This window comes from Triturus cristatus, chromosome 5_2 (assembly GCF_964204655.1).
Source record: "Triturus cristatus chromosome 5_2, aTriCri1.1, whole genome shotgun sequence".
Taxonomy (NCBI): Eukaryota; Metazoa; Chordata; class Amphibia; order Caudata; family Salamandridae; genus Triturus; species Triturus cristatus.
In genome coordinates, this window is record NC_140588.1 from 1,077,731,555 (window position 1) to 1,077,803,643 (window position 72,089).

Sequence of the window (72,089 nt, forward strand, 5' to 3'; positions counted from 1 at the left end):
TTCACCCAACGTTAGCATGGCCAAGTGGGGACACAAGAATGTATTCAACCTCCACCCAAAATCATGGAGATCAGAGGGCTACACATATAAGGAGATACCAAAGACAACTGGCCAGGCTACAGCCGCAAGGGACCAATGCCAAGCCAGTACCGTCACCAGCCAACACAGTCGGGAAACACCATCAAAGAAACAGTGGGCAAAGTAATGGAACTCCAGAAGAAGAGGGCTAGGCGAGCTAATGCAAGAGACACTGTCAGGGGCAGGGGCATCCGAGCTGGAGACCAACAAGTGCATTCAGAGTGCAACCATAGCGCATGTCAACACACCACCACATACCAACACACCACTGCACGCCAACACACCACCGCACGCGTAACATGGAGGAAAACACAGAATACTCCAAGACAGGAAATAGATGCAAATGCACATTGGCCCTCGTCGACAAGAAGACAGCCCAAAGACCCAATGGTGTCACAAGGGTGTAATGGACCCTAATGTAAGCAAGAAAAATGGGGCCCCCCTGTTTCTGATTGGGTAGTAAAAGACAATCATAACTGGAGTGCAGGAGTCGCTCAAACACCCCTGCCCCAGTGCCACTGCACTTGCTGCACTAGTGATGGCTACACCCCTGCCAGAAAGACTATACAGATTTAGTGCTTGTGTTTGTTCAGTAAAAAGCATTTTCACCCTCAGATACAGAGTACTCTCTCCCACAATCATAAATATCTAGGGCCTGATACAGATTTTGGCACACACAGTCCACTGTGACAAGCGTAACGGAGTATCCTGTCCACCGAACCTTCGGAACACCTGCTCTATTCTAGTCAGCAAAAGAGCCACAAATGATGGATGGAAAGCGGAACAAATCAAACATTCACCCCCTGTCAAGAGATCTGGGTTAAATCCATCATTCTTTTGCTCACTACGCCACCCCAGTTTGGACCCAGACCTATGCAAATCAGTCTTGACCCTGCTCCTCATGGGAACAGTCCAGCCCGAAATGCCAGGCCAGGTCTTCCCTGGACCGAAAACAAGCATCCTGGGAACTGTTTCGGGGCATCACCCCTTATCAGCCAGGGTAGCTTGAATCCAGTGGCACAGTGAGCCCAGGACCCACGTCTGGGCATACCTGGCACACTTAGGGCGAGAAAGCAAGAGACACACCAATCAGAGCACGAATGCTGCCCCTTTCCTCTTGGACCGCTTCGCTGCCTTCGATATGGTTGACCTTACAATTTTGATCAACCGTATATTAGAAGTGGGGATGCGAGGAACGGTATCTAATGGCTTAGGTCATCCTATAAAAATCACACACAATCAGTGAAGGTTGGCAACTACCTTTACCCTCTACCTCATAAGAGCACAAAAAAGGGGCTTGGATGTTGCGGCCGGAGGGGTGGAAGACCGGGATTAAGCTGCCCCTGGTGGCCAGGTTCTGTCTGTTGAGCCCATCAAAGAACAAGAGATAGTGCAGCGGAATAAATCTAACAAAAGAGACAATTTTTCGAACCTGTAGGAAACCTGAATTAATCCTTCAGGGGAGAACTTATTCTCTTTGAACCATTCATCTTGTTAAAATAACACTCACACCGGACTGAGAGCTAGATGCTTTATCTCTATGCATATATTTGTCAAAAAACATTTTGGGCCATATTATCAAGGAACGGCGATAACATTATCACCGCTTTAGCAGCAGGAAACTGCCGCTAAAGCGGCGATAATGGGCTTGATAATATGCCCTTGTGAATTCCCATAGAAGCCCATGTTCACACCAGAACCTAGGCTTCTATGGGAATTCACAAGGGCATCTTATCAAGCCCATTATCGCCGCTTTAGCGGCAGTTTCTTGCCGCTAAAGCGGCGATAATGTTATCGCCATTCCTTGATAATATGGCCCCAAATATTTACATTTACATACAAAGAAATGATACAAAAAAATTATAATACAAAAATGATGTACATATACATTCAACATACATCGACAATCTTATAATGTCTTAAGTCTCACAGACAGAATCCTTGTTGCTCAAATTTCTTAGGGGGCAGCGATAAACAATTCTTTCAAATCACTATGGTTCGCAACACATATCATCAAGATAGCCCTTATCTCAACACCAATCTGGGGAGTAATGCGTCTAAACCCCTCTCTATTTTACATGGTATTGTCGATTTCTCTTTTATCAGAGTGAAAATTGTCAGGGCTTCTGTCATCTATCAGGTCGACGCGTTTCAGCCCATTTAGTCTGGGCCTCATCAGGACTAAGGGCACAAAGGAAACCTGTGTGTCTCGCCGACAATGCTACATCTATCAAGACACGAACAGTGGCACCGGAAATACAGGACTACTTTGTCGACAGCAGTTTTGTAGATGGGCAATATTATAATAGGTGCTCTGAAGTCAATCCGGTAAAATAAATGCTCATTGCAGCTCTCCGGCATCTTAATTTCACCTCGAGACGATTCGGGGAACTCAATTCCAGACTAGCGGGTCCCTTCTGTTCCAAACGGCACGAGCGCCAAGCAGCGTAGGTGGCTCTCTGACATCACCTCACGCTTGGAGTCTGGAGCCAGGGACTGGAGAGCATCATGGTCGTGCTGCAGGAGAAGGTAAATGAAACTTTTAGTTTTCTTTCTTGTAATTTTTCATGTAATGTAATTTTATAATGTATGTTGCACCCCACAGTTTTTTGAAGTCACTAACTGCCCCTGCACGCAAGTCTTCAGGGACTGTGGGCAAGATCTCACCCACCATGTCCCACAGTGCATGGATGTAGTGGCCTAATAAACAGCTCATGTTTACCTTGCCCCAGGTGAAGATGGCTGAGGAGAGCATACTTTTTCCAAATGTGCCTACTTGTTTTGACTCTGTCCGGGGGCGTGGTAGACTTTCTGGCGTTTTAAGCTGTGTGTAAAAGACCCCTCATATGATACCGGGTCTGGGAATCCTTGCCGATCATTGGGCCCGAAAGCATGCCAGAGAAGCTGAAAGTGTACAAAATATATGCAGCATGGCCTCACAAAAGTCCTCTACCTGCAGTGATGTTGCCGATGGACCTGGGAACTATGGGTGCATCAGGACCAGAGATGGAAGCGTTTCCTCGGTGGAACAGGAGCGAGAACTGGAGGCACGGCGAAGCCCTCATGCCTTCTCTGGAGCTCGAGAGTGGCGTGAAGGCACCCAGTACTGCTTGGACTTCTTTTTTTTTTTATAATTCTTTTCTTTTTTTTATAATTCTTTTCATTAAACAAAGGAAAATAAATTGACATTACAGGGTATATCATAGCAAAAAGTACTTTCAATACAATACAATTAGTATAAGGTAGTTGCAGAAGTTATTATTACAAGTTGGTAACTGAATTACGGTGATGGTGGATCGTCATGGGTCGGGAGGTACAAATGTTACCTCGAAATACATTCCAATCATTCCATATTTGAGACCACTTCCTGGGGCATCCCCTTGCCACATACACCGTCTTTTCTCGTAACATACACCAATCCATGTCCCTCTTCCAGGCTGTAACGGTCGGTGTCTGTGTGACACCCCACAGCTGGGCAATATTGCGCTTTGCTACCATCTATCCCAGTCTAACCCATGTAACGCGTTTGTTATTAAGATCAGTGAACTCCCACACATTTAGTAGACATCTTCTGGCTTCCGGTTGAATAGTGAGTTCAAGGCCCTCACTGAGAATGTGAATTTTCCGCCAATACCGCTGTTGTGTACACACTCCCATAGTATATCTAGGAATGTTCCCTCACCTCCACAGCGTCTCCTGCAGTCCCCAGCATCCACCCTCCCCATTTTCACTAGACTTGGCCCTGTTATATAAATACGCTGCAAAATTTTAAGCTGCGCCAGCCGTAGTCTAGCAGATATTGCCACCTCCCTCGGAGAGGCTACTGCCGCAGTCCAGTCCTCATCGTCAAGGAGTATGCCATCGCCCTCCCATTTCTCACTTAGGCCCTGGAGGGGGTCACTAGAGTTATTTACCAGCTTTTTATAAGTTAGGGAAATGGCCTTATTTGGCAGGTAGTCATCTAATATCCTGTCCTTGAGAGGCGAGGACTCAGGGGGGGCGGCCCCCTTCTGAAGGTGCGTCAGCAGCGCGTGTCGAACCTGGATGTATCTGAAGTATTCAGTGGCGGCCATATCATACTCTTGTTGCAGAGAGGTGAACGACTTGACATCCCCTTGCATCCAGAGGTCTCCTATCTTAGAGATGCCTATGAGGTCCCACTTGTCAAAGCCCTTTCCACAGGTTCCCAAGTAGGTCCGAGTCCCACAGGGGAGTTGCCAATGTCACTTTATGCTCCCACCCAAGGCTTCTAGTGGCAGCATGCCAAACTTGTACCGAGTGTTTGGTGGGTCCCGTCAGTGCACATCTCTCAGCTTTCGAATAGAGAGCCCTATTATAGTTCTTGCCCGGTAACAGTCACCTATCCATTGCGTAGCCTGGGTCTTCGGCTCAGCGATACGTTCCATGGTTGATGGCAGCTAGATGGGCTGCCCAATAATATTTTTTGAGATCCGGCAGGCCGATTCCCCCATCATACCAATTAAGGTTGAGTTTGGCGAGCGCTATGCGCGGTTTCCCGCTCCACAGCAAGCTTCTCTGCAGGTTTTTGATTTCTTTAAAGTAACTCGCAGGAACTAGGTCAGAGGACTTTTGCAAGATATATAGGAAGCGGGGCAGGGATATCATTTTAAATAGGGACGCCCTGCTTAGCATTGAGAGTGGAAGCGCTTTCCAGCGCACCGTATCGCTCTTCAGTCTCTGTAGAGGGGGGAGGAGATTTTGTGCAAATCTACTCGCTGGATCAGCTGTGATGTAGATACCCAGATATTTAAAGCCTGTTGTGGTGACTTGCACCCGGGCATCGAGTAACCTGAGTACCTGCCAAAGAATGCAAAAATATCCAGGACATCCACAAGGGATACCTTTGGGGAGGCCAAAAATAGAAGTATATCATCCGCATATAGCGAGATGCGGTCTTCCCATGTGTCTGCCCATTTCAGGCCTCGTATCACTGGGTCCTTACATACCCAGGATGCCAGGGGCTCCAAGGCCAACGCGAACAGGTGGGGGGAAAGGGTACAGCCCTGTCGGGTCCCTCTACTCAGCGTGAAGACTGCCGACTTTTTATTGTTGACAACCACTTGGGCTACGGGATTCGAGTAGAGGAGTTGCACCCACTGGATAAAGCTGGGGCCGAATCCCATTTTTTAAAAAAAATTGGGGCAGTTCCTTCTTCAGGATCTGCTTCTCCTCCCTCAGGAGGGGAATCTGAGATCTGAGACAGAGGGGAAGGCACTGCCTTAACCCTACTGCTCCTCCTCTTGGGTAGCATCTGGTCCATAGTTTCAGGATCCAGAGCTGGTTCAGCTTTATGCATTTTGGCCTGTGACCTGGTCACAGCAAATACCTCTGCAGATATGCCCAACATCTCAGCATGAGTCCATAACTCCACTTCAGACCAGGCTGAAGTCTCTAGATCATTGCCCAATAGACATTCGACAGGGATGTCTGCACTGACTACTACCTTCTTGAGGCCAGTTACCCCTCCCCAGGAGAAATTCACAACTGTCAGACTATGGTTGGTCCTGACATTGCTTGCATTGGTAACCTGGTACATTTCACCCAGGATGATCTGTGCAGGGTCCACCAGATCCTCTGCCACAATGGTGACACTAGCACCTGTGTCCCTGAATGCCAAAGCCCGTTTGCCATTTATTACAGGCTGCTGCTTGTATTTGCCCAGATTACTGGGGCTCACTAGGAAGGACATGTCAATATCTCCCTCACAAACCAGCAATGCCTGAGTAGATACTCTGACTAGGCCTGAGTCCACTTCAGAACCCAGGGTTAACCCTACTACACCCTTATTCTGATTACCACCTCCACCAGTAGCTGTACTAGGGGGAACAGTTGCCTTAGGGGCAGAAGTGGTGGTGGTTTGGTCTTTGGACTTGGTACAATCAGAAGTCCAGTGCCCTTTCTGTTTACAGAATTTGCACCAGGGCTTCTTTTGGCCTTTTCCCTTTGTAGACTGTGAATCCCCACCAGATGCAGATTTTTGGGGCCCTTGTGAAGACTTCTGGTCTTTCGACTTATCCCCACCTTTCTCAGAGCCTTTAGGATCCTGCTTCTTAGTGTCACCCCCTTGGTTCTGGGTTTTCTGCCTCATCCTGGTTCCGACCCATTTGTCTGCCTTCTTTCCCAATTCTTGGGGAGAGGTCAGATCAGAGTCTACCAAGTACTGATGCAACAACCGGTTTTGGCAATTATTAAGGATCTGTTCTCTCATCATAAGATTATACAATCCCTTAAAATCAGTAACTTTACTGCCAACCAGCCAACCCTCCAGAGCCTTGGTTGCACAATCTACAAAGTCTGTCCCGTCCTGATTCTGTGCTTTTTGGGTGTCTCTGAACTTCAACCTGTTCTGTTCAGTGGTTAAGCCAAACCCATCTATTAATGCACTTTTCAGGACATCATAATCATCAGCATCCTCTTTTCTAACAGTGAGGAGCTTGTCTCTACCTTTATCTGAAAAGGAGAGCCACAAGATTGCTGCCCACTGTTTCTGTGGGACCTGTTGACCTTTACAGGCCCTCTCCATAGCAGTTATCCACTTGTGGATATCATCCCCACTCTGGTAGGGAGGAACAACCTTATACAGGTTCCTATGGTCTGGGATATAATCTCTGATTCTAGGGATACTGTTGCTGCCACCAGGGGGTTCTAAACCCTCTTTCCTAGAAGCTCTCTGGAGCTCCAAGGCTTCTTTATCTAATGCCAACTGCTTGGCCTTAAGGGCAAATCTTGCTTCCTCATACTGTAGCAGTTTGTACATTCTTTCAGTGGAGGTCTCTCTTCTATTAAAGTATGAGCTCCTCTGATGAACAGATTCTCTTCCATGTGGTATGAGTGGTCAGATTCCCTTGAAGGGGACCTAACCCTATCTTCTACTCTGTCAGTTCTCTTAGGGAGAATTCCTCTGTTCTGTTCAGATCCTTCTGGATCTGGCTCTTCAATCACAGAGTCCTGGTCATCATGATTTTCATCATCTGACTCCGTTACTGTAATTGACCCACCCCCTGATTCAGATCTGTTAGCTCCTAGAGCCAACCTCAGATCATCTGTTGTTAGCAGATCTATCAGGCCTAGTGTGGAGGGACTCTGTCCTAACCCCAGGTGTCTTGCAACATACATGGCCTTCAAGTCAAAGAAGGTCATGTCCTTATACTGAGGCTGGGTGGACCCACTGGCTCCATCCCTTAAGGACATTCTAGTGTTGTGCAGTGTTGTACTACCTACACTATTTTGTGGCCTACTGATCCTAGCTTGAGCTGTAGCAAGGATGTGCTATCCCTTCACAAACAACTCTAAGTTCAGTAGAACTTATTGATACTAAGCTTGACTTTACATGTACCTTGAGTACCTTTAGTGGTTTTCAGTTAGTAATTCAAATAGAGATTTTCTGGTAAAACAATGGCAAGCTGGAATCCCACACGCTGCCCACCAATGTGAGAAGTTGGCCTGGCATATGCTGGTCACTAGTTATAGTGGCCACCTTGCACCAGTCCAATTCGACTCTTATGGTAGATAGGTTTAAGACAACCTTTTAAAGAAAGCTATCCTAGTGGTAGCTGTGGAGAGCAGGCTTCAGGCTAAGTCTCAGAGGAATGTAAAGCAGCTTGTTTTACCTTATAATCTCTTGAATTACCAAATGAAAGGACACCACACATGTATATATATCAAATATATATGTATTTATTATTAGACACACTCTATTAATCTCTTTATGAGATTAGAAGTCAGGAACATATGCAAATATCAACGTTTCACAATAAGTTAAGCACAAATATGGCTGGGGCCCTGGGGCGTACGAGACCATATACTAAAAAAGAGGTTTAGGAATGTCGACTTGCAGAGGGACAAGGCCTAGGGCCTGAAGAATCGCTGGGGCTTCACTAATCCACCCAAGGTAGGTAAGTAAAAGACCCACGGGAGACGCGTGCAGTGTGAGAACACATCCGCGGGTCCCCTATTGATTTGAATGGTGCAAGTCGCGGATGGATTTTTAAAGTTTAAGGGTAATTCTAGGAAGTCTACAAGCAAGTCACTTACAAGGTAAGTAGTTTGAGGGCCAACACCCACAGGAGCACCAGAGTGCACAAGTTACCTCACCCAGGGAAGCCGGGTGCATAGGTGTCTTTTGGTGTTGGGTCGCGTCGTCGTTTTCAATGGAAGCCGAAGAAGTTTTGCTGCTTGTGAAGACTGAAGAAGTGTCCGGTGGAATCCAAGGCTGGATTCAAGATGAAGAAGACCTGAAAGCAGAAGGGACAGTGTTCACAGTCACTTGCCAGTGACCCGGGGCCATGAAGATGGATGCCCACGGAAGTCGGGTGATTTCAGGTGATCAAGGGTGTTTTGACTCTTCAGCCACGAGGTTCAGGAGGTGTCAAGGACAACCAGGAGCTGGATTCAGAGTGTCCCACGAAGTCTGCAGCTTACTGAGGTGTCGGCAACCGGATTGGAGCCAACAAGCCTTGGCAACAGCAAGTCTCATGGAAAATGAAGAAAGTCAGCGGTGCAGACCCCAGCAAGGTCTGAGGGACTCACCCAGCAAGGGTAAGTGAGGGCAGGCCTGGAGCAACCAGGGGACCCTTTGGGTTGATGAGAAAGTTTTCAGGGGACCCACAAGCCAATGGGCAAGGGATCGCAAAGGCGCCTCTTGAGGATTCACTTCACAGGAGCCCACGGTCACTCGGGACGAGGTAGGCCTCTGATTTTCGAGGAAATCCTGCTGGAGGCTTGGACCACACGTGATCCAATGCACAAGTTCATAGAACGTTTTGAAGGGATTGCACTCGACAATAGTGCATGGTACCCGGGTATTTCTGTTCCTCACCACTCATGGGGTCCACTCGCCTCAGCTTTGCTGGGGACTCACAACGGCCATCGAGAAGTCAGGAAATCTACTTCCGGGGCTGCAGGGACTTCGGACTCCGGCGGGAGCAGGAAAGTTTGCGACCGTTGATTAGAGTTTTTGGTGCCTGCCAAGCAGGGGAGTCATCCTTGACTCCAAGGGAGATTCTTCTGTCTTCCAAAGGTAGTGGAACGTCGAAGTGCCAGGATTCTTCTTGTAAAGCGTCATCCAGGGATATCTAGTTCGCAATGGCAAGGGTTCCCTATCTTATACTAAATGAAAGGGAGGGACTAGCTTTATGACCACTCAGGGTAGGGGGTGGTTACACCCACTTCCCTTTGTCCAGTTTCGCGCCAGAGCAGGGACAGGTAGCCCCTGAACCGGTTTGAGCTGGCATATGCACAGAGGAGCCTACTGATCCCCCAGTGCAGGACTTCAAAGCACTCTAGGAGTGCACCCACCCAGCCCCAATACACTAAATCCCGGTACCACAGTATCCAATCACTAGTGCATCTAGTATGCACTCCAAGTTGTTTAGAGAGAACGGAGAGACTGGGGCCCTGATTAGCAGGGACCCAGCCAAACTATAGCCAGAAACCAGTGTTAACATCAGAAAAAAAGTGGGGACAACATAAGTGCAGATCCTACTCTCCTACAGTATCCCTCTTCAATTGCAAGGTATGGAGATTGTCAGGAGTGGACCCCTTTGCAATCTCTGCCTCTAGGTGGAAGATATCATCCTCGAGGGCCACCTCCTCTGCTATCTTCTCCTTCCGCACCCCAGCTATTTGAGAGAGTGCTTGACCTCTTACTACTGTTTAAACGCTTCCCGTAGTGTCTGGTGTGAGCTTACTGACTCTTTGTTGTCCTGAAAGTAGGTCTTCATTGTTGTGTGCAGTGCTTTACTAACCACCGGGTTACGGAGGTGCCAGGTGTTTATGGGGGTGATTCTCCCTACTCTTTGTTGCCCAATGACGAATTGGGCCCATATAGGGGGGTTAATGATCCGAGATTCCCCGTGCCATGTGCCTGACTTCCTGAATGTGAACGACTTGGGCCGGTGGGATAAGCAAATAGTCAATCTGCGACTGGCTATGGTAAGCACCAGAATAATAAGTGTTTTGGACTGTGTCAGAGTGATAGGTTCGCCAGGCATCCACCAACCCCAGAGTATCCAAAAAATCTGGAAGCCAACGATGTGAGGGGCGGATTTCTCGGGGGGAGATGACTGTCCAGTGTGCCGGAGACCACCGAGTTGAGGTCTCCTCCCACTATTAAGAGACCATCTGGGACCAATAGCAGGATAGAACCAAGGGCCATATTATCAAGATCAGTGTCAAAATTATCGCCGCTTTAGCGGCAGGAAACTGCCGCTAAAGCGGCGATAATGGGCTTGATAATATGCCCTTGTGAATTCCCATAGAAGCCCAGGTTCACACCAGAACCTGGGCTTTTATGGGAATTCACAAGGGCATATGCACAGGGTCAAGTATCTCAGGGGGGGTGCATCCCACCAGCGTCCAACACTCCAATGCAGCGCGTCCCCCTGGGCAACCCAGGTCTCCTCCCACGTATGCCAGCAACACTCATGCACTCTGTCTTTGCCTCCGCTCCTACCTCTTTTTGGGCCCCCAGACAGCATCGGATTCTCCCCCTGGGGCCGTTCCACAGGCGGTGTCAATTGCGCAAGTATAGCAAGGCAGGCAGTCAGCGCAGCACCACCCGACAGTGTCTTGTCCGCCTGAGAGCTGGCTGGCGCCTCGCCCGACCACCGGGTCCAAGTCCGGCACACATCCGCGAGTCTCTGTAGCAGAGCAGGCTGCTCAGTAACTTTTGGCCCCGGCTCAGCGTGGCGGTGTGGGCCTCATCCGGCAGCGGTCTAATCTGTTGAGCCTGCGGCTCCGGCGGTTCGAGTGTGAACTTTTTTTGACTAGCGGTACCTCCGCTTACCAATTCCCACCACGGGCATGGATTAGTGAGATGGATTAGCGGGAGAGGGAAGTGTTGGCGCGGAGCTACCCTAGCCTGCAGCCATCTTGCTTCACCGCATAGCCATGCCCCCTGCTTGGACTTCTTGTGTTTCTTCTTCGACTTACTGAAAGAGTATGACTATGAGCCTTGGGACTGATTTCGGGACTGGGTCCTCGCCTTCAACCTGGAACCTGACAGGGTGGATCCTTCCAGTGTTTCGCTACATAGAGCTCTTCCTTATGCTTGCTGATGACCTTTGGGTTCATTGAGGTGTAGTCATGGTAGGCCTTGTATTTGAATTAATTCCCTAAACACTACAGGCACACTTTGTGGGGGATCTCTCACAGACATCTGTTTGCGACGGTGCCTACAAGGTTTGAACCCTGTTGTTTTTCTGGGGGACAGGAATGTCGGGCTAGAAGTATCCATCAGAACAATTTGAATCTGTAATGAAGTCCAAAATAAGTGGAATATAATATGTAAATGAAACCAGTGTATCACAGCGTTTTACCACTTGCAATACCAAACAGGCATAGCCAAATCCAATAGGTCTCGCCTCTGCAAGAGCTGTATTGTCTTTGGCAATGTGTTTGAGCCGTGTTGTACACCAGTGCGGCTGCTGTTCAGCATGGCTAAATGTTAGAGGCGTGCGGTGGGGTAGAGTGGAATGGGGTAGAGTGGAATGGGGTGGAATGGAGTAGGATGGATTGGTGTAGATTGAGTGGGGGGTTGGGTACATTAGCATGGTAGATTGGAGTGGGGGTGATTGCATTGGGGAAGACTGGGTGGAGTGGGGTAGATCAAGGTGGAGTGGGGTAGATCAGGGTGGAGTAGAGTAGACTGGGGTTAATCAGAGTGGGGTAAATTTTAGTGCGGTAGATTGGAGTTGAGTGAAGTGGGATATTTTATGATAGATTGGAGTGGGGTGGGATAGAGAGAAGTTGTCTGGAGTGGAGTTGAGTCGGGTAGAGTAAAGTCAGGTAGATTGGCTTGGCATAGATAGGAGTAGGGTAGATTGGAGTGGGAAATATAATGGTAGATTGGAGTGGAGTGGAGGTAGACTGGAGAGGAGTAGGTAGACCAGAGTGGAGTAGGGTAGACCAGAGTGGAGTAGGGTAGACCGGAGTGGAGTAGGGTAGATTGACTGGACCATAGTAGGGTAGAATGGAGTGGAGTGGGGTAGATTGTGGTAGTTTGGAGTGGGGTAGATTGGGGTGGAGTGGGGTAGATTGGGGTGGAGTGGAGTAGGCTGAGGTAGATTTGAGTGGGTAGAGGGGCAGATTACAGTGGAGTAGATTGAGGTGGAGGTGAGTAGATTGGAGAAGAATGGGGGAGTGGGCTATATATTTGGGTAGTATGGAATGGGGTAGATGGGGAATAGTGGAGTGCAGTGGATTGGGATGGAGTGGGGTAGATTGGAGTGAAGAGGAGTAGATTGGAGTAGAGTGGGTGGAGTGGGGTAGATTGGGATAGAGTAGAGTGTGGTAGATTGAGGTAGATTGGAGTGGGGTAGATTGGAGGGGGGTATATTGAAGTGGGGGTATATTGAAGTGGGGGTATATTGAAGTGGGGGTAGGGTAGATTGGGGGAGTGGAGAAGAGTCAGGTAGATTGGAGTGGGATATATTGGGGTAGAGTGAGTGGGGTAGAGTGGGGGAAGAGTGGGGTGCAGTGGATTGGGGTGGAGTGGGGTAGATTGGAGTGGGATAGATTGTGAGGATTAGGGCAGGGTAGATTGGAATGAAGTGGAATAGATTGGAGTGAGATAGATAGGAGTGGGGTAGTTTGGATTGGGGTAGAGTGGAGGGTGGTAGAGTGGAGGGGGTAGATTGAGATGAGATTGGGTGGAGTGGGGTAGATTGAAGTGGAGTAAATTTGGGTACATTGGAGTGGGGTGGGCTGGAGTAGATATCGGTGGAGTAGAGTAGATTGGGGTTGGGTGGAGTGGAGCCGAGTGGGGTGGGATATATTGGGATAGAGTGGAGTAGATTAGAGAAGAATGGAGTGCAGTGGACTGTGATATAATGGCGTGGGGTAGAGTGGAGAGGAGTTGATTAAGATAGAGTGGGGCAGATTGTGATGGGTAGGGTATTTTGGAGTGGGGTAGATTTGAGTCGATTGGGGTGAGTGGAGCAGAATGGGGTAGATTGGGATGGAGTGGGGTAGATTGGAGAAGAGTGGACTGCAGTGGATTGGGGTAGATTGAAGAGGAGTGGGGTAGATTTGAGAGGAGTAGATTAAGGTAGAGTGGCGTAGATTGGAAAGAGTGGCGTAGATTGGAGTGGGGTAGAGTGGAGTGGAGTAGAGTGGGGTGGGGTGGAGTAGAGTAGATTGGGGTGAAGTGAGGTTGGATGGGGTGGGGTGGAGCGGAGTCAGGTGGAGTGGAGCAAAGTGGGGTAGACTGGAGTGCAGTTGACTGGCATAAACTAGAGTGGGGTGGGGTAGATTGTAGTGGAGTAGATTAAGGGATAGTGGGGTAGATTGGGACAAGTGAGATAGATTGGAGTGGAGTAGACTAGGGTGAAGTGGACCAGAGTTGGTGAAGTGGAGCAGAGTGAGGTACAGTGGGGTGGATTGAGGTACAGTGGGGTAGAGTGGGGTGGAGTAGGGTAGATTGGAGTAGAGTGGGATAGAGTAGGGTAGATTGGAGTGGAGTAGATTGAGGTAGATTGGAGTGGGGTAGATTGGGTGAGTGGAGGAGAGTGGGGTAGATTGGAGTGGGATATATTGGGGTAGTGTGAGTAGGAGTCATGTAGTTCTTACAAATCTATATAGGATCCTGCACTTTAAGACAACATAAACTAAGGGATTGGTGTCCAGACTGATTCCAGACACCTCCAGAGGATATGTTAGTCTGTAGACCAGCTAGCTCACAGTGCCACCATAAGTAACCCAACCTTACTAAGGAGCGAATAGTTTCGTGGAAACAGTACAGTACTTTTTACTTAGTCAAACATGCTCACTTTGTCTCAGAGATATACACAGAATAAACGGTGGGGACTTTTTCAATAAGTATTTATTGAACCAGCGTCATTCTAGTATAAAATACGTGTGCTGCAACAACCATGAGACAGAAACAGATATATACAGTTATGAGCACCAGCAGAGTAAAGAAAAGGTAGAATTCTACCATTGAGCTAAAACAATGAATATAGGCAGGCATATAGTTACATGACAATAATGATGCATACTCCTACGATGCAACTGTAACTAGATGTACCTAAGTGTACCTAGCATGTATGCATGTGTATAGCCAAGAATCCCCTTAGGATAGAGGCAACCCCATTACCTGATGTGGGAGAGCGAAGGACCCTGTCTTGGTCTCTAGATGGACACCCCGCGAGGGATGTCAGACCACTGCGTGCTGGAGTGTCTGCGTGCAGGGACCTCAGCGTCTTGTGTCAGCATGGATTCTTTTCTACTCTGGTTTGCCCAGCGAACATGTAGTGCTTATATACCCAAAAGGTACCCTCAGGGGTTCCACCTAGAAGTGTACTATGGGCATGTCGGACAAGGATGACGACAGTGGTGACCCTTATACAGAGTTATTATGCAGAAGATGGTAATCCTGCAGTGATACTGAGAACCCTCATGCATAATAAATTAGGCTAGTTGTCAGAGAAAACCACACAAGACTTGTGTAGCACCTAACTAGGTAAAAGGTCAGAGCCAAACCCGTTATGTAGAACAATGGTAGGACAGCTGTAGGTAAAGGGTTGTGCAACTACCTAGGCCTATATTGAGGTACATTGGGGTTCATAACATGGGGTAGAATGGGAAAGAGTGGATTGGAGTGGGGTAGACTGGAGTGAAGAGGAGTAGATTGGAGGAGTGTGGGGTAGAGTAGAGTGGCATAGAGTAGGGTGGAGTGGGGTAGATTGGGATAGAGTGGAGTGGAGTGGGGTAGATTGAGGTGGAGTAGATTGAGGTAGATTGGAGTGGGGCAGTGGGACAGATGTGAGTGGGGTAGATTGAGGGAGTGGAGAAGAGTGGGTGGATTGGGGTGGGTAAGGTAGATTGGAATGGGGTAGATTGAAGTAGAGAAAGTTGGGGTAGATTGGAGTGAGAGGAAATGAGGTAAATTGGGGTGGAGTAGATTGTGGTTGAGCAGAGTGGGATGGAACAGAGTGGGGTGGAATGAAGCAGAATGGGGTGGAGTGGGGTAGAGTGGAGTGGGGAGAAGTGGGGTAGATTGGGGTGGAGTAGATTGGGATGGGGTGGAGTAGATTGGGGTGGAGTGGAGTAGATTGGGGCTGAGTGGAGCAGATTAGGGTAGAGTGGAGCAGAGTGGGGTGCAGTGGGGTGAAGTGGGATAGATTGGGATGAAGTAAATTGGGGTGGATTGGAGCAGATTGGGGTGTAGTGGGGTAGATTCAAGTGCAGAGCAATAGTCTGCGGAGGAGTGGGGTAGAGTGGATTGGGAGCTATTGGAGATTATAGAAGAGTGGAGTGCAGTGCATTGGGGTAGATTGAAGAGGAGTAGATTAAGGTGGAATGGGTAGAATGGAGTGGGATATATTTTGTGGATTATGGTAGGGTAGATTGGAGTCAAGTGGGGTGGAGTGGAGTCGTGTAGATTGGAGTGAGATAGCTAGGAGTGGGATAGTTTGGAGTGGGACAGATAGGGGTACAGTGAAGAGGGGAAGATTGGAGTGGAGTAGGTTGGAGTGGAGTTGGATAGAGTGGTGTGGAGTAGATAGGGATGGGGTAGATTGGGTTAGGGTAGGGTGGATTGGAGTGGAGTAGCTTGGGGTAGGTTGGAGTGGGTGGATTGGATGGGGTAGATTAAAGCAGGGTAGTTTGGGGTAGGGTAGATTGGGTTGGAGTGGACTGGGGTGGAGTGGGTTAGATTTGACTGAAGTTGGGTAGATGTGAGTGCCAGGTGGTAGTATGGAGTAGAGTAGTGTAAAATGGAGTATGGTAGATTGGAGTATAGTGAGGTAGATCGGGTGGACTGGAGTGGGGTAGAGTGGTATGGAGTGAGTTTGGATAGATTGGAGTGGAGTCGCAAATGGAGTGCAGTGAGATTGACTGGGGAAGAGAGGAGTCGGAAAGGGTGGAGTGGGGTAGATTAGGGGGAGTGGAGTACCCTGGGTGGATTAGAGTTGGGTAGATTGGAATGGAGTGGGGTAGATTAGAGTGAGGTAGATTTGGGTGAGGTAGTTTTGAGTGGGGTAGATTGAAGTAAAGTGGGGTAAATTGTAGTGAAGTAGATAGAGGTAGACTGGAGTGGGCTAGGGTGGATTTGGGTATATTTGAGTGGAGAAGGGTGGATAGGAGTGGAGTGGGTGGGGGTAGATTTGGGTAGAGTGCAGTGGGCTAGAGTCAAGTAGGGTAGATAGGGTGGATTGGAGTGTGGTAGATTGGATAGGAGTGGGGTGGCATTGTAGGAGGTGGACTGAGGTAGATTGTGGTGGAGTGGGGTAGTGTGGAGTGGGTAGATTAGAGTGGAGAGGGGTAGGACAGACTGCCTAGAGTTTGGAGTGGAGTGAGATAAATTTGAATGGAGTGGGGTGAATTGGAGTGGGGTAAATTGGGGTACACTGGAGTGAGGTGAACTGCAGTAGATTGGAGTGGAGTGGGGTAGACTGGAGTAGGGTAGACTGGGGTGGAGTGGAGTGGGATAGGCTGGGGTAGATTGGAACAGTGTGGTAAATTGTCTTGTAGTGGGGTTGATTGGGTTAGATGGAGTGTGGTGGAGTGGGGTAGATTAAAGTGGGACAGATTGAAGTGGGGTAGATTGGCGAGGTGTGGGGTGGACTGGGGTAGGTGGAGTGTGGTAGGGTAGATTGGAGTGGGGTAGATTCGAGTGGAGTGGGGTAGATTGGATTGTGGTGGAGTGGATTTGGGTAGATTGGAGTGCAGTTGGGTAGATTGGGTGAAGTGGGGTAGATCGTAGCAGGGTGGGGTAGATTGAGGTACACTGGAATGGAGTGGGATAGAGTGGAGTGGTGTGGATTGGGGTAGTGGTGGGTACAGTGCTGTGTTGTGGAGTGAGTGGCGTAGATAGGAATGGCATGGAGTTGAGTGGTGTGTCGCAGAGGGTTATAGGTAACCCCCCCCCCTTCTCCCTGCTCCCAGTAGATCCCGGGAAGTCTCCGAAGAACTGCTAGTAGTACTTTGAACCTTGGCCCACTACTATTCCAATTCCAGAATGCGAACCCCTGAAGCAGATTGTACCTACCTTATATGCATCTTTGATTTTTCCTCCCATAGGATTGCATTGTGTGTAAAAGTGCACAGGTTTAAATGCTTTACTTACCTGTGCATATTTTTTTTATTGAAAACCTGACTTACCTTGAAACAAAGTTCTTGAGTTTGAAATCTATATAAAAAGAAGTATTATTTTTTCTAAATTGGTCTCAGATTTATCCTTTGAGTGTCTCTCAATGATTGCCTCTGTGAGTACAATATATGCTTAGCCTTACCCTCTGATGAGCCTAACTGCTCGCCCACACTACCACAAAAGAGCGTTGGTATTATCTACTTTAGTCTCTGTAAACCAACTGGGGACCCACTGGACACCCTGCACAGTGTACTTACTTTCAGTACACTATATAGAAAGCCAGCTCCCTACTTTGGTGGATCAGCGGTGGGGTCTGCGACTTTACGCTTGCTGATACCACTTGGTCAATAAGCGACCACACGAGTAAATCCAAAAATAGATTGTAGTTAAATAGTATTTCTTTCAATTGGTCAATTTTTCAAAATCTCTCAAATTAACTGTTAGGGCCTTGGTTAAGCCTCTGAAGTTTAAAACTGTTTACAATATAAAAGCTTACTATAGTTAGGACTGAGAAAACTTGTGTCAGGATTTTTTTCATGCTCCAAAAGGTTCCCAACGTTAGTGTGATAATGGATTTTGCAGGGGTCGTGGCTAAAGAGCTCGACCTTACCCCTTATCTGCAGCTTAGCTTTAAGCGGCTAAGGACCCTCTGCAATGGGTGCACAATAAAAACTGGCTCGAACCCTACCACTGTAACTCTTCAGGAGCTGTTGGCAGAGTATGAGCTGGCCCATCCCTAGGATGTGGCCACCGACCCTGAGCCCCAGGGCGGAGCAAGTGAGGGAGTGGACACTGTACCTCTACCTCAAAACCAGCCCAGTGTGCCAAGGGCACCTGCCTCTAGCGAGGGTACAGGTGGCTCAAGGTACACTGAAAAGCTCTCCGAAGAGGAAGCTCTTCTTGAAAGATTGGCTCGAAGACCCTGGAGGGCAGGATACTGGCAATAGAAAGGGCAGATTTGGGTTTAGGACCCATAAATGGTAGCAGCAATATTATTCCTAGGGATAGAGAAGAAACCTTTGACTCTAAAATCCCTAAAGGGATTGTTCCAAAGTATACAGAAGGTGATATCATCAGAAAATGGTTCACAGCATTCGAGAGAGCCTGTAGTGCAAGGAAAGTCAGCCATACGTTTTGGAGCGCTCTCCTTTGTGAACTGTCCTCTGGTTAGTGCAGGGATGGACTCCTGACACTGACAGGAACAGAAGCGGAGTCTTATAACCACATGAAGGGTACCACCCTGATTGAGGGCTTTGGACTCACCACTGAAGAATACAGGTTCAGGGAGACTCAAAACAAATCCAGAGTCAGTCCTGGGTAGATTTCGTAGACTTTTCAGTGAAGACACTAGGTGGTTGGTTGAAAGATAACGATGTTCATGACTATGATGGGCTGTATAATTTGATTGGTGGATATGGGGCCAGTCTCTCTCATGGGAAGAAGGTTGATCACTGGGTGAAAGCTAGAGTGACCAAGACAAGTCACAAAGGAGGTGACCAAAAGAAAGAGGCCAATTCCTCCCCCCCCCCAGAGAAAAAGGTGGATCAGTCTAAAGATAAAGAAAATGAGTCCTCTCTAGGCTACCAAAAACCTAACCAGGAGTGTGGGCCCCGAGACACTTCATGAAACCGGGTACCAAGGTAAGAAATGGGATCCCAAAATTGCATTGTGTCACAACTGTCAGAAGACTGGACAACACACCATGGAATCTTCCTGTCCTAAAAACAAACCCAACAGTGAACCCCCAGGGGTTGCCAGTGTAGCCTTTGATGAAAATTCCTCAGATGAGGATGTCCTCTTAGCCTTCAACTGGAAAGTGGACCCAAAAAGTAAGTTTGAAATTCCAGAGGAGAGTAGACACTTCCACTACCTACTGGTGAATGAAAGCCTAGCCACTACCCTGAGAGACACGTGTGCCCGTCACACTGTTGTGTATGACAGGCTTGTTCTCTCAAACCAGTATATCCCAGCTGAGACTAGAAGAGTAAGGGCTATCCAAGGGGAGGCTACTGATAGGGCCCTGGCTGTACTCCTCCTAGAAATAGACCAGTAAAGACCTCCCCCTTGACTGGCCCAGAGGTTGGGCTGAGCCAAAGTGGTCCAGTGCCAGTCCTCATCTAAGGATTCTGAATGTGCTGCAAGTAGGCCCCAACAGAAAGGAAGAAAGAGAAAGTGTAAGGAAGGTGGGCAACTTTCAGCCAAAGAACCAGTGACCCAATGAGATTCTTCACCACTAGGGGGCCTCTGGGTTGATATATAGTGACCTCCCCTCCCATAACAGCACAAGGCAACCTGAACCCAAAGAAGCTGCGAGTTAACCCCTTCACCTGCCAGGGAGGAGCTAAAGGTGTGGTTCTGGCAACTGACAGCTGTCAGTGGCCTCTGCTGGGAGTTAGCCTTTATGGCTGCACTCTCCTTGGCATGGTGGTCTGCTACATGTCAAATAGCACAAGAGGCCCCCTGACCCAGTTTGTCATGGTGGGACTGCTCAAACTGTGAGTGACCTCTTTAGGTAAGCTGGGGTTTACCCTGGCTAAGGTAAGGTTAACAGAGGTAGACACATCTCATCCCAAAGAAAATAAACGGGCTAAAGATACATACAAGGTACATTTTATGTTGGGTCCCAACACTGTTGAGATAGGACAACCACCAGAGGGAGTGACCTGGACAGGAGGATGTAGGGCAGAGTAGGCCCTGTAACAAATCAGCCTGTTTCCTTACTTGTTCTCGCTGACAGACTAGGGAGGCTCTCTGAGACTGAGTTTCCTGGCCTGTTGGCTGGGGGTGGTGGGGGAGGCGATGGCTGTGTAGGAAGCTAAGTTTTTGTTGCAGTACACCCCCCTCCACCCCCCTTTGCCTGGTATCTGGTGCAATTTTTACTGAAAGTGTGCGGAGTTCCTGCTAACCAGGTCCCAAGCACCAAAATTCTTTCCCTAAACTGTACAATTATTCTACAATTGGCAACCCTTTAGGCTCCCTTGTAAGTCCCTAGAAAGTAAGTGGATTGGACCTAAAGAGTGTCTCTAAGGGGTGCAGCACAAATTGCGCCACCTTAAGGGACCACTCATCCAGCTCATGCAAACTGCGATTGTAGCCTGTGTGTCTTGGTGCAGAAAAACCAAAGAGTCGACATGGCCTACATCCCTGTGTGCCATGCCAACACTACATGTGGCATAGGTAAGACACCATTATGGCAGGCCTTACAGTAACCTGGCACGGGTCCCGACAAACTGGCTTGGCCTCCGTGCTCCAAGACCCCTTACGACCAGAGCCCCCGTTTGGGACCCTTTGGACTTGCCCGCAAGTCCCCCTGTGCGTTCTCTTTTCAGGTGGCCCCCCTTCTCCGTATCGCACCAGCTACTTGCCTCACCAGCACACTGCTAGAACCCGGGTGGTTTCCGAACAACTGATGGTAGTACTTTGAACCTTGGCCCAGTACTATTCCGATTCCAGAAGGTGAACGCCTGAAACAGACTCTACCTACCTTATCTGCATCTTTGACTTTTCCTCCAATAGGATTGCATAAATATTTTTATTGAAAACTGTACTTAACTTGAAACAAAGTTGTTTTTGTACTCACAGAGGCAATAAATGAAACACACTCAAAGAACAGATCAGAGACCAACTTAGACATATAACACTTCTTTTTATATTTATTTCAAACTCCAGTAACCTCGGCGGCAAACCCAGTGCTAGGCTGCAAAACTACCCGAATACGAGAAAAAGGAAAGGTAAGAGCACAACCTAGCACAGACTTTTAATTCCCTAATCTTTTGCTCACATTGGTAGTATTACCAAACCTCTTAAGGAACTTCTCATGTTTCTACAAAACACACAGTTTTGTAGACACATTGCTCCTGGGTTCCGGTGCCCGACCTACCAGTTCTGAGTGACCTTATACTCAATGGTACATACCAGCATCTAATGTTCTTATGAGTCAATCTGTATCAATTCTTTTTTGATTTTCTTTTTTTTTAAATGTGTTTCTGCCGAGGTGGCTTGTTTTAAAACTAATTTATGGCAATTTTAAACAATTCAAAATCACGACTAATGTATTTGGAGCTGGGGGGTTTTATTTCAAAGGATAAAAGGATTATGTTACTTACCTAGTAAGCATCTGTTCTTGGCGTGTAGGGCTGTAGATTCACATGCTTTGCATACTCCTGTCATCTAGGGTTGGGTCCTGATGTTTGCAAGTTGTTTTTCTTCGAAGATATCTTTCCAGTCACAGGGTAAGGTGACTCCTCCTTTCGGTGATAGTGCGCATGGGCATCGACTCCATTGTTAGATTGTTTTCCCACAAGAGGGTGAGAATGGAGTGAGTATCGTAAAGAGATATCCATGCGTATATAATGTAAATAAGGAGAACTGCAACAACTACAGGTGACCGGGGAGGTGGGAGGGCACATGTGAATCTACAGCTCTACATGCCAAGAACAGATGCTTACTGGGTAAGTAACATAAACTGTTCGAGGCATGTGTGCTGTAGATACACATGCTTTGCATAGACTATATAGCAGTATTCTCCCGAAGCGGTGGCTAACCAGTAGATGTTGCAGTTGTTTGAAATAGTGTTTTAAGTACTTCTTAACCTACATTATCTAGTTGACTTGCTAACACATCCACACAATAGTGTTTGGTAAATGTGTGTGGAGTAGACCATGTTGCTGCCTTACATATGTCAGCTATAGGAATGTTACCTAAAAAGGCCATAGATGCCCCCATTTTTGGCAGTGTAATGCGCTCTAGGGGGTATAGATAAAGTTTATTTATCTTTTGTATAGCAAGTTTGAATGCATTTAACAATCCATCTGGAAATGCCAGATTTAGAGATGGGATTGCCTTTGTGAGTTGGTGCAAATGCGACTAACAGTTGCTTTGTTTTACGAAAATCTTTTGTTCGTTCGATATAACACAATAACGCTCTTCAGACATCAAGTGTGTGAAGAGCTCGTTCTGCTACAGAATCAGGTCAAGGTAAGAATACATAACTCAACTGATTGGTTAAGATGAAAGGCAGTAACTTCTTTAGGGATGAATTTTGGGTTGGTGCGAAGAATACCCTATCTTTATGAAGCTGAAGGTTACTGCCTGAAGCTCACCAACTCTCCTTAATGAAGTGATTGCAATGAGGAAGACAATCTTCCAAGAAAAGAACTGTAAAGGACAATTGTGTAATGGTTCAAAAGGTGGAGCCATGAGTCTTGTAAGTACAATGTTGAGATTCCATACTGGTGCCGGAGGTGTTACTCTTCTTAAGCCTTCTATAAAGGCTTTAATCACCGGGACTTTGAGCAAAGATAAATGCTGTCTGTTTTGCAGGTGAGCAGCCACTGCTGCAGGGTGCAATTGAGTAGATGTGTAAGCTAATATGATTACTGTAGGTGCAGAAGGTAACAAACAATGTTTTGAACAGAAGCATCCAAAATATTAATCGTGTTATTTTTACAATAAATAACAAATCGTTTCCATTTTGCTGCATAACAAGCTCTGGTAGTGGGCTTTCTTGTTTCTTTTAGAATAGTCATACAGTTTGGTGTCAAATTTAACTATCCAAACTCTATGAATTCAGGAGCCAAATCACTAAGTTGAGCTCCTTGGGGTATGGGTGTCTGATTTCTCGATGGTTTTGAGTGAGAAGGCTGGAATTGAGGTGTAGCCTTTGATGTGAAACTACTGAGAGTTCTAGAAGTGTAGTGCACCATGGGTGACAGGCCCAAGTGGCAGCTATCAAAACCAGTGTGAGCGATCTTTGCCTGAGCTTTCGAACCAGAAACAGGAGTGGGAGAGGCAGAAAAGTGTAGGCAAATATCTTTGACCTGTTGATCCATAGGGCATTGCCTTTGTCGCAAGGGTGTGGGAACCTGGAGGTGAAGTTTGGGCATTTTGTGTTGCCCACTGTGGCGAAAAGATCTATTTGTGGGAATCCCCACTTTTTAAAGTATGGAAGAAGAACTTGGGGATGAAGTTCCCACTCGTGTATTTGCTGTCTCCTTCTACTGAGGAGATCGGCAATTTGGTTGTTGACTGCTGGAAGGTGTTCTGCCAGAAGATTAATTTTGTGATGAATTGCCCATCTCCAGATGGTCTGAGATAGGCTTGACAGCTGGAGTGTGTTCCCTCTTGTTTTTGTATATAGTACATGGCTGTCATATTGTCCGTGTGGACTAGGACAACTTTGCCTATGAGATGAGACTGTAAAGCTTTGAGTGCTAGAAATAGTGCTAGAAGCTCTTGATAGTTGATGTGGAGAGGTTTGGGCTTGTTGTCCCAGACACCTTGAATTGTGTAAATGTGGAGATGGGCATCCCAAACAGGGTCGAAGAAAGGCAACTCTTTTGATAAGTTTTGTGGGTTTCACCACTGCAGAGAGCGTTGGGTGTGGCTGTTTACCAACACTAGATCTGACAATTGACCCTGTGACTGATTCCACTGACGTACTAAGCAGTTTTGTACAGGACGCATGTGTATTCTTGTATGAGGCACGATTGCAATGCATGAAGCCATCATTCCTAGCAGTTGCATAAAGGTTTCGGCTGGCAAGGTTTGATTGTCTTGAAACTGTAATAACAGAGTTTGATTATTGTGAATTCTTGTTGTACTGGGAGTGGCTAGAGCCGTGTGAATGTTGAGAGTTGATCCCAGAAAAGATTGTATCTGTAAAGGCTGTAGATGAGACTTTTGCGTGTTGGTGGTGAAGCCCAATTGGTGCAGTAGGTTTAGCGTGATTGGAGTGTGTTGTAAACACTTTTGGTGTGTGCTGGCTTTGATGAGCCAGTCATCTAAGTATGGGAAGACATGAATTTGTTGTTGTCGCCTATGCGCTGTCTTCCCCTGCTTAGACCAATAACGCCACTAGACTGAAGTACAGGATTGAGGCTTTATTCCAGTGTACTACAAGAGAGATCTCGTTCTTTATGGAGATAAAGATGGTCTGCCGGCTTGTTGTACTCCAGGATAGGTCGGGTTCCTCGTGGTCCTCCTTCTCCTCGGCACGTTCCTGGGTAGGGGGATGCCTCCGATGGGGTCCCAAAGGAAGGAAAGAAGTAGGGATTACTATACGACCCTCCACGACCGAAAGTTGAGGGGGAAAGGGGTGTGAGGGGTCACCGGGGTTCCAGCACCAAAAGAACACTCGTGTTTGAGAATAAGGGTGTAAGTGAGTGAGGGATTCTCGAATCACAAGACAACGTCCTCAGCCCGGGTGCCCTCCCGACAGCGAACTCCCTCCCCTAGCGCCCTCCCGGTGATTTAAGAAGCCCAGGATACGACCCCGTACCTTTCCCAGCCACACTCCTCCTGGGGTGTGGCGGGGCGAGAAGTGGTTCCGTTGGCCTCCTGGCTCACCGTCTCTCCCCGCTCCTCTCTGCTCCTTCGAACCTCGTTCTCCTCTCTTCTCCTCGGTCTCCCTCCTCGCCTCGCTCTCCTCCACGTCTCCGATATCTCCTCCTCGGGCTTTCGCGCCGTCAGGTCTCCAAGCTTCCGCTTTACGGAACTCGCGACCGTCTGATTGGTCCTCTCCCGATGTCGTCATCCGAGCCGCACCTCCATCCTCAGCGATCCAGTCCACGTTAAAGGGGCCGTCAGTGCCCTGCAGGGGAGGTGTAAAAGTCCCGTCAGTTGTGTCCTGTACGTGGGTCTCCACAGGTCCCTCGACCAGGCGACACATCCCCATCCCCGGATTTTCCCGATCGGGGGAAATAGGGTACCTCGAGAGAAAATCAGCATTGCCCTGTTCCGATCCTTTACGATGTTTCACCTCAAATCGATAGGGCTGCAAGGCAAGAAACCAGCGTAGGATACGGTCATTGTGGCCTTTATTCCGCTGGAGCCAGGTGAGAGGGGCATGGTCAGTAAAGAGGGTGAAATGCCGGCCCTCCAGGTAATAGCGCAGCTTGTCCACCCCCCACCTCACAGCTAGACACTCCTTCTCTATGGTGGAATACACCTGCTCTCTAGGAAATAGTTTTCTGCTAATGTACAACACGGGGCGCTCAAGACCGCTGTCATCCTCTTGGGAAAGTACTGCCCCTATCCCAACCCCTGAGGCGTCTGTTTGAAGGATAAACGGTTTTTGGAAGTCAGGGGCGATTAACACCGGAGAGGAGGTAAGAGCGTCTTTGAGGCCCTGAAAAGCCGAGGCTTCCTGCTCACCGGGAGGTGGTAAGCGGGGCGAAGCCTGGGATTTGCGCAGGAGATCGGTCAGGGGACTGGCCAGTCTAGCAAAGTGTGGGACAAACCGTCTGTAGTAGCCTACTAATCCCAAAAAGGCCCGGAGATCCCTCTTCGTCTTGGGATAGGTCAAAGCCTGCACAGCTGCCACCTTCTCTTCCTGAGGCATAAGATTTCCATTACCGAGCAGAAACCCTAAATATTTAACCTGCTGATAAGCCACCCGGGATTTTTTTGCGTTTATGTGGAACCCAGCTTGACGAATGCTGTCTAATATACTCTTCAAGTGTCGAAGATGGTCACTCCATGTTTTACTGAAGACGACAATGTCGTCTAGGTATGCCGAAGCATACGGAAGGTGGGGTCGGAGAAGGGTGTCCATGGTGCGTTGAAAGGTGGCCGGGGCTCCATGTAACCCAAACGGGAGGACAGTGAACTGATAATGCCCCGAGGGAGTGGAGAAGGCTGTCTTCTCCTGGTCACCCGGAGCAAGGGGAATCTGCCAATACCCCTTGGTGAGGTCGATAGTGGTGATGTACTTGGCCTCACCAAGGCGTTCCACCAGCTCGTCCACCCGGGGAAGAGGGTATGCGTCCTGTTTTGAAACCCTATTGACCGCGCGGAAGTCAATACAAAAACGGATACTCCCGTCCGGTTTAGGCACTAAAACCACCGGGGAACACCAGTTGCTTCGGGAAGGGACAATGACTCCTGTTTTTAGCATTTGTTGGATTTCCTCTTGGAAAGCCGTTCGCCGGGCCTCAGGTATCCTATCGGCTTTTGTTTGACGACCACCCCCTCGGGAGTTGGTATGGAGTGTACAGAGAGGTGAGTTCTACCGGGCTGGTCCGAGAAGACCCGAGAATATTGTTGTAGGAGGGTGGCAATAGCGTCTCTCTGAGAGGCTGACAGGTCGGGATTGATAGGCAATTCAGAAATGGTATTTGGTATAGGGGTGGAAAAGGAAACCGTTTGAGAGGGAACCGGAGGGGTTCCCAACCATTTTTTTAGGATGTTGATGTGGTACAACTGGGTTTTGGTTCGGGACATCTGGAGAACGTAGGAGGTTTTACCCACTTTCTTCACTACCTGGAAAGGACCTTGCCACTCCTTTCTCATCTTTTGAGCAGAGCTGGGTAGTAAAACCAAGACCCAATCCCCTATATCAAGCTCCCTCCATTTCTTTCCCTTATCGTAGAAATGTTTCTGTTTGACTTGAGCGATCGCTAGGTGTTCATGTGCTAGAGTCCTTAATTTATGTAATCTGGACTGTAGTTGGCGAGAATAGTCAAGGAGAGCCTCCGCTTCTTTTGTGCCCTCACTTTCCCAACTCTCTTTTGTTATTTCGAGTAAGGTTCTGGGTTGTCGTCCAAAAAGGAGTTCGAAAGGAGAAGCCCCTAGGCTGGACTGTTTTTGACTTCGTAACACAAAGAGAGCCAAAGGCAACATTTGATCCCAATTTCTCCCATCCCCAGACAGAAGTTTTTTTAGGGTCAGTTTGAGGCTCCCGTTGTAGCGCTCAACCAACCCGTCTGTCTGGGGGTGATATACTGATGTTTTGATGTGTTGAATGTTGAGTTGTTGGCAGACCTGTTTCATCAGTCGGGACACGAAGGGGGTGCCCTGATCCGTGACGATCTCCCTAGGGAAGCCCATCCTAGAAAACACTTCTATCAGACGTTGCGCTATGGCGCTGGTGGTGGCTGCTCTGAGGGGAAAGGCCTCTGGATAGCGGGTGGCGTAATCCACTAAAACAAGGGCGTACTGATGTCCCCGACTCGATTTGGGTAATGGGCCAATGAGATCCATTCCCAACCGGTCAAAAGGTTTACCTATAATGGGGAGCGGTTGCAAGGGGACCGCCGGAGGCGTATAGGGATTACGCCGTTGACATATGTGGCATTCTTGGCAGTATTTCTGGACCTGGGCGTATACCCCAGGCCAGAAGAAATGTTGCAGAATGGACTGTCCTGTTTTCTCCGCCCCCACATGCCCCGCCAAAAGGTGGGCACGGGCAAAAAAAAGAATTTGATCCCTGAATTCTGAGGGTACCAGAAGTTGAGGAACAGCGTCTTCCTTGGCTAAGCGGTAGAGGAGACCCTTCTGTTCCACAAAGGTGGGGTACGACTTGGTCGTCTGGTTTTGCTCGGCCCGGGCTTTAGACCACGCGTTAACTAAACTTGCATCATTTAATTGGGCTGTACGAAAATGTGTGTCCCTAGCCCAGGGTTCGGGGGTCAATACCGAGACGGGCCACTGTTTAGGGAAAGACAGCACTTCTCTCATCATAGAGGAAAAACAGGGATTGTCGGTTCCTAGAATGACGGGTTCGGGAAGCTCTGAGAGTACCCCTACGACTGCAATCATTTCGGTCCCTGTAGGTGTTTGTAACTTGATCTTGGCTAAAGGGTAATCCCTCACCTCTCCATGAACACACCTTATACCAACCCTTCTACCCGGTAGGACCCAAGAAGGGAGAATGAGTTCCTGTCTGGCCACAGAATGCTTACAACCTGAGTCTAAGAGGGCCCTAACCCGTTTACCCTGAAGTTTGACACTCACATAAAAGACCGGTCCGGTTTCCTGAGCGTAGAGAAGAGAGTGGGGTAGGTAGCTCACGTCCATTGGTTCCTCCTCCTTATCCCTCTTCTTCTTGCAATATCGAGCTATGTGCCCCCATTCCCCACAATCAAAACACTGGGGACCAGAAAATGGGTTTTGCTCAGGTCGGGGTACTCTGTTGCGTACTGGCTCAGGGTTCACTTTGAAGGTCTTTCGGTCTCCCTTCCCTGGGATGATGGGTTTGAACGATCTCTCTGGTTCCTTCTGAGGTCGGATTTGAGCTCGAGCGTAGGATGTGGCCATATCCACAGCCTGTTCTAAGGTCAAGCTGGCATGTTGTTTTAACCAGCGTTGACTCGGATAGGGGAGGGCCTCCAGGAACTGTTCAAGATATATTTTCCCCATTACTTCTTCCATGCTGGAGTCCTGGGGTTTCAGCCATTGGTCCGCCGCTTCCTTTAATTTGAAGAACAACGCCTTAGGTAAGTCACCAGGTGTTCCCCTCTCTTGCCGGAATCGCAATCGATGAGTCTCGTCATCCACTCCCAAGCGATCTAGTATATATTGTTTTATGATGGCGTAGGTAGCGGTTCCGTCTTTATTGACAGTCTGATAGGCTGCTTGGGCTTCCCCCACCAACAAGGGGGCTAGATAGAAGGGCCATCTTTCTCCGGCCCAGGCACTAGCCCGAGCGGCTCTCTCGAAGTTCAAAAAGAACGCTAAGGGGTCCTCTCCTGGGGTGAACTTCTGAAGAGGGACCACGGTTCCAGGAGGGGCAGCCGCTCTAGTCTGACCCAGAGAGACCAGAAGATGGGCTTGTCCCTCAGCCAACTTGACCAGGTTGTCTGCTTGCGTTTGCATGGCGGAGGTAAAGACGGCCCGATCGGCTTCTGCTTGGGAGGAATTCCGTTCTATGGCCCACTCCATCTTCGTCTGCCCCTCCCTCATTTGGTGGATAAGGGCGTCCATCCTGTATCGGTTGGTTGTTCGGTACTTCTCCTATCTGGCTCGCCACTTGTCGCCTATGCGCTGTCTTCCCCTGCTTAGACCAATAACGCCACTAGACTGAAGTACAGGATTGAGGCTTTATTCCAGTGTACTACAAGAGAGATCTCGTTCTTTATGGAGATAAAGATGGTCTGCCGGCTTGTTGTACTCCAGGATAGGTCGGGTTCCTCGTGGTCCTCCTTCTCCTCGGCACGTTCCTGGGTAGGGGGATGCCTCCGATGGGGTCCCAAAGGAAGGAAAGAAGTAGGGATTACTATACGACCCTCCACGACCGAAAGTTGAGGGGGAAAGGGGTGTGAGGGGTCACCGGGGTTCCAGCACCAAAAGAACACTCGTGTTTGAGAATAAGGGTGTAAGTGAGTGAGGGATTCTCGAATCACAAGACAACGTCCTCAGCCCGGGTGCCCTCCCGACAGCGAACTCCCTCCCCTAGCGCCCTCCCGGTGATTTAAGAAGCCCAGGATACGACCCCGTACCTTTCCCAGCCACACTCCTCCTGGGGTGTGGCGGGGCGAGAAGTGGTTCCGTTGGCCTCCTGGCTCACCGTCTCTCCCCGCTCCTCTCTGCTCCTTCGAACCTCGTTCTCCTCTCTTCTCCTCGGTCTCCCTCCTCGCCTCGCTCTCCTCCACGTCTCCGATATCTCCTCCTCGGGCTTTCGCGCCGTCAGGTCTCCAAGCTTCCGCTTTACGGAACTCGCGACCGTCTGATTGGTCCTCTCCCGATGTCGTCATCCGAGCCGCACCTCCATCCTCAGCGATCCAGTCCACGTTAAAGGGGCCGTCAGTGCCCTGCAGGGGAGGTGTAAAAGTCCCGTCAGTTGTGTCCTGTACGTGGGTCTCCACAGGTCCCTCGACCAGGCGACAGTTGTCTTCTGAGATGAGCTGCTACTACTGCTAGACATTTGGTGAAGACTGTGGGAGCAGTAGTTACTCTGAATGGGAGTACTTTGATCTGATAGTGTTTGTCTGCTATTACAAATGTGAGATATTTCCGATGACTTGGATGGATTGGAATGTGGAAGTATGCGTCTTTTAAGTCTAGTGTGGACATAAAATCACCTTGCTGCAGAAGTGGAAGCACCTGTTGAAGCGTTACCATATGGAAATGTTCTGACAGAATGTACTGGTTTAACTGTCTGAGATCCAAAATTGGTCTCAAGGAACTGCCTTTTTTGGGGATTAGAGAGAGTAAACCCCTGAACCTTGGTACTGTAATGGCACTGGTTCTATGGCTCCTTTTTAGGTCTCGACTAGTGACGCAGCGCGAAGCGCTGTCGCTAGCGAGATCTATTGTTGTCGACTTGGTTTGGAAAGGGAACAGGACATGTGCACGCGTATGGCAAGACAGATGTGCACGCATATGGCAAGACAGCAGATGTGCATGCGGACGTCTCGCAGCGTTATCACACCTCCTGCTTGCACCATACGCGTGCACATCTCCTGTCTGTGTGCACTGCGCTTACGGTCGCTCCTCTGCAATCCCCAGCTGTCCCTGTACCCCCTCCAGTGTCAGCCAGCCTTGCGCCATCTGCCGACCCCCACCATATTCCTCCACGACTACACACTTTGTTTCCTTCCCCCGCCAGGACGAAGGCATCGCGGCAGAACATTTCAGCCCCTGACGCCCCCTCCATACAGGTACTCCCTCCCTGCATTCCTTACCATTAAGCCATACTTCATCGCGATGCCCTGCAGCGTGTCCCCAGAGCTCACGGGGTGCTCGGTGTACCTCTCGACCCAGGCGGCTGCCACGGGTGTACATACACGGGGGTTCGGCGCGTACTCACGGGGGCTGGGGGGGGGGGTACGGCGCGTACCGGGCCCCCTAATCTGGTCGTTTCACGGCGTACCTCGCTTTTCCGGCACTTTTTGGGTGCCGTAAAAATATTGCCGTCCGGACTGCTGTCGGTTCGATTCGTACTTCTTGGGTCGTGAAACGCTGCCTGAAAGCGTCCCGACGTCACGTCGGAGCATTCCCGGATCACATTCGTATGTATATTTTCGTCGGTCGGTGTTTTGTACGACTCGTACGGAAATGGTGTTTCCGTGCGAATCGTACTTCCATGTTTGTAATGTTTTTGTCCCGGCTACGAGTCGGACGGAGAAAACGCTCCGACCGACGGTTCGTACCCGGTTTTTCCAGGATCCTAATCGGCACCATAATCTTTAAGAAGTTCCTATCTCTGCACACAGACATTAAGAGTGTCATCGGTTGCCAAGATCTGCTAAACAAGTTAATAACCAATGCATTGGCTATTTGTGAATTACACCCCAACGCAAGCATGCCACACCCAGGGTGCATGGGCAAGAATGACTTCAGCTGCGTGAGGGTAGCGCTCCTCGACCGGTTTACTGGGGGGGGGGGGGGAGGGAGAGAGGGTGCTTTATTCTTCCTTTCATGTTGCTCTTCACACAAATTTCCTGTTTCACTTTATTAGCACAGTGCCACTTCACAGACACCGGGCTCCAGCTTCAAGCAAACTTCGTGAGTCCATGCCATTTTCATAATTTATTCACGGCATGGTCGCCGTGGCTTGGGACAGCACCCTTTCCAAATGGCGACTTCTTCGGCCTAGCAGATGTGACGTCCATGTCCTTCATAAAATCACCCTCTGCAGGCTTCCTTCAGCCCCCACCAAACTAATAAGGGCCACTCAGCAATCTCCCCGCAACCCACTGCTGCCCATAGATGGCGATGAACACCCCGTTGCCCAAATATATGCATTGCCGGCGCGGAAGGAACTTGCCACCCCATCAAGTACGGGAGACCAACCAGCCTCGACGCAGGCATCGAAACAACACAAGTAAGGTACTTCCACATATGTAAGTACAAACTACCTCTCCTAAAAAAAAAATAGTCTCCTATAAAGTGACACTTAGCCATGGCGAAGCTGCTTGAAGTTAACTGTGGAAATTACAAACAGTATTATTGAGTTGTCTCGCTTTTTTTTTTAACATTGTGCGGGTGTAAATAATGTTCAAAGAAAACAAATCCCTCTAAATATCTTGAAGGCTGTGGGCTCAAAGTTTTAACTCTTAAGAAACGCACCTAGAGCGAAATGCATATGCTTTCCTTCTCGAGCGTCTTTAATAGCTACAACAGACAGTTTTGTGCTTTCAATGCTGGCAGAAACTTTCAAAGTGAGGCGATATTGTTAAGAGGATTCTGGCAGCAAAATTGCTATGTTGGTAGTGGGCCTTAAGTTCTTAATGAGGCAACTGGGTAGTTAACAAAATGTATATCACAAATCCGTTCCACAATATTGATCACAGTGCTAATATGTATGACCTTGTTAGGAGGGCGAGCAGGTAACTCCAGGCCCCAGTGGAAATTATTCTTAAAATCCTTTTCCAAATCCTAGTTTTGGGTTCGTTGGTTACAGTGGGCACCAGTTTACACTCGCTGTGGTGTGCAGCGGTTCGCCTTGCTGAGATTTCATATAGATTTTGTTCAGTGAGTCCCACCTCATGAACATTTTCAGCTCAGGATTGACACTAAAGTAGTTAGTCACCTTTCAGTCCCACTGCAGCACGACTTCTCCGCCCCCCAAGAGGAAGGACCCCCATTAACTGTTTTGCCTATTAAGCAAAAAAAATCATATTGTATTTTTAAGGCCAACGTTCTGCTGGTAAAAATAAAACTACAAATCCCAGAATGCAAAGTCCTGTTGGCTAAAGAGAAGTGATAGAAGGCCGCAGTTACATTGGCCTCTTGCCAGCTGTTTGCTAAATGTTACTAAAAGCAGTGTATTAATCCATAGCTGTGTATACACAGAAACCCAAAGTTTGTCAGCAAACTATGGGCAATATTACAGTGAGTGCCCCAGGAGCACTTTGTTTCAGCACGCCAGACGCTTTTATGCTTACCATCCCAATAGCTCTAAGTCTCCTTTTTCTAGTGTCTTCGCTGCCCCTGCTTTCACTCCAGTGCCCCCCCCCTCACCCCCTAGCTGTTTTAAAAACACTCTTGAGAAGGACTTTTTTGGATGTATGCTGTTTCTGTGTATGCTGACCCACGTTCCGTCAAGTTACCCAATCTGGTAGTAAGTGGATTTATTTTAACAGCTGTTGCAATTAATTTTAGTTTTCAGAATGTTTAGTTGTTTGGCATGTGTTTTTTTCCCGTCTGGCCTGTGTCACTTCCACCCTTTTAAATAACAAACACGTCCTGCTTCCTTCTTTTCTAAGCACACTGCAGGCTCATCTTGTTAGCGCTATACATGAATGCAATTCCAATGACAGCGCACCACATCCAGCCGCAACACTCACAACAAGTACACATGGGTAAAACACATTGCCATTTACAAGGCTAATAGCTCTAACTCTCGCAAATGCGAGACCTATTGCGTTGCAGATGCTTGTTCCAAGAGAGATTGCACCTCTTGTTTGAGTAACTGTAATTTGTCTAACAATAGTTTGAGTGCAAGGTGGAATATTGGAGGACTGGTGATAAGCTCCAGGCAATAACCATGTTGGATAAGATCTATCACCCATTTGTGGGATGTTATGGATTGCCAATTGGGGAGAAATTGTTGAAGTCTTCCCCCAACAGGTGTTAAATAATCAGGGGTAAGTGAAGGCAAGTCACTGTTTGTTGGGAGAAGGGGAGTTACGTGCTGAGGAACCTCTACCCCTACCTTTGAAATTGTTCCCTCTACACCCTCCTCTATAAAAACCTCTGGGAGAGGATTGGTTGTTGCCTTTATAAGAGAAGGCATTCAGGTCTGAGGATGTGGTCTTGGACCCTCCTCTGTAAAAAAAAAAACCTGTATTTGATGGGGATTGGAGCGCTCCCATGGACTTTGCCACTTCTGTGTCCTTTTCAATTTTTTCCAAAGTCTGATCAACTTCAAGACCAAACAAGTGTTTATCAATAGGGGTGTTTAAAAGGGACTGCTGAACTTCAGGTTTCAACCCTGAGATTCTAAACCATGCATGCCTTCTAAGGAGAATGCTGGTATTCATCTCTCTAGCCGCAGTGACAGCAGCATCTAGAGCACATCTGATAGAAGAGTTAGAAATGAGTTTGTCCTCTTGAACTAACTCTTGTGCTTTATTTTTGTGTTTGTCTGAGAGATATTGGAGCAGTTGCTCCATCTCACCCCAGTGTGCCTAGATAGTAGCCCCGGTGTGTTTGCAACGCGCCAATGATTAGCGGCTTGACTGGCCCCTCGCTTCCCCAAGGCATCTATAAGTTTAGATTCTGTTTCTGGGGGAGGTGCATCTCCAGAGGTTTGTGGATTAGCTCTTTTGCGAGCATTGGACACTACTAGGGAGTCGAGAGGTAAACAGTCTGCCCTTCTTTCTTCGGCAGATTCCGGATCTACTTACCATTAGGAGGAGTCTAAAAACATGGCTCTTCCAGCAGTGAGCTTCGGTGTAGTGGAATGCTTTGTCTGATGTCATGGGGTCTCTGTTTTCTCAGCGCCGGGACACTCCGGGGAGTAGCCGTGCGCTCTATAAATATTAGATAACATAACACAGCTGTAAGGTCCAGTATTCTGCCTCCTATGCTACCAAGGTACCAAGTTTATGTTTTTTTGACTTTCTGCGCTATTCTCGCTCACCTTCCAACTGCCGCAAATTGTGCTGCACCACGCGCCTCCACCATACGCTGTCTTCACGCACAGCACCATTGTTCCAGTGTTCTGAGACACATTTAATGCTCTGTGAACCCGCGTGCACCCACGTATCCCAATAACTCCTGTCTTCTGGCTTCCATCTCACGCGCTGTGGCTGCGCACACACCTTCTTTTTGTCGGCGTCTCTTCATACATTCACCTGTCACGTGAAACTGGAGGAACGTATCGCGTCATCAGGTCAGCGATCATCTTAACTATTAGGGCTCACTTGTATTTACAAACGGGAGCAACCATTTTAACTGATTGAGATAATCACTTCTGATTAAGAATCTATGGACTACAGCACTTCGGTTTACAATCCTTGGCAGTTTTGTATATCTGCGTTTGGGCTCATCACACGGTATTGTGCACACCTAGACTTTCATTTTCCTAAGGATTTGGAACCTTTCATCAAGTTATTGGCAACTACTTTATACTCTGGTTTGTGCTCATATCGCGGTGATGTGCACACCTTGACATTTATTTTTTCCTCAGTACGGTGTACTATTCGGTGATGTACACACCTCATGCTTACCTTTCTACCATTTAATGGACTATTACTTTGAACTGTTGTAGTGCCCATCATGCGGTTATGTGCACACATTAACACTCATTTATTCATTTTCTCTTCTCAGTACTGTATACTATTATATGAAATACAAATCTCACACTTAGTTTTCTACAGTTATGTTTTAGTCACACCTATTGTTTTCACTTGCTCATCTACCTGTTATATACGGTGATGCGCACACCGTGAGTGGAGGTCTGCTTTTCGTGATGTTAATGTTCTCCAAGAAGTTTGACCCTTGTCAGGAATGGGTGGCCCAGAGAAAATGTGTTATCTCCTATGTTACAGCTATGGCTTTCACTTGGTCATCTACCGGTTATATACGGTGATGCGCACACCTTCATAATATTTCACATTTGTTACATTTTTTCTATATTTTGTCTCATATCTTTTTTACTTCACCATGTGCACTTTACAATCTGTGAATCCTCCTCCTGCATTTCTAGACACTCCAGGAGAACCATCCATTAGATGGGAGGTTTGCCATGATGCCTTTGAAACTTACCTCGGTGCCATTGGTGCATCCAGATTCAGTGCTGATAGAAAGAAATGTTTACTTTTGCATTGTGTAACAAACTATGGGGCATATCCTCAAGGATCTATCGCCGAGTCATTGGCACTTTTGCGCAGTCAAAGTCACGATAAATTTATCGCCCCAGTCACAAGCTTGTGCTAACAGCCCATATCACCAGTTTACCTGCGATAGCTGCCGCAAAAAACATCGCCACAGATGACCCCTGCAACTATCGCTAATGAGATGCAGAGTAGGCGTTCCTGAGCAAAAACCCACGACAACACCACTTTGCAACATTCTCAACGACAAGCCAGATCTGCAATAAGATCACAAAACAGGCGATAAGGGACATTAGCAGCAGGAAACTAACACCTCCTCTGACCTGGTGTAAAGTCGGACGACAACCGGCACCAGACAAGGGAGCACAGGCCAGAGCCACACATGAAGAACAACAGATGCCCAGTAGCAACTGAACATGCAGCCCAGAGCCCCAATAGGGCAACAACACCCACAGCCACCCCCCAGGATCACCCCTCCATGGGGCCCTACCCCAGGCAACCCCCTCCTTTGGACAAAGATATTGCGCATCAACTCCACAAAATCATGAAACACACAATTCGCCTGTAGTCGCACATCACAACACCTAACATACATGTGTGGTCAGAAAAAGGAGAATCATACATTCATCTTAGAATATCCAAATAATCAGTTTATTATAGAATAAACCCAAAACAACAATTCGGAAGAGTCATGTCGGGTCTTCTCAGGACATTCTGTAAGTCATATCCTGCAAGACAAAAACCTAGATAAGAAGGTGTGTCATGCGCTCATCAAAATACAGAGAGAGAGAGAGAGAGAGAGAGAGATAGAGAGGGAGAGAGAGAAAGAGAGGGAGAGAGAGAGAGTGCCGACACTGCGGACCCAGGCCTCACTGCTCACCTGCTGCCACCGGTGTGTCTCCAACCACGTGCCGGTACATACTGCAGTCCCCCAGGTCCCTCATCTGAAACAGTTTCCAGAGACATGAATGGCAGAGTCCATACAGTAGCACACGCCATCATCGCTTGCCTGCCCCTGCACACACAGGCTGATGCGGCCCAGCCCCTCCCGCAGCCTAGCGGTGATTGCCCGCCCCTGCATAACTAGGCCTCACTGCTCACCTTCTGCCACCGGCGTGTCTCCAAGAGGGCCCACCACGTGCCGGTGGGAGCTTCAAGCCCGGGGCCCACGACCATGGCACCCTCCACATCATGCAGCCCCGCACCGCTGAAGTACTGGGTTTTTCAGAACCCAGCGGTGCCAGGGAACACACCCTAAGACTTCGAGTCCTTCCTGTTTCAGACTACAGAAACACAGAGTCTTCTTGGTGAAGTCAAAGATCGTATTTATTGGCTGCAACCAGTAACAGGTATCCTAGAAGTACAACACGGTGTATATTCTCAGGAGACTGCTCAACCTTACAAAGCCAGTCTTCTCTTTTTATACAAAATATTATGCTTTAGGCACACATTCCTTATTTTACAGTTGACCATTCACATATTTTCACTACAAAGAAAAAGCAAAGTCATGATGACAAGCCCATATTTCAGTTTGTCCAGCCCTCAATCAATTACCCGGCAAGGCTCGGTACTTTCATCAGATATCGACGGACCCCCAATAAAAACGAGCACCTCCTCCTCGTAAAGCAAGTCATAAAGAAAGAAACAGGGACAGGTGTGTGTAAGATTAGGCATGGTTTGTGTGTGATGAAAGGTTTTATGATATGTTGTGCCTTGATACTAATCTCATTCGGCCACTGGGAAAGGAACTGGCCGAACAGGTTTGGCTTCAGGCAGTGGAGTCAGCTTGCCCAGGTCACAGAGGAGTCAGCAAAGGTGTACGTGTCCTTCAGACTCATTTTTGGCCTTAGTCATTGGCCTATGTGAGGGCAATCACAAAATGGCTGCCGTTCAAATGGAACCTGAGGGTTCAGGACGGAAACTCTGATTTCAGGGTGATTTCGTCACCCGAATATGACGAAAATACTTGTGCATAGTATTCTAATCATTCTCGGTCTGTTGATACCAAAATCGTCATGATATGACGATGTTTATAACACGGATCCAGAATTTTCAGTACCACAGACCCTCCTTTTGCCCTTACATAGGCAATAACCTATATTCACGCTAATCTGAGTCCAGGTCTATATTCATAAAGTCGTTCAGATGTTGCTGTAGCATCATCCTATTACTTAGCTCGTCTCTTGATACAGGTTTCCTTACACACGATGTAGCACAGAGGCCACATATTGCAGGAGCACACTGTACACACAGACAGGACAGGAAAAGAATGGCTAAGATCATCCCAATGACTATCAGAATCTTCCATCCCCAGGCGGATATCAGTTCCCAGAACCACCCCATCAATGACCAATCTCCTTTATCCACGTGAATAGATTCGGAGATCTTATGCAGTTTGGAAATGGCCTGGTAAACTGCCGGAGCGTTATCTGGAATGAAAACACAGCAACTTGATTGGATCACTTTACATACCCCACCTCGGTCTGCAAGTATGACGTCTAATGCGACCCTGTTCTGAAGAGTCATAAGGCGATCCGACTGGAGCTTAGCAGTCAAATTACTAAGGGCACCGGCGGTTTCAACTACCGTGGATTCAACCACCCTTGTCAATTGCCTTATGTTCCTGCTGTTAACCATAGGCCCCCAAAACGGCAGAAAACCCCTTACGAAATCTCCAAATTCTTGTCCTGTAGTGTCTTCATTACTGATGACACCTCTAACTATCCTTGTCTTATGGTAATCTGCCGCGGCCGTGTCGGTGGGAGGCAACAGGAACGAAATAAAACATGTGCCCGAGAAGTCAGGGGGCAACCATGTATAGGCTCTATTATGGCAGATGAAATAGGTACCCTTAGCTGCTAGGAACGAAGGGGAAGTCTGAGAGGCAAAAACATATGTTTCAGTGCAGATACTTTTCCCTAACTGAGCTCTGGGATTCTTGCCATTACCTTGCAGACATAGGTGACCCTGATGGGGTACAATCCAAATCGGGGAGGATCTCTTTGCTCGCTGGTTCTCACTCAGAGTAACTCCATATCCTGTTATGTTCCATCCAATATATGCTAGTGTCTCATCTCTCGGGATAGTCTCATAGGAAATATCTTCCCTAATCATATCTACTATACCCTTAACTAGAGCACTATTCTTAGGATTATCTTTCACAGAACGTAGGGGGTTGGCTTCATGAGCGTATATGAATATCGTTCTATATGCCCACACAGAACCATTATGGCTGAAAGGCAGGACCAGATAAGGGATACCTTTATCAGTAGTATGAGGCATAAGACCACACACCCAACAGTTAGTTGTGTTCACTACTAATTGGTGTTGGTGTAGAAGCTGAACGAATGAATTATTGACAAATTCTAATCTTCTAGCGGACTCGTGTTCAGGCAGAGGGTAAAAAGAATGCGAGGAAACAGTAGAAGGAGGTATAGGCTGTGTAGTGGGTGCAAATGTCACTTGAAAAGAGAATAAAACATATCCTATTAAAAACGTCATTACACTAAGCAACATGAAAATACATAATATCAAAAATCGTTTCTTTGTCATCATTATATACATTCTGGCTTTAAAGTCCATCTGTTTGGCAGGTCTCTCATTCTCGAAAAACTCCATCCTCTCTAATTGCTGCTCGCGGTGGTAGGGTGTTCTATGCTAAGGAATGCTTCTGTCAATCCAGGGCAACTCCCTTAGACTGACCAGAACTGTCGACCTAACGTCTTCAGCTGCACTCCAAAGACTTGGGCAACCACGACCCTACAGCTGAACCCGGATGGCGGTTCGAAAAACAAAAATAAGAAAGTTTCTCAGATGAGAGATCTGCACTTTCAAAAATAGCAAAGAAAAAGAATTTTTTTATTTGTCCATAGTTCTCGGCCTCAAATTATAACAGCTTTTCCCAGGTACTGTCTGGTTCTGGAACAAGAGTTCAAGCTCTGTAGTGTTCAATCGAATTGACGGTGGCACAGCTTCTTGCAAAATATTGTCACTTTCTCGTTCAGAAATTGTTCCTTTTACACGTGCATCGCTAAAAGGCAGAAAACGAGGCACAGTCTCAGTTTCAAAGTCAGCGATCCCCTCCTGGACCCACCGGTCGTACGGTAGAGGCAAAGGGACCCTCTTGCAGTGTACGCCGTGGATCCAGTTCTTTTTCCCTTCCACTCGAACAGCTGATCTTGTTGAGAGAAGGACGAGGTGGGGGCCGGTCCAACGGGGCTGGTCATTCTTTGTCCGCTGGAAGTTCTTGACCAGCACCCATGATCCAGGATCGATAAGACGTCCTGGAGCTTCAGAGACCTGAGGCAGAGTATCGTGAACCTGTTGGTGTAAAACACGCAATTTAGCCGTCAATTCATACAAATAATCAAGCAGTACAGGGTGTTCGATCTCACTGAATTTTGTCGGCCTTGGCACTCCCCATATGTTGGCCGGGCGGCCGAACACAATTTCATAGGGACTAAGTCCCACTCGCGAATGCACAGTCATTCTTGTTGATAGGAGTGCTAAAGGCAGAGCGTCAGGCCATTTAAGACCAGAGCTAGCTTGTATCTTTGCCAATTTCAGTTTTAGCATGCCATTATAGCACTCTACTAGTCCAGCTGATTGGGGGTGATTTGTAGCGTGGAATTTTTGCTGGATACCTAGCCCCTCACATACTTTTTTCATCACTCGACCCACAAATTCACTCCCATTATCACTCCAGACCATTCTCGGCATTCCAAACCTAGGGAAGAATTCTTTGGCAAGGGCTTTAGCTGTGGATAAGGCAGTGTTGTCTTTTAAGGGATATGCTTCTACCCATCTTGAAAAGGCACAAACAATAACGAGTACGTATTTCAAATTGTTGCACCTCTCCATGTGGATGAAATCTAGCTGCAAAACCTCGAACGGATACGTTGGAGGCGCAAAATGACCAGCTGGAGTTGGGGTTCCCCTACCAGGATTGTATTTCAGACACACCATGCAATTCTTGACCACATTCTCTGCACATTTAGGGATTCCAGCATTTTGCCATACTGGAGCCAACAACTTACAAATCCATTTCACACTGATATGGGCCATTCCATGAGCCATTGTCACCACTGCAAGCACATACGCATCGGGTAACAACCATCGCTGATGTTCTGACAAGTCAACCCAACAACCATTTTCATCCAATTTACCCGTACTTTCTCTCCACACACTCAACTCTTTCTCTGAAGCTTCAGCTTGAAGAGACTTCAGACTCTCTATCGTATCTTCACACATTCCAACGTCACCAACCCATCTTGCAGGGCCTGCAACATACATTCGATTCATCACATCTTTTGCTGTTTCTTTTGCGATTTCGTCAGCAAATGCATTGCCACGACCAACATCATCAGTAACCTTCTTGTGTGCACTGCATTTCACAATCGCAACTTGTAACGGCAAGGTCAGTGACTCAAGAAGCTCATTCACCAACTGACCATGCTGAATCTTAGCTCCATGCGAAGTCAGGAACCCACGTTCTTTTCACAATCGTCCAAAACTATGAGCCACACCAAACGCATACTGGCTGTCGGTATATATGATCACTTTCATTCCTTTCGATAACACACACGCTCTCGTAAGTGCAATCAACTCTGCTGCTTGAGCTGAATTATGTGGTATACGTGCAGCTTCAACAATCGTATGCAAAGTCGTGACAGCATATGCTGCAGTCGTATCACCATTCGGAAGCTTGAAGCATGAACCATCCACCCATAAGGTACCATCACACTTTACAAGAGGAGTACCTTTAAGATCTACTCTCCCTTTCGTTTCTTCTTCTGTCCTGAGAAAACAATCATGCTGTTCAACATCATCTGCCTCTACTGAAATCGGCAATAACGTGGCTGGATTCAACGTATTGCACCTCTTTATGTGCACATGACTCGCTAACAGTGTCAACTCGTAACCTGACAATCGAGCACTAGTTAAGTGCTGTGTCTTGGTCCACTACATGTGGAACCATCACAATCAACATATTATTCATCACTAACCCAGCAGACTGTCGAATAGAAACAGCTGCTGCCGCTGTGGCTCTCAAGCAACTCGGCAATGCTTTAGCTACCGGATCCAAAGTCGACGAAAAATACGCGCATGGACGCTGCTGGTCTCCAAACGACTGTGTCAGCACTGACAATGCACAACCCTCTTTCTCATGGACATACAGTGTAAAGGGCTTACTGTAGTCGGGGGTACCCAACACAGGAGCCGAACACAATGCATTACGCAATTCGGAAAAACTTTTCTGACAATCTTCAGACCACGGAACGGGATTCGGTGTATCTTTACAGGTCAATGCTACCAAAGGTTTGGCCAGCAAAGAAAAATTCGGTATCAATTGTCTGCAGTATGATGTAATGCCCAAGAAAGCACGTACTTCTCTCTGTGTCCTTGGCACACTCAATTTTGCAATTGCCTGAATTCTTTCTGGGGTCAGTTTCCTTCCCTCCTTCGATAAGAGATGACCTAAGTAGGTCACTTCTTGTCGACAATATTGCAGTTTTGAAAGAGACACTTTGTGATGTAAATCAGACAAATGACGCAACAACGACAAGGTGGCTTCTTTACAAATCTCCTCAGTATCTGCAGCGATTAGCAAATCATCGACGTACTGAATAAGGGTAGCGCCATCAGGTAAAACAATTGCATCAAGCTGTGTTTTTAAAGCCTGACTATATATTGATGGACTTTCACAGTAGCTTCGGCCTCCTAAATTGAAGCCAAAAATATCCCTGCTCTCCTCGGCAATCGGGATGCTGAATAAAGCATTCTTCAAGTCAATCACCGAGAACCAGGTGGCGGAAGCTGGAATCATAGTCAATAGGGCAGTGATATCAGGAACAACTGGAAACTGTGGCACAACTATTTTATTGACCTCTCTAAGATTAATCACAAACCTGTAAACAGGTGGCTGAGAAGGGTCAGTACGTTTCAAAACAGGCAGAACAGGACTATTACAAACGTTGCCTCTTGTCTCTTCAATTACATCTTTTTCAATCAAATCATAAATGATCGCTAGCAACGCCTTTTCACCTTCACTAGAGATCTTGTATTGGGGAATGCGTGGCAATTTAACATTGGCTTTCAATGTCACAACATATGGCGGTATTTCCAAAAGACTCACATCATTAGGACCAGTAGCCCAAAGAATATCAGGAAGAAACGACAATTCGGTCGGAAGTTTATCCTTCGACAAATACATTGGAGAGATCACTTTCCTACCCAGTGTAAGTTGTACTCCCGAAGGAGAACAATATAATGTCGCATACAATCTTTTCAACAAATCCAATCCTAACAAGTTTTCACCACAACCTGTTGTCAGAATAAGGGGTGCTTCCAATTCACAAGGTCCAACAGAAAGTGACATAGGACTAGAAATCGGGTTCCTAACCGGGGCGCCAGAAAAACCTACTGAAACATTCATCTCGCCAGACAAAGGTGCGCCAGGGAGTTTTGAGTGCATAATAGAACTCTTTGTAGCACCAGTATCCAACAGAAAAGGCTCTGACACACCTGATGTAATCACCTCAACATAAGGTCCACTCTGATCTACTGGAACTGAAACAACTCCCTCTCTTTGTCTATGGCTGTCCTAGCAATCATTACCTTCCATATTCTCATCTTCTGCATAGTAGTCGTCAGCATAGTACTGAGCCGTCCTACCAGACGCGTTATTTTGCTGGTCAAAACTATTCATTGAATTCTGAGACGGAAAGGAACGCGCGTTCTGGGGGAAACTTCCACATCCTCTACCTCTAGGAGCTTGTTGAACACCTCGACCTCTTGCGCCAGAAGCACCATTCGTACGCTGTAACAAAATAGGACAACTATACTTGAAATGACCCTCTTCTTTACAATATGAACACTGATTGGGACCTACAGGAACACGTGGTTGAGAAAACTCGAACCTTTGCGAGTTTCTCTGAAACTGTTGAGGTTGCTGATAGTTACTCTGACCACCACGTGGCGGATACGCCTGTTGTAAAAGAACCTTCGTCTTTAATTCTTTTGTTTTCTTGTCTGCTCTATCCTTCTCATCTTTATCCCTATTTTCGTAGTACTGTGCAGTAGCCAATATTTGTGCTGAAGAGGAAACGGCCCAAGAACTCTCTGAATCTTTCAATTTCTTACACAGCTCGGGAAGCAAATTGTGCACAAACTTGTCAACGAACAACCGTTGACCTCCTTCTGTACTCATATCTTGACCACTGTGGTCGATAAACGTTTCCTCAAACCTAGTGAAGAAATCAGACACTGTTTCATCTTTCTTCTGCTTACACGCAGACAATTTATCCCAATTCACACGCATCACAGGCATTAAAGTCTTCATGTAAGTAATGATCCTAGCAGGAAGTTCTGTTACCAAAGGCTCAGGCTTGGCACCACCAACTTGTCTATCATTTGCAGCACTAATATTAGCCCATGAGTCACCTAACTCTTGCGCATGATCTGTATGGCGAATCAATCCCCACAAAGGCTGTGGAACAACATTCCCAAATAACATGTCTATGTCGGCTAAATTCATAATGCATGAGTCTGCAGTCTGTGATAATTCCTTATAATACCCTGCAGGGTTTTTACGGGGGTGAGGCAAAGTCTGCTTAAGGGCTAAAACTTCAGCTCGCTTCCAAGGAACATGTACCCAAACACGCTGAAAATGAGCTGGAACAGCATCAATTTGATTAGCGACATCAGCCGCAACGGCGTCCTTCCATACCGGAGGGACTTCTCTCATTGGGTACTGTCGTACTTTTTTTCTAACAGAGGAGTCATGTTCAAACAGTGACTGAGAAGGATCCTTATTCCTAAAGGACAACAACGTCGCAACTGCTTTCTCAACATCGGAACCCACAATCGTGCCCTTTTCAAACTCAAACCGTACACGGCACAAATCAGGCGGATTTGTTTCCAAATCATTATCCTCCAATTCCTCACAAAGGAAAGCACACATTTTCTCAAAAACGTATCTTTGTTTCGGTGCTTCCCATTGACGGAAGACATCCATAACAGACTCCACATCATATCTAAAAGGGTAAGTAACCCATTTACGCGCCATACGGTCAAACATTTCTCTCTCTCTCGAATTAGGCAGTTGACTACGCGATTGCTTACGCTCCAAATCAGGGGTCACACCAGATGACCCAAAGAGAGGAAATATAAGGCTAGCAACAGTATCAGTCATTCTCTGTCGGACAGAAGGAGAAGTTGACGAAAGAACAGGAGGAAAAACAGAGGGAGGCAAGGCAGACGCAGATGCAGACGCAGAGGCAGTATCAGGAAGAACACCAGAAGAGGCAGTCGATGTAGTAGACAAAGTCGTAGGAAGTACAGATGGAGCAGGTAGTAAAGTCGGCGGCCCTTGAGGGGGCTGCGCCATAGGAGTAGGAGCCAACTGAAGAGGAGCTGGCGGCTGTGGAAGAACCTGAGGCACAATAACTGGAGGTTGCACAACTAAAGGTTGCGGAGGTGCTGTAGCACTCTGCGCATAAGGGGGTGGCGAACTCAACAAGTGTGACATTAAAGGATCTTTCTCAAGTTCTTTTGCTGCATCTTGCTGAAGAAGCGGCAAAACTGGATAACATTTATCGATCACCATTTTACGTTGCCTGTGCAACTGCTCACTCATCTGTTCTTCTTCATTATCTTTAAACTGCATAGCAGCTTGCATTATCGAGATACCCTTTTCTCTCTTATTTCTCTTTGCTAATTTAATTTCCTTCTGTTTGGCTTCCTTACGCCATAGGCGGAAAGAGTCAAACATCGCCGGCCGGGCTTTCTTCTTAAAAAGTTTAACCTCCAGGTTATCCAGAATCTCTGTGTCAAAACTACCATATTGGGGCCATTTTAAAACACCACCTTTCCTGGTGTATCGGATCCATACTTCATTATATGTGAGGGGGCCTATGCCATGTTTCACATATAGTTCATAGGTTGGAGTTCCAATCGGAGGAATCGGACACGAGTCCTCCAATCGGGAATCCCTATTACAACCAAGACAAAACAAATTTCCAAGTCTGCTAAGACCAGGCATCTTCGCTCTCTAGTCTAGCTTCAAACTTCAAAGGATTATCGAATACGATAGTCTCATGAATACACGAGTCCCTCGGCTTTGGTACTTGCAAGTTCCAAATCAAAGATCCCAAGGGGATACCAAACTAAGAACCAAACTAAGGACTGGGAGACGCTCCACTTATACTTAACTGAGGTATCGATGATGTCACCAGAAGACTCGTCTATCGTTTCGCTCTACCAATCATCAAGGGTCCAAAACAGGGCGATAGTCAGGGCAGCAGTCCTTCGTAGCCGTCGGGAAGCGGGGAACCTCGCAGCAAAGACTTTCGGACCACGTCGACATACAGGGGTCGATGAAGTGGCGGCCGTCCTCCAGAATTTGCACACGAAGCTCCTCAGGAACCTCTGGCTTGGTCTGGTACCGCTGAAATCGTCCCACCTTGGGCGCCAACTGAAGTACTGGGTTTTTCAGAACCCAGCGGTGCCAGGGAACACACCCTAAGACTTCGAGTCCTTCCTGTTTCAGACTACAGAAACAGAGTCTTCTTGGTGAAGTCAAAGATCGTATTTATTGGCTGCAACCAGTAACAGAAGTACAACACGGTGTATATTCTCAGGAGACTGCTCAACCTTACAAAGCCAGTCTTCTCTTCTTATACAAAATATTATGCTTTAGGCAAACATTCCTTATTTTACAGTTGACCATTCACATATTTTCACTACAAAGAAAAAGCAAAGTCATGATGACAAGCCCATATTTCAGTTTGTCCAGCCCTCAATCAATTACCCGGCAAGGCTCGGTACTTTCATCAGATATCGACGGACCCCCAATAAAAACGGGCACCTCCTCCTCGTAAAGCAAGTCATAAAGAAAGAAACAGGGACAGGTGTGTGTAAGATTAGGCATGGTTTGTGTGTGATGAAAGGTTTTATGATATGTTGTGCCTTGATACTAATCTCATTCGGCCACTGGGAAAGGAACTGGCCGAACAGGTTTGGCTTCAGGCAGTGGAGTCAGCTTGCCCAGGTCACAGAGGAGTCAGCAAAGGTGTATGTGTCCTTCAGACTCGTTTTTGGCCTTAGTCATTGGCCTATGTGAGGGCAATCACAAAATGGCTGCCGTTCAAATGGAACCCGAGGGTTCAGGACGGAAACTCTGATTTCAGGGTGATTTCGTCACCCGAATATGACGAAAATACTTGTGCATAGTATTCTAATCATTCTCGGTCTGCTGATACCAAAATCGTCAGGATACGACGATGTTTATAACACGTATCCAGAATTTTCAGTACCACACCGCAGACCACCAGGTCACACATTTGATTCTGGGTCTTGATTTTGCTATGGCAGAGAACATATCAGAGCACACCGCGATACCAAAGGGGATGATGAACGGAGCATTTGAGCAAATCAAACACTCACCCCAGTCAACTGATCTGGGTTTAATCCATCATCATTCTTTATCTCACTCCACCATCCCAGTTCAGACATGGCCATATGCAAATCAGTCTGACCCTGTGCCTCATGAGAACAGTCCAGCCCGAACAGCCAAGCCATGTCTTCCCTGGACCGGAAACAAGCATCCTGGGACCGGTTTCGGGTTCATAACCCTCATCAGTCAGGCTATCTTGAATCCAGTGGCAAAGTGAGCAAGGGACCCACGTCTGGGCATACCCTGACAACTTAGGGCGAACAAAGTTATACCAAAGGAGATGATGGACAGAGCGTTTGAGCAAATCAAACTCTCACCCCCAGTCAACTGATCTGGGTTTAATCCATCATCATTCTTTAGCTCACTCCACCACCCCAGTTCAGACATGGCCATATGCAAATCAGTCTGACCCTGTGCCTCATGAGAACAATCCAGCCCGAACTGCCAAGCCATGTCTTCCTTGGACCGGACACAAGCATCCTGGGACCGGTTTTAGGTTCATAACCCTCATCAGCCAGGCTATCTTGAATCCAGTGGCAAAGTGAGCAAGGGACCCACATCTGGGCATACCCTGCCAACTTAGGGCGAACAAAGCTATACCAAAGGGGATGATGGACGGGGCGTTTGAGCAAATCAAACACTCACCCCCAGTCAACTGATCTGGGTTTAAGCCATCATCATTCTTTAGCTCACTCCACCACCTCAGTTCAGACATGGCCATATGCAAATCAGTCTGAGCCTGTGCCTCATGGAAACAGTCCAGCCCGAACTGCCAAGCCATGTCTTCCCTGGACCAGAACCAAGAATCCTGGGACCGGATTCGGGTTCATAACCCTCATCGTCCGGTCCTAGGATGCTTGTTTCCAGTCCAGGGAGGACCTGGCCTGGCAGTTCGGGCTGGACTGTTCTCAGTGGGCACAGGGTCAAGACTGATTGCATATGGCTGGGTCCAAACTGGAATGGCATGATGAGCAAAAAAACGATGGATTTAGGCCTAGATCTCTGTATTGTATGAATGTATGACATTGTTCTGCATTCTGTCCATCAGTAGTTCTTTTTGCATTTGTCACCCCGAGTGGGATGGGTATGCTCAGACGTGAGTCCCGTGCTCTCCATGCCGCTGAAATCTTGCTATCCTGGTTGAAAAGGGGTGAACCCCCGAAACCGGTCCTAGAATGCTTGTTTCCAGTCCAAGGAGGACCTGGCCTGCCAGTTCGGGCTGGACTGTTCCCAATGGGCACAGTGTCAAGAATGATTTGCATATGGCTGGGTCCAAAGTGGAATGGCATGGTGAGCAGAAAAACTATGGATTTAGGCCCAGATCTCTGTACTGCGGTGAATGTATGACATTGTTCTGCATTCTGTCCATCAATAGTTCTTTTTGCATTTGTTACCTCGAGTGGGACGGGTATGCTCAGACGTGAGTCCCGTGCTCTCCATGCCACTGGAATCAAGCTATCCTGGCTGAAGAGGGGTGAAACCCCGAAACCAGTTCTAGGATGCTTGTTTCCAGTCCAGGGAGGACCTGGGCTGGCAGTTCGGGCTGGACTGTTCCCATTGGGCACAGGGTCAAGACTGATTTGCATATGATTGGGTCCAAACTGGAATGGCATGGTGAGCAAAAAAACGATGGATTTAGGCCCAGATCTCTGTACTGGGGTGAATGTATGACATTGTTCTGCATTCTGTCCATCAATAGTTCTTTTTGCATATCAGTGCACACGGCATCATCGCAGGCTGCACACCTGCTCAGCTCTTGAGGTGCCACTAACTCTGTGAACCACAAGGCGACGCCACTTGTCGGTAGGCCCGCACTGCCCGCTGGCGCAGGCCTACACTGCGGTCCAGCAGGGCTCACCCTAATCCTACTAAGCCGGACCGGCAGGACGGCACATCTTCGCAGGCTGCACACCCGCTCAGCACTTAAGGTGCACTGAAAGATACCGTCCCGTGGCAGTGTGCCTGTGCCTGCCATAGTGTATCCAGTGCCACCAAGTCTGTGCACCGCAAGCCATGGACCCTTTCTGATTGACTCTTGTGGTGCGGATGCCATCATGTCACCCCCGGCACTGGGCAATGTGCTGTGCCCGGGCCCTTAGGCCCTCATGCATAAATGATAACCACACGGAGACTCCCAGTTAGAGAGTGGAAATGGCGTCCAGCACGTGTGCCAGGCCCTTTTTATTGGCAGGGTCACATGTCCTGTGACGGCCGTGCTGGATGGGTGTGGTGTGGGTATAAACCAGCCATGAGGGAGTGGCTGTGGCAAGCTGACAACTAGACCTGTGAGCAGCAGACATGTCCCGTTGTCGTTCCCCCCTGTGAGCATAAGTGGAGTGGGCTGGCCTGGCCTGGCGTATGCCAGTCCAGAGTAAGAGTGTGAACAATGACCCCCGGGCTCTGGGCGTGGTTCCGTTCTGGGCTGGGCAAGGAAGTAACTAATGCGTGTATCTCCGTTCTAGTGTCGGCGCCACCCGAAACGCAATCGGCAATGTGTCACCCTGTGACCCAAGTCCCACAACATGAGCAACATGGATGTAAGGAGGAATCATTGACCGTACATTCATCTATACCTTGCAAGATCATAGACATGACACATTGGTATGAAAATGAATGTTTAATTCACATTCAGTGGAGTGTTGTAGCTGGAGCAGTACAGGGCCATGCAAACCCCACCTGAATTGTCCGGAATGGAGACCAACAAGCCTTGGCAACGTCAACCCACGCGGTGAGAGTAAAACGTATTTGGTGGGGACCAGCAAGGTCCTGTGGACTCCCCAAGCGACGGAGAGTCAGGGCATGTCTGGAGCAACCAGGTAAGCCCGTTGAAAGTTAAAGTACACTTCTCAGGGACCCACAAGTCGACGGACAAGGTATCGCGAAGGGACCTCGAGAGAAATTACTAAATACCAGCCCACGGGACACTCGAGGAGTGAAGGCCAGTAATCTTCAGTGGAATCACTGCTCAGGGTCTGGACTCAGGGATCTCCAAAAAGCATATGCTGCTGCAAATGTGCAGGGTGTCCAGGGATTCGAGTTGCACGGTCCCCACGAGGGATTTAGATCTCAGGTTTGCTGAGAGCACGGATCGGCACGGATCGGCCTCTGGGAAGCTTGGAAAACCACCTCCTGTGTTGCAAAATCTTCGCAGTCCTTCAGGAGCTGCATAGTTGCAAAACTGGACAAAAGCGTCTTTAGTGCCTGCCTTGCAGGGGAGTAACTCCTTTACTCCAAGGGAGATTCTTCGGTCATCCAATGTCGTGTAGATAGTTGAAGTTCTAGGATTCTGTAGCAAAGTTTCATCCAGGTAAATCTAAAGTCCTGTAGCCAGGGGTTCCTACTGTATACCCAAGGAAGGGGTGGGACAAACTCTGGGGAACCACCTATGGGAGGGTCAGGACAGAGGGGTGGCTACACCCATGTCCTTTGTCCAGTTTCACACCAGAGCAGGGGCTGGTAGCCCCTGCAACCGGTTAGAGCTGGACTTTGCACAGGGACAACAAATGTGCCCCCAGTGCAGACATCAAAGCACTCTTGGAGTGCACCCATCCAGACCCAATACACTAAAGCCTGTCTGGGAGGTGGTCACACCTCCCTGTGACAGGAAACCTATTGTGCAGCCTCCCCTGCCGGAGTTTCTTCCAGCAGGAGGGAACGACTCATATCTGTGGCTGGCATCATCCATTTTGTGATGCTAGGGTTCTGTGGAGCTGGTACCGGGTGTACCGGCGAAGTCATATTTCTCCCTCTAGTAGGGTGGAATCATACCTCTCCCGCCTGTTACTGGCGGGGGAGGTATGATTCCAAGGTGTTCGACACCAAACACAACATGTTTCCATGCAGCCATTCCAAAGTTAGCATTTACCGCGAGGTTATAATGCACTTAAGAGTATATGGTTTGGCTGCATCACAAACAACCCCGGAATAGAGGTTCCGAAGGCTGCAGAGGGGCTCTGCTCATGCATGGGCACCCTCTCACATAAAACCCAGCACCCTGCCTTCAGGATTGATAAGGCCTGCCATAGGGGTGACTGATAGGTTTATATGTGCAGTGATATGGATAGATATAGTGAACTTATATCTAAGTAAGGGGTGCATGCACCACCTTTCACAGGCTGCTGTAGCAGACCTGTGGTGTCATTTGGCATGGTCTCCCAGGGGTGGCATAATACATGCTGCAGCACCTGAGAGGCCTCTGGGGTACCTATACCCTGGGTATATAGGATACCATATACTAGGGACTTATAAGGGTGCCCCAGAATCCAATCTGTGGTGTACCTAAAGAACATGCAATACATTTAGAGAGGAAGCAGCTAGGCTGGGGTCCTGGATAGCAGGGCTCCAGCCAGACTAAAGTCGAAAAACAGTGAAACATCAGCAAAAAGTGGGGGTAACTATAAGAAGCAGATCCTACTCTCCTACACAACCCCCCTCCAAACGTAAGGACATTAATCTAACCTTGAACAGTTGAGTCTTCATGTTCTAAGTGGAAATATCTGGGGACTCCATCTGCATTTGCCAGATTACTCCCAGGTCTATGTTCCACTGTATAGTCCATCCCCTGTAGGGAAATGAACCACCTCAAAAGTTTGGGGTTTTCACCCTTCATTTGTTTTAGCCATAAGAGGGGCTTATGGTCTGTCTGAACAATGAAGTGAGTACCAAACAAGTCTGGCCTCAGCTTCTTCAGGGCCCAAACCACAGCAAAGACCTCCCTCTCAATGGCTGACCAACGTTTCTCTCTGGGGGTCAGCCTTCTGCTAATAAAAGCTACTGCCTGATCCAGACCCTCATCATTCAATTGTGACACAGTCCCTACCCCCAACTCAGATGCATCTGTTTGAACAATGAATTCTTTGTTGTAGTTAGGACTTTGCAGAATGGGAGCAGTGCACAAGGCCTGCTTCAGGTCATCAAATGCCTTTTGACAGCTGACTGTCCACTGAACTTTCTTTGGCATTTTCTTAGAAGTTAAGTCATTCAAAGGGGTCACTATGGATCCATAACCTTTGACAAATCTTCTATAGTACCCAGTCAGGCCCAAGAAAACTCTAACCTGAGTCTGGGTGGTTGGAGCAACCCAGTCTATGATGGTCTGGATTTTGCTCTGCAATGGTTGAACCTGGCCTCCACCCACAAGGTGGCCCAGGTACACAACCTGACTCTGCCCTATCTGGCACTTAGTGGCCTTGATAGTTAGGCCTGCTTTTTGCAGGGCCTCCATACCATTCCTTAGGTGGACCAGGTGATCCTCCTAGGTGGAGCTAAAGACAGCAATATCATCTAGATATGCTGCACTATAGGCTTCCAGGCCTGTAAGGACTTTGTTCACCAACCTCTGAAAAGTGGCAGGTGCATTTTTCAAACCAAAGGGCATCACCACAAATTGGTAGTGCCCACTAGGGGTAGAAAATGCTGTCTTTGGCTTTGCATCATCAGCTAGTCTGATCTGCCAGTAGCCAGCTGTAAGGTCATATGTGCTCAGAAACTTGGCTGAGGCCAAAGTATCTATGAGCTCATCTGCCCTAGGTATTGGATGGGCATCAGTCCTAGTGACTGCATTGAGACCCCTGTAGTCCACACAAAACCTCATCTCTCTCTTGCCATCGTTGGTGTGAGGTTTAGGCACTAAGAATACTGGACTAGCCCAAGGTATATCTGAAGGTTCAATAACTTCCAATTCCAACATCTTCTGGACTTCTGTCCGGATACAGTCCCTGACGTGGTCAGGTTGCCTGTAAATCTTATTTTTAACAGGCAGACAGTCCCCAGAGTCAACTTCATGAGTGCACCAGGTAGTCTGACTTGGAGTCAGTGAAAACATATGTCTAAACTGATTGAGAACTTTTCTGCAATCAGTTTGTTGCTGGACAGTGAGGCTGCCTGCCAAAGCTACACCATCTTCTGATCCATCATCAGGGTTCTGAGAGAGCAGGTCAGGGAGTGGATCACTCTCTTCCTCCTGTCCCTCATCAGTAGCCATGAGCAAGCCCATGTCAGCCCTGTCAACATATGGTTTGAGCCTATTGACACGGAGCACCCTGTGGGGGCTCCTGGGAGTTCCAATATCCACCAGGTAGGTAACCTCTCCCTTCTGCTCAATTATGGTATGGGGCCACTCCACTTGTCATGGAGGGCTGCTGGGGCCACAGGATCCAACACCCATACTTTCGGCCCTGGCTGGTAAACAGTCAGCACAGCCTTTTGGTCATGCCAGGCCTTTTGTAATTCCTGGCTAGCCTCAAGGTTTTTACTTGCCTTCTTCATGTTTTCAGCCATCCTGGAGCGGAGACCAAGTACATAGTCCACAATATCCTGTTTAGGCGGCTTGAGAGGTAACTCCCATCCCTCCTTCACTAGACACAATGGACCCCTAACTGGATATCCAAACAGAAGCTCAAATGGGCTGTATCCAACCCCCTTCTGTGGAACCTCTCTGTAGGCAAAGAGAAGGCAGGGCAAAAGTATGTCCCATCTGCGCCTAAGCTTTTCCTTTAATCATGCCCTTTAGGGTTTTGTTGAACCTTTCAACTAACCCATTGCATTGTGGGTGATAAGGGGTGGTAAATTTGTAATTTACTCCATACTGTGGATCTGTGGTGGTCCTAAGGGGAATGGCGTCTGGGTACCTAGTGGCATGGTCCACCACCACCAGTATAAATCTGTGCCCAGAAGCTGTCTGAGGATCCATGGGACCCCCTATATCAATCCCAACCCTCTCAAAGGGAACCCCCACCACAGGTAGTGGTATCAGGGGGGCCTTTGTTGTACCACCTGCCTTCCCACTGGCTTAACAGGTGACACAGGAGTGACAAAACTCCTTGGTGTCTTCAGACATGTGAGGCCAATGAAAGTGAGGGACAATTCTGTCCCAAGTCTTGTTTTGGCCTAGGTGACCTGCTAAGGGAATATCATGGGCTAGTGTTAACAGGAAGCCCCTAAACCTCAAATGTATAACCAACCTCCTGGTAGCTCCAGGCTTGGGGTCTCTACAATCTGAGTATAGGAGTCCATCATCCCAATAGATCCTATGGTGTCCACTAGCATTCCCAGCAGCCTGCTGTCTGAGGGGTTCAAGAGATGGGCAGCTCAGCTGCTCCTGGCTCAGATCTGCCCTGGAAGGGCCCCCTGTCCCCAAGAACTCAACCTGATCAGGTTCAATCTCATCTGGGACGGTTCCTTCTTCAGGACTAAGATCAGCTCCCTCAAGAGACTGGTCTGGATTCTGAGTCGGGGGGGAAGACACTGCCTTACCCCTACTGCTCCTTTTCTTGGAAGGCGCCTGGTCCATTCTTCCAGGATCCAGGGCCTGTTCAGTGTTAGACATTTTTGCCTGTGACCTGGTCATAGCAAACACTCTTCAGGGATTCCCAACATTTCTGCATGAGTCCTGAGCTCCAATTCAGCCTAAGCTGAAGTTTCTAAATCATTGCCAAGCAAGCATTCAACAGGGAGGTATGCACATACCACAACCTTCTTAGGGCCAGTTACCCCCCCCCCAGGTGAAATTAACAACTGCCAAGGAATGGTCTGTCCTGACATTGCTAGCATTGCTCACTTGGTACTTCTCCCCAAGTATGATTTGCTCAGGAGCCACAAGATCTTTTGTCACCATTGTAACACTTGCTCCTGTGTCCCTGAATACCAAGGCCTCTTTTCCATTTATCAAAGGCTGCTGTCTGTATTTGCCCAGATTACTGGGACTGACAAATAAGGAGGCCATATCTATGCCTCCATCACAGATCAGTACAGCCTGAGTAGGAACTTTGAGTAGGCCACAGTACATCTCAGATCCCAGGGTTAACCCTACTACACCCTTATTCTGAGTACCACCACTTGGAGCTGAACTAGGGGGAACAGTTGCCTTAGGGGCAATGGTGGCTGGAGTTGAGTCCTTGGACTTGGTACAATCACTTGTCCAATGGGTTTTCTGTTTATAGATTTTACACCATGGTTTCTTCTTGCCTTTTCCTTGGTTAGATTGGGACTCTCCACCAGATGCAGATTTTTTGGGTCCTTGAGAAGACTTCTGGTCTTTACCCTTCTCCCCACCCTTATCAGAGTTTTTAGAATCCTGCTTCTTGGAGTCACCACCTTGGTTCTGAACCTTCTGCCTCACCCTGGTTCTGACCCATTTGTATGCCTTCTGACCCAATTCTTGGGGAGAGGTCAGATCAGAGTTTACCAGGTACTAATGCAACAGCTGATTTTGACAATTATTAACTATCTGTTCCCTCATGATTAAATTGTACAATCCTTTAAAATCACACACTTTACTGCCAAGTAACCAGCCTCCCAGAGCCTTAGTAGCACAATCTACAAATTCAACCCAGTCTCGAGTCTGTGCCTTTTGGGTATCTCTGAACTTCAACCTGTACTGCTCAGTGGTTAAGCCAAACCCATCAATCAGTGCACTCGTCAAGACTTTGTAATTATCAGCATCCTCTTTTCTAATAGTGAGGAGCTTGTCTCTACCTTTGTCTGCAAAGGAGAGGCACAAGATTGCTGGCCAGTGCTCCTGAGGGACCCTCTGTACTTTACAGGCCCTTTCCAGTGCAGTTATCCATTTGTGGATGTCATCCCCACTCTGGTAGGGACGGACAATCTTGTTCAGGTTCCTATGGTCATGAGTATGTTCTCTACCTCTAGGAACACTGTTGCTGCCACCATGGGACTCTAGCCCCACCTTTTGTGAAGCTTTCTGAAGCTCCAGGGATTCCCTGTCTAAGGCCAATTGCTCTCTCTTGATTCTGAGCTTAGCTCTCTCAAAGTCAAGCAGTTGGCACTTTCTCTCATTAGAGGTGTCCCTTTTATGAGCGGCAGTAGTCCTATTAGAAACAGAGGTCCCTACAGAAGTACCAGAATGATTAGATTCCTGAGAAGGAGATCTTGATATTTTTGGTAAACTGTTAACCCTTCCAGGTGGGGTAAAGGGAGGGCCTCTAGGGTCTTCTCCCCCACCTTCAGGAAAGATTTGATTGTCCATGTTAGAATCATCTTGATCCTCCTGGTCAGCTTCAGAGTCTAGGTCCTGGATGTTTTCACTTCCTGGCCTGTCCTCTTCTGCTGCCCCACCCAACTTGCCTGCCTCATCAGACCCTGGGGTCATTCTGAGGTCATCTAAAAGCAAGGCCTCATTGAGGCGTTGAGTTCTAGGGGTTTTCCCTGTCTTCAATGTTCTTGATGCACACATATGTCTCAATTCTTGGAATGAGAGATGGTCATACATATTCAGCAAGGAGCTACTGGCTTCTGCTCTTGAAGACATACTAGTGTTGTGAGGTGTTGCACCTACCTAACCTAGTGGGAACTACTAAACTCTCTTCAGTTGGAGAAAGGGTGTGCTAAACCCTTGGCTTACCCGACTCTAAGATCAGAAGAACTTATTTAGTCTAGTCTTGGTTATATGTACCTGTGTACCTATAGTGGTTTTCAGTTAGTCACTCAAAAAGATTATCTGGTAAAGCAATAGCAAGCTTGAATCCCAACCGCTGCACACCAATGTGAGAAGTTGGCCTGTTATATGCTGTCCACTAGTTATAGTGGGCGCCTTGCACCAGTCCAAACAACCCTTATTGATGATTAGGTTAAAGACAACCTTTATTGAAAGCTATCCTAGTGGAAGCTATGGAGAGCAGACTTCAGACTAAGTCTCGAAGGAATGTAAAGTAGCTTGATTTACCAGATTATAACCTCCTGAATGACCAAATGAAAGGAGAACCACACAGGGTATATATATAAAATATATTTATTTATTGCTAAACACTCTCTACTAACCTCTTTATGAGATTAGAGAGCAAGGCACAACATTTTACAGTTCTAAAACGACAATAAATAGCACAATATACAATGGGACCCAGGGGGAGACCAAACCATACATTAAGAAAGTGGTATAAGAACCACGACTTGACTAGATACAGTGCCTAGAGCACGTAGAATGGCTGGGACCCCAAGGAACCACCCAAGGTAGTGACACAGGGGACGCACGGGGGACGCGTGCAGTGTGAGAACACAGCCGCGAGCTCCGTACAATCCAATGGGAAAGTCGCGGTTGGAATTTTTAAGATTAAGGACACTTAGGAGAGGACTTGGAGCAAACCCTTTGAGACTTAAAAGGTTCTAAGGCCAGCACCCATGTGAGCACTGGAGCACTCGTGTTACCTAACCCTGGGAAGCCGGGTGCATAGGTGTCAAATGGTGTCCGAAGTCTTCGTCGTTTCCAATGGAGAGTTGCTGCAAAGTGCTGCTGCTGTGAAGAGGAAAAGTGTCCGGTGTGATCCAAGCCTGGATCGAAGATGTGAAAAACCTGAAAGCAGAGGGGACAGAGTCTGGGTCACTTCAGGGTGACCAGGGGCACGGTAGACCAATGCCCACCAATGTTGGGTGTTCCAGGTGCGAAGAGCTGAAGCTTGACTCCACTGCCACTGGGACCAGGAGAAGTCGACAATGACCACAGTCCACAGGCGAGCTGTCCAATGAAGAATGTCGAGTGCTGGGGGGGTCGGTGTCCGGATTGGAGACCAACAAGCCTTGGCAACGGCAACCCATGCGGTGAGAGTAAAACGGCTTCAGTGTGGACCAGCAAGGTCCTGTGGACTCCCCAAGTGATGGAGAGTCAGGGCACGTCTGGAGCAACCAGGTAAGCCCATTGAAAGTTAAAGTACCCTTCTCAGGGACCCACAAGTCGAGAGACAAGGGATCGCAAAGGGACCTCGAGAGTAATCACTAAATACCAGCCCACGGGACACTCGAGGAGTGTAGGCCAGTAATCTTCAGTGGAATCACTGCTCAGGGTCTGGACTCCAAGTAGCCCAAAGCACAGCCTCAGGGATCGCCAAGAAGCATATGCTGCTGCAAATGTGCATGGTGTCCAGGGATTCGAGTTGCACGGTCCCCACGAGGGATATGGATCTGAGGTTTGCTGAGAGCACGGATCGGCCTCGGGGAAGCTTGGAAACCCACCTCCTGTGTTGCAAAATCTTCAGAGTCCTTCAGGAGCTGCATAGTTGCAAAACCGGACAGATGCGTCTTTGGTGCCTGCCTTGCAGGGGAGTAACTCCTTTACTCCATTGGGAGATTCTTCGGTCATCCAACGTCGTGTAGATAGTTGAAGTTCTGGGATTCTGTAGCAGAGTTTTGTCCAGGTAAATCTAAAGTCCTGTAGCCAGGGTTTTTTACTTTATACCCAAGGAAGGGGGGGGGGGGGACAAACTCTGGGTACCCACCTATGGGAGGGTCAGGACAGAGGGGTGGCAACACCCATGTCCTTTGTCCAGTTTTGTGTCAGAGCAGGGGCTGGTAGCCCCTGCAACCGGTTTGAGCTGGACTATGCACAGGGACACCAAATGTGCCCCCAGTGCATACATCAACGCACTCTTGGAGTGCACCCACCCAGCCCCAAAACACTAAAGCCTGTCTGGGAGGTGATCACACCTCCCTGTGACAGGAAAACTATTGTCCAGCCTACCCTGCCGGAGTTTCTTCCAGCAGCAGGAGGGCAGACTCGTGTCTGTGGCTGGCAGCATCCATTTTGTGATGCCAGGGTTCTGTGAAGCTGGTACCGGGTGTAACGGTGAAGTCATATTTCTCCCTCTAGTAGGGTGGAATCATACCTCCCCCGCCAATTACTGGCAGGGAGGTATGATTCCAAGGTGTTTGACACCAAACACAACATGTTTCCATGCAGCCATTCCAAAGTTAGCATTTACCGCGAGATTATAATGCACTTAAGAGTATATGGTTTGGCTGTATCACAAACAACCCCTAAATAGAGGTTCCGAAGGCTGCAGAGGGGCTCTGCTCATGCATGGGCACCCTCTCACATAAAACCGAGCACCCTGCATTCAGGATTGATTAGGCCTGCCATAGTGGTGACTGATAGGTTTATATGTGCAGTGATATGGATAGATATAGTGAACCTATATCTAAGTAAGGGGTGCATGCGCCACCTTACACAGGCTGCTGTAGCAGACCTGTGGTGTCATTTGGCATGGTCTCCCAGGGGTGGCATAATACATGCTGCAGCCCCTGAGAGGCCTCTGGGGTACCTATGCCCTGGGTATATAGGATACCATATGCTAGGGACTTATAAGTGTACCCCAGAATCCAATCTGTGGTGTACCTAAAGTACATGCAATCAATTTAGCGAGGAAGCAGCTAGGCTGGGGTCCTGGATAGCAGGGCCCCAGCCAGACTAAAGTTGAAAAACAGTGAAACATCAGCAAAAAGTGGGGGTAACTATAAAGAAGTAGATCCTACTCTCCTACAACAAGTACATCAGAAGAGGAAAAGTTCAGTCCCCAGTTTGATAGCTGTGTCATTGGTGACGAAAGAGAATATGGCAGTCCATGTCGAGGTCCAAGGTGAGTGTCGCAGAGTGCATCGGGGGACAGTGGAAGGTGATGATGCAGAGGGCAGAACCAAGGAGAAACAGGCCATATGGCGGAGATGCATGCTACTGCGTCCTTCTGACCAAGGAGGCAGATTCATCCGCATCTTCATCCTCTGCTGTTGCATGTGCCTCACATGTGGGTGGTGGTGTTCTGTCTCCAGCACTGTGTGGCAGTGACACCTCAGGGGCCAGAGGAGGAATGTCCGCCGCACTGTGTGGCACTGACACATCAGGGGCCGGAGATGTGGATGGAGTGGTAGCAGCAGCATGCATCAGCGCCAGGCCTTGTGGCAGCAATGCTATGAGGATGGTCTTTAGGGCATTGAGGGACCCAGCTACCTCTCGCTGGTGTGCAGCCGTGGCAGCCGCTCTTTCCGCCCACGTCCGCTCCATGTTCTCCATGAGCCTTCGCATGAGTCCCAACTCCCGGGCGAGCTCGCTGGAGCCACTCTGATTGGACAGTCATTCTTGTCTCTGAGTCAGGACTCTGGCGATGTCAGCCATGGTTCGTTGGAGAGCATGGAGTGGACTGTGGATGTCCGTTAGGGACTGTGAGTGGTCCCTGATGGGACTAAGACACCCACGTAGGGTGTCTAGTTTGTCTGCCATGCTGTCAAACCCCACCTGCACCTGTTCAGCCAGCTTCTCCTGGCACCCCAATACACGGCGTTGGAAGGCCATGTGTTCGTCGTGGGGGTCCTGGAAGGCAGCCGTGGTGGTGGGTGCTGCCTGCTGTGTGTTTTGTGCAGAAGATAGGTTCAGCTCGTAGCAGCTGGGCTCCTCTGCTCCTGGAGGTGGGGGGCGGAGGCTCTCCACGAGCTGTTGGAGGGGGTCTGAGTCGAAGGTGTGGTGGTCCTCTTCGTCATCGAAGAAGTGAGGTTCGGGCTGCTGTGCGGGAGGTGTTGGATTTCCCCTTGCAATGTGAAGGGAAGATGCAGTTTAACATTGTGTTCACATGTGTGTTGACGCATTGTACATGTACACATTCTGACTGCATGACAGTGTACATTGTGAGTGTCTAGGGGGAGCTGCCTATTTGATGCGGGACAGTGGACATTTTGACGAAACATCACAGATGAGTGTTTGTACTTGTACATCATCATCTCACATTTCCCTGCAATGTCAAATGTGATTGGCCAGTTTCTGCACACAAGCGGCACCAGTTGTGTCCTCTGTTCTGTTGTGGATGTGTTACGGTTTGTACCACATTGTTGTCACTGTTGACGTGCTCTGCATGTTATGTGTGTGTGCTGCATTTTGGGAGAGTCGCCCCTGCAGCTCTGATTTGGATGCCCCTTATCCCTTTAATGCGGTGTGCCTTTGACTTCTGTGCTTATACAGTGCTGGGATGTTGTGGACTTGGGTACATTGGGCTCTTGGTGGGAGTTGGGACTCTGGGGCATGGTTTGTCCCCAGCTGTGCTATGCTTAATTGTGCATGTGTGCCATTATGCCCATCTCCCCCCGTGCCCCCAGTTACTCACCCTGTTGCTGTTGTTTCCGGTCATGTTGAGCAGTGTCCGGTCCCCCAACTCCTGCCACCGTCTCCCCACTGATAACTGTGGACACCATTTCCTCCATCTCAACCAGCTCCTCCTGTGGTGCTGGGCTCCCACCTCCAGTCTGCATTGCTGCCTTCCGGTTGTTTGCAAGTTACTGCTTGATTTTTCGCTTGACATCATTCCAGCCCCTCTTGACCTCTTCCATTGTCCTCTTCAGCACTCCGACTGCATTTACCTTGTCCACGATGGGGTGCCATATTCCATTTTTAGTTGCCAGTGACACAGTGGAAGTAACGAACAGTAGTTGATGGTGTTCTATCACCTCCGTTATTAGGAGCCTGTTTTCCTGCAGACTGAAACTTTTCTTCCTACTCTTCTTGTCCTTGCCCTTTCCTGACCCCGTGGTCCCAGGCTGGTCATCCGGGGGGGCATGTGGGTTTCTGGTTGTCCTCTGCACTTGGTCCGGCTACCTCCATTGTGCTTCGCTGTTGTTTGGCTTTTGTATGTATTTTTTTCTCCAACTTTTATAGTGCATTTTCCCACGTGGGGATTGCAGGCCTGTGGCTGGTTTTTGCTGATTCTCATATCACAATTGGCGTCATCGCCTCTTTTTTCGCATTGGTGTTTTGCGTTATTGCGTTGTCGCGTTGATTTTAACGCGTTCATTTGACGCGTTATTGTGGCTCTATTGCATGGTGCCGCCGTGTTGAGAATACCATGTTAACACAGTTATTTTCCCGCGATAGACTGCGATGTGAAGAGTTGCGTTAAGCTACTTTTGCGGTAGTTATTACACGTTCTTGAGAATATCCCCCTATGAGTATAGAGAAACTGTACTCAAACTTAAGCTTAGATGGTCCTCAGGCATACGTTTTTAAAAAGGAGGCAATCTGAAGCAGAAGACGTTGATTCCTACATTTCTGTTTTGTGCAGGTTGGCAGCTAATTGCAAATGTGAACATTTCACAGACCAACTTCGTAGGGATAAATTCGTATGCCACTGCAAAGATAAGAACATTAGGCAAAAATTATTGAGCATGGGTGATCCATCCTTTGATGAAACAATCAAATTAGCTAATAGCATAGAAATTCTATGGTTTCTTTAAAGGAATTGGATGACAAGGTGTTGGATTCCGTCAATCTTTTCAATACTAATTCTTCTGTTAAACCACACAAAAAAATCAGTGAAAGGCAGTGGGAATGTTCTTACCAAGTCCATCAGACCGGAAACCACATTTAATATGGGTTCGAATTTATGTCTTAGGTGTGGTAATCGTCCTCATTCCAAGGGATCCAGATGCCCTGCAGTTAATGTTACCTGCAACTACTGTAAAAAGGTGGGGCATTTTGCTAAAATTTGTCTAAAAAGGAGAGGGCAAAAGAAACCAGTGGTGTGTGTGGTAGAGTCTGATTCCTCTTCAGACACGGTAGTAGTCACTAATAGCAATTCTAGTCTTGTTGGTCCCACTGTCTCACAAGAATTAGTTCAAGGTGATACCTCGTCTTGTGTTGATCCTATTGTCAATATTACCGTGGGAGACTAGTGTATGAAGTTGTTGGTTGACTCTGGCGCCAAGATAACAATAATCACCCAAACGTTTTTCGAAGAGACATGGAGAGGTTCCAAACCATTGTGTCTGCCTGATCGCTCTCCTGTATCGTATGAAGGTCGTAAAATAGATTTAATAGGTTTCTTTGAGGAGGAGATGTGTTTCAAAGGGAGGAAAATCAAGGGGAAGATATATGTAGCGCTGAAGGGGTTGAACATTTTAGGTTGGTTCCATCAAGGGCTCCTTGGAATGATTCTCAAACCAGGAGCCAAAGAACAAGTGCTTGTTGTGTGGTGTGCTGAAGAAATTCAAGTTTTGAAAAATAAATTCCCATCTGTTTTCGGGAATGATTTAGGCAAAATTAGGGGTTTCTAAAACACAGAATTATCTTAAAAGAGGGTGCAGTTCCGGTCAATCATAAGCTCAGAGGTGTTCCCTACAGCGTAAGAGATGACCTTGAGAAGGAATTAATACAATTGTGTGCGAAAGGTGTCATTGATCCCGCAGAATCTTCTCTGTGGATTTCTCCCTTGGTGGTTGCCAGGAAGAGGTGTGGTCAACTCAGGGTCTGTGTTGATTTAAGATCTCTCAACAAGGAGATTTGGGTTGACTCACATCCTCTTCCCAAGATCAATGACTTGTTTGCATCCACCAAAGGGGCTGTGTTTTTTCCAAGCTCGACCTCACCAGTGCATACCACCAGGTGGAGTTGCATCCGGATTCCCGTCATCTCACCGCTTTTGTTTCACCTCTGGTTACCTTTCAATATCGACAGATGCCGTTTGGTTTAGCATCAGCGGCGTCTGTATTCCAGAGGGTGGTGGGTAACATTCTTAAAAGAGTTGATGGTGTATTGGTGTTTCAAGACAATGTTCCGATTTTCACTAATTATACCAATTCACATGATTGCATACTCCACAAAGTTCTTTAGTTTCAAGAACATGGTGTTGTGTTAAAGCCAGAGAAATTTAAATTTTTTTGTACTGAAGTGGAGTACTTGGGACATATTCTCACTTAAGAAGGGGTTAGTCCCAGACCTGGTCTACTCGAAACCATTGCTAATGCCTCTGCACCTACAGATAAGACTGGAGTCAAATCTCTACTAGGTTTGTGTGAATATTATTCCAGATTTATTCCTCACTATGCCACCATTGTTCGTCCTGTCAGCAATCTCCTAAAGGGGTTACATTAGAATGGTGCAAGGAATGTGTGATAGCCTTTAGTTAAGTTCTTGTCCTCAAACCCTTTGACCCCAGTCAATTGTGCCGTCTCACTGTTGATGCCAGCCAAGTGGGATTAGGGGCAACTTTGACGCAGGTGGAGGTTGGAGTGGAAAATATAATAGGGTTTCCATCCAGAGTTTCAAGGGCTGCCGAGTTACAGTATTCAGGGATTGAGAAGGAACTCTTAGCTTGTTCTTGGGTGATTGAAAAGTTTCGGACATACATTTGGGGAAAACGTTTTCTTCTACAGACAGATCACAAACCTTTAATTAATATCTTGGGTAACAGAATAAGTAAATGTTGTTCTCCTATGATCATGAGGATGGTTAGTATGGTTTTACAGTACCAGTTGCTCTGCCGCTGAGCAACTGGTACTGTAAAACCATTCTAACTCCTGTCCAGGTTTTCCGTACATCCGCTCGGCTCGCAGCTCATTTCACAGCTCAGTGAGGCCGTTCAGCACAGCGTGAGGGGAAGGCTGCTCCTCGCGGGACAACCGACCCGCTGATTCCTGTTCCCCACCACCTCCGAGGGGTAAAAATCACAACAGCTGCGATTGGCACTACTGACGCTACTGCCATTAGCCGCAACTCTGCGGCCACGCGGCTGACTTGGCTTTGGATCTTGGCCTCGGATCTTGGCATTTTTTTAACAGCGAGGCAGCGGGTACTAGGCGCCCAGCTCAACTCAATCTAGCTCAGTCCATCCATCGGCAAGGAGGCAGCGTAAGGTGAGCTTTGGGAGGGTTTTCAACCAGCAGGGTGGTGTGCTAGGTTGGTTCTGGCTCTGGCAAGCATGGCCGCCATTAGGCAGCTGGTAAATGAGTACCCTTGGCTGGATTTGCGGAGGCGGCCTGACTAGGTCGGGTGCGGCTTGCGGTCCGCAATTTGAGCCGCGCTTGTCTCTGTTTTCACCCCCGCGCCCTACCTGCTCTCAGCCTGCCTACAGTCCGGCCACAATTACAGCTACACTTACAGCCTTCTGCTTCTCAAAGCTTTTCATAGCTTCTTTGTTTTACGACAGTTTCAATGGCCTCAACAGTGGTTCGTGTGGCAAGCAACCCCCGGCCTCCAAAACACCAGCCCCAAAATACCGGGAGCCTGGTGATCTTGTGGAGAGAGTGGTGCTCTCAGAGGCTTTTGAAATCAGGGAAACCGCAGCAGAACCTCCTAGTGCCCCTCAAAACTTAGGAGGCATATGGAAGGACAATCTATACAATCTACAATGCAATCAAGAAAACTACCCCGGAGAAAGGTTACCACCCTTCGAGTTGACATCACCCAGGATCCACCTGGAGAGCCTCAGCAGTCGCTGCCACTTCAAGACAGATCATCATTATCGGGAGGCCAACTGTCACAAGTACGGATCAACGAGATTTTTTAGTAAAGCCTCGTCTTAGACCCAGCCCAGTCCTTCTTGCGAGGACGCGGCCTGGGCCAGAAATGCAGGTCTGCGTTGAGCTTCCCTCCCCCAACACCGCCCCTATTGATGGACCACTTTTTGCAGACTCTCGCACCTGCTTGCCTAAGGCCCAGCTATCTTCTGAGAGTCACCAGCAGTCTAGGCTCCCCCAGGCTGGCTCCATTTCAATCCAGGTTCCTTCCATCGATTCATTAAGAGTCTATTCCTCCGGTTCTGGAGATCTCACTGCCCTAGATTCTGCAACACTTACTGCAACCAACCTGCGAGCACGAGCTTGCGACAGTCCACTTGCTTTCTCTTTTCTTCAAGAAGGCAGCATGGGTCCCTTGGCACCTCATACACTTCCCAAGCCTGTCCTTTGTTGCAATCTGAGCGCTCTTCTAAGTGACCATACTGACTCTCTGTCTCCCAGCAAGAGGACTACGTATGATAGCCCCTTTGAACCGAAAAACCTTTCTGATTGGTTCCTTGCCTCTCTAGAAGCCCAAATTGAGGCCCCCCTTGCGCACACTCCGGGCTTCAGCTTTCATCATAACTCTTTCATCGCAGTGCAAGCAGACATGGTCTCGTCTACACCTCCGGGTCCTACGAGTCCTCTTTCGATCTAATTAACGTCCTTGCATGTAAAACAAGACTCTATCGCAACTGACTTATTACGGCAATCTCAGAAGATGGACCTTCAGATCGATCTAATTCAAACCATGGCCGACTTAGACTCTAGGATAAGCTCTCTTGAAAGGCTAATAGGGCCCTCGATGGCACCTTTGCCTGTACTTGCTCTCCAATAATCAATAAACTCTCATCCCTTCCAGAAATTCTGGGCTCGCTTCTGGACTGCGTGAAGCTTCACATTAACAGCAGTGGCAAACCTAAACTTTTTCAAAGGGCTCAAATCGGGTCCCCCTCCTAACAGTTTTCATGCCCTGCAACTAATGACAAATTGCTATCACCTAGAATAACATTTTTTTCCTCTTTGGATCCAGACCATAATGAGTCAACTTCCACCTCTCCTTAGTCAAAGGGGACCGGCATCAGCGATCCCAAAACTGGACCGGCGCTTCTTAGCACCCTTAGTCCAACGGCCACGCCAGTGGGTCCTAAGCAGTCTGGTCTTGCTGACCTAGCTCCTTTAAATGCCCCCCTCTTGCCCTCCACTCTCTCAATAAAACCACCAACTTCTAGAAGGGACAAAAAGATACTTAAAAAAAAACGTCTCCCAAAACAGAGATCGGGGCGGGGGCTACTACTAAACCAGACTCTGAAGATAAGGAGCTCTCTCATTTTCCTATTTTTAACTGGGTTTCAAAAATAAAAATGACAATCCCAGATTCTAGACCCGTTCTTACTGACAATAATGATCTTACCGGCAATCCTTTGATAAACATTCAGGAAGCCCCTGCGGTGATTTCTACAGTCTCCGGCGTCACCGAGTTGTATTCAACTATCACAAAGCCTGTGTCTTCGTTAACTCAAACTATGGGGGCACCCTCACAAGGTCAACATTCGGGCATGCAAGACACTACTGCTCAGTTAGTAGGGGAAGCCCCAATTGTACGGAGCGGTTTGAACAAGAGAACGGGAAACATAAGTCAGAACATCGCTGTTTTACATGTTACAACTGTCTGCGGCCCGATGGGCCTCTCTTTGCAGGATCCAACAGTCGACTCAACTACAACCCTTTGGGCTTATTCTCCACAAAGGTCAATCCCTTTTCAGTCTCAACTGCCACAGGCCTTGGTGGGGCAAAGTTTACTAGAAGGGAAACATTTCTTATCTGATGTTACTCCTTTTCGCTTTAAGGCCCCTCAGTTCTCCCTTGATGCAGATGGGTTGCAGAATTATCAAGGCCCTGAAAATCAGGCAGATCTTGTTTTCATTCCTCACAATGCTCACAAGGGCCCACATGTTATTCTTACCAGAACCAATCTTTTTCGCCTATTCAAGCATGTCCCGATGCTTATGGGGAGAACTTCCTCTGAGCTCATGGCAGTCAAGTTTGTCTTAATACCGGGGAAAGGGGTCTTGGAAGCAACTGGTACAACGTGGATACGAGAATCCCTAAGGAAGTTAATTCTTGGGGAGGCCAGGCTCTTCACAGACTGGGGTATTGAACTCTGGGTTCCACCTCAACAAAAATATCCCCACGTACTTTCTCAGAATGATCAAGCGATGCCTCACATAAGTGTCCTAAAAGGATCACGGGGAGCAACCCATGATTGGCTGCCAGACGCATCTAAAGTGGACAACTTTATCAACATTTCATACAACATTAATCAACGTGCTGTGAGGTGTCAATCAAATCTTCCTGCCCCCCATATTATTCACTCCCGCCATGGGTATCCTCACCGAGAGCCACCACTTACCTGCTCCCAGCAGTACTCTTCCTAACGGTTCAGTCAAGAGGTTATACTCTGAACTGACCATTTCTTCCTGGAACGCTGCCGGGTTTAAGTCAACATTCTCATCTAAATCTGATGTGGAATACTTGAGTACAAGTGACATTATTTGCTTTCCAGAGACTTGGTCTTTGTCTCCATCAGTTTTCCAAGGTATTATGAACTCTTGCAATCAGCATCCCGGGCCAATTCTTTCGGCAGACCTTTTTGGTGTCTTTCCACTTTTTATAAAACATTCTTGTAAGATTGCAGTTAACCCCCTTGATCAGAACTTTTCGGCTGGGCAAATCTTATTAATTACAGGTCTCTCAACTCCATCCAGGGACTTTCATCTTCTTTTAATTAACTGTTATCATAAAACAGTTAAAACCTCAAAGTCACTGGCAACAGCCCTGTTGATTAAGCATCTGGAAGGGCTCTTACTTGAGTTCGCCTCTGCTGAAGTTCTGTTATTAGGTGATTTCAATATCAGGGGCTTGGCTCTTAATGACCATTTAGCAACTAAATCTTAAGAGCAAGAAGCCACGAACACTTTACTAACTATAACCATTGCTCTGCAAAGCAACTTGCATTGGCACAAGATCTCAATGTTCATCTATCCACAACATTCAAGAATCTCTCGACCATTGATTATATTTTTTTATCACCATTTCTGACTGGGCACTTAGTCAAACTGGAGATACCTACCTGCACAGAGAGTGACCATAATCCCTTGACTGGAACAATGGACCTACAAGTTCCTGTTGCTGCTGAAATTATTGAAGTGGGGCATTCAACAGAAACTGAATTACATGCACTAGTCAGAAGAATCAAATGGGACTCTCTGGATGTTGTCAAGGTGGGCTCCTTGCTCACGGAAATAACTTCAAACCTCACTCAATACTCCCCCACTGACTACCATCACAGGTGGGATTTAGTCATTATTAAATTAAGAGACCTCCTAACGGGCCCTGAAGTTCATCGTAGTTACTCTGGGCCTCCCCGCGGTCTTAGTTTCCCAAAGAAGAGCCTTAAGGAGGGCCGTGCGTCTGCACAAACTTAAAGCTACAGAGCTCTCCACTAACAATATAGCCCTACTACATAAAATCTACAAATATAGCCCTACTACGTAAAATCTACAAAAAATAAACATGGGAAGCTAAGAAACAAAAAAGAACAGAAGGACTGGCTAAAAATATTCGGGCTGCTAAAGAAAAAAAACCCTAACTAATTTTTGGAACTACATAAACAAACTTCGTTCCTCCAACAAGAGCAGGGGGAACGCAGTGTCTGAAGAAGCCTGGTCTCGGTATGTCATCCAACAATACTGCTGTGAAGGCTTTGCCTCTGCGGAGTTCGAAATCAGAGATTCCTCCAATTACACGCCGATGGACACCTGTGTGCTTACCACCCCGGCCCAGGTCGGCAGGTTCTTGAAATTCATGAAAAACATGGGTGCCCCAGGGCCCAATGGCCTCGCATCTGCCGTATTCAAAAGTGCGCCGGAAGAATGGGCCAAGCTATTATTCCCTCTATATAACCATGCATTCACTACTTTCCAGAAGCCAGATCCTTGGAAAGGCTCGATTTTATGCCCAATTTGAAAAAAAGGAGACTCATCTCTGCCATGTAATTACAGACTCATAGCCCTACTGGACCTTGAGACCAAGGTTTACGCTCGGTGTCTTCTCAAGTTATTAGAAGACTGGGTTGTGGAAAACAATATTCTACCCTATTTTCGAACTGGGTTTCCAGCTTATGCCTCCACAATCGACAATATCACTGCCTTAGTCATTCTGAGCCAACAAGCAGCACAAAGAGGTTGGCTTCCCCTTTATTGCTGCTTCATAGACTACAGTGCCACTTTCGATAAAGTGTCCCGTAACACCCTTTGGAGAAAACTAGATAAGTGGGGAAGCCCAGGGAGCCTTTTTGATGCCCTTATTTCCTTGCATAAGAACACATGGGTACGAATTAGAATTGGCCCCAAGACCGTCTCTGAAAAAATTTCAACACTAGACGGCCTAAAGCAGGATGCGTGCTCACACCCCTCTTGTTTAACCTGTATACCAACGACCTGGGGAGATTCTTGGAGCAAAGTAGTCTGCTTCTGCCAAAATTGGGGTATGCAAAAACGAATTTGCACATTTTGCAGTATGCAGATGATATTGTCATCATGGACCAGACCAAGTCCGGCCTTCAACGAGCCTTGAGCAAGCTTAGCGAATACAACGCAGATAATGCTCTCAAAATCAATCAGGATAAGACCAAGGTCTTGATCTTTGGCCGTTGCAAAAAAAAAAAAAAAGACAACTTAAACATGGAATATCGGGCCCGCAAAGATTAAATCAACATCAAAATACAATTACCTGGGGGTTTGGTTCAGTGAGTCTTCCAGACCATCAGTCCATCTTAGCTGCTATGAAAGAGAGCTGGAGCAATAACATACAGCCTTACTCAACCAATCCCTGAGTAGTCCCTCTGCAGAACCTATATTGAAGGTGATTAAAGCAACTCTTCTTCCCGCCCTAACTTATGGGCATCAGGCCTTCCCTGATGCATGTTCGGCTAGTCTTGACCACGCCCAGATTACCACTTACAAAAAAATCTTTCGCCTTCCGAATTATATTCACAGGGCAAGACTACGACTGGAGCTGGGCATTACAAGACAATCCATCTCCTGCATGGCAGACACCTTGAAGTACTATGTAAGGGTACTAAAAGCCGCAGACAATACTCTTAAGGCCCGGTTAAAAGAAACCCTTGACTGCCCTGGGAACCCATGGAATCGTTAAATTGTAAAAGCTTTAACTGTATTACACATTGATGAAACATCACTTACAGCAGACTCCATTCCCTAAACAGTCTGGAAAAGAGTTATCAATAAGCAGGGAAGGCAAATCTCTTACCAGGACATCCAGGCCTTAAATATGTCTACAATCCTGCACCCCTTAAATGAATCGTACCTTCCTGGGTTACCGCAATTATATCTCTTTGACAATTTAAATGCAGTGGCCCGCAAAAATATGATTATGCGTCTTCTAGGACTGCGCTCCACTGCTTTTAATCGATGGGCACCATCAGGCGAGGAGGGGGCCCGCAGACCTACTACAGGTCTGAATCATGGCTACATCATTTGTGCTGCTGCTCTGCCCTAGATGCCCCTAGAAGGCTCCTCCTCAAACCACTATATCACAAGAAGGGCATCCAAATTTATTGGGAGGCATCTGCTCTCTGTTTTATTTGTACCGATAGACAAACGCTCGCAAGGTCCGGAAATTATGTGAGACTTTTGGACTTATTACTTAACTTAATACATACTATTTTGCAAAATGTTTTAGCTTTTTTTCATTAGATTGAGCTACAAGATCCATTTTATCTTCGAATTTGCTGCTTTGAATTACTGTTGCGGCCACTGTATAAGAGTGTTTTCTTTGTAACATGCGCCCAAAACCGGACGGCTGTTCCGTCTCATTTTTTTAATGCAGGGAAGATGCCACGGAGACGCCTATATTGCTATGGTTTTAATTAACTGTGCTAATTTAATAAAATACAAACTGCCTCCTTACCAGCACCAGTTTGATGTTAAGCACATTTCTGAAGGTAGGAATGGTAGGGAAGACTTTCTCATTTCTCTGCCAAAGTGGATGAAGATGATGAGTTTACTTTTGCGGATGTTATTGATGAAAATTGCGAGGACTGTCTAGTTGCAGCCATGGAAATACCAGAGTTAAAGTTTTGTTCAGAAAATGAGTGGAGGTCTGCTTTTTGTGATGATAATGTTCTCCAAGAAGTCTGTACCTTTGTCAGGAATGGGTGGCCCAGAGAAAAGGTGTTATCTCCTATGTTACAGCCATTTTCGAAAGTAGAGGGTGAAATTTACTTGGAAAATGGTCTACTTTTGCGGAGTGATGAGCTCATTTCTCCGCATGTTTTCAGGAGAGGGATTGTTGAAAGGGCCCATGAAGGACTTTTAAGACCTTCTCTCACCAAACATCATGTTCATGACGCTTTTTGGTGGCCCAATATGGATTCAGAAATTGATGATGTTGTTGCTAATTGTTGTGTTTGCAGTGCAACAGACAAACTCTTAAAGTTGCTGTTCCACCCGTTACCTATTGAGTGCCCTTGGGTAAAACTTGGGAGTGGATATTATGGGACTGTATGAGACGCTTGCAGGAGAGTCCAAATATGTTTTGGTCCTTATGGACTATGCCTCCAAATAGCCGGAGATTAAGCTAGTCAGGTAGCCCAACACTAAAAGCATTATTGACTTTCTGAGTGATGTTTGGTCGAGGGAGGGTTTTCCCGAAGTCTTGGTTTCGGACAATGGCAAACAGTTTGTCAGTAATGAGTTTGTCTTTCTTATCTGTTTTAGGTGGGAGGCATGTCAAAAGTTTCTTATATCATCCTCAAACCAACAGACTTGTAGAGAGGATGAACCGCGTTGTTGGTGATTGTGTGAAGTGGGCTAAATCT